The sequence below is a fragment of the Glycine soja genome, chromosome 11 (genome assembly GCF_004193775.1).
Source record: "Glycine soja cultivar W05 chromosome 11, ASM419377v2, whole genome shotgun sequence".
NCBI lineage: Eukaryota > Viridiplantae > Streptophyta > Magnoliopsida > Fabales > Fabaceae > Glycine > Glycine soja.
Window position 1 is genome coordinate 25,642,285 of NC_041012.1, and position 72,089 is coordinate 25,714,373.

At 40.1% G+C, this 72,089-nt stretch overlaps 1 protein-coding gene and 1 non-coding gene across 2 annotated transcripts; one reads left to right on the forward strand and one right to left on the reverse strand.

Moving 5' to 3' along the window:
* Positions 1–2,318: 2,318 nt before the first annotated feature.
* On the forward strand, positions 2,319–57,664 carry LOC114373109 (the record flags this gene model as incomplete). Its single annotated transcript, XM_028330650.1, has 4 exons — positions 2,319–3,209; positions 3,429–4,445; positions 57,056–57,232; positions 57,356–57,664. Coding segments are annotated over 4 exons (2,394 nt in total), but the record flags the coding sequence as incomplete, so codon positions are not given.
* On the reverse strand, positions 2,583–2,689 carry LOC114377778. The gene has a single exon (XR_003659213.1). It is a non-coding gene; the product is annotated as a small nucleolar RNA R71 (small nucleolar RNA).
* Positions 57,665–72,089: the final 14,425 nt, after the last annotated feature.

Consider the following 72,089-nt stretch of genomic DNA (forward strand, 5'->3'; position numbering starts at 1 on the left):
TAATTGTCAATTAATTAGGCAGTTTTATTATTTGGGCTCATTTAGCTAATTTGATGTTTTTAATCTAATTTCAGGAATTAATGAAACATTGGGCTTAATCCGGATTTTGGTTGTGGACTTGAAGAGGGCAAATAAAGCAGCGCTTACCTTAGTTAATTTCTAATTAGGAAATTTCGCAATTTTATTTTATGTTGTTCAGTGTTTATTTCGTTTTGGGCCAGAGTATTGTAATAGGGCCCAGTGACTTTAAGTGACTCTTTTTAAATAGATGCCTTGGGATTCGTGCAGGGCATTCTATTCTGTTATGCTATTTTCATTATTCAGAGCTTTGGTTTTAGGTTTTCACGTTTTTCTGTTCCCTTGTTACAGTTTTCGTTCTTAATGCAAATTTCCGTTTTCTGCTTCTAATTACGAGTTCATTCTTGCTTCTTCTTCTACTTTCATTTACGTTTCTGTTCATTTATGTTTCTGTTCATTTACGTTTATGTTCATTTACGTTCTTGTTCATTTACGTTTCTGCTTCATGCTTCATTTGCGTTTTCTGTTTGAATCCATGGAAGGCTAGATTTTCTGGTGTTGTTTCCTTTTGAGGACGAAGCCCAACTCTCTTTGAGGTTTCATTTGTAATGTGGTTTCCTGGCAGTTTTCCCTTCACCAGTTATCCCAATTTCGTGAATATTAATCAGTGCACGCTTCGTGTTCGATTAATTGCCTCTGAGCCTAACTTGCGTTCATGCTTAATGGATGAAGGGCTAACTGGTGTATGTGGTGCCTAATCACGTATTGAAAACCCTAAGTTGATTTTCGCTTAGTAAATTGAAATAGGGTTGGATTAAGTGGTTGACTGTTAGGGACGAATTCTCCATAACCCAGGATAAGAGAGTGGCTTCTGAATCAGAGGAAACAACCCATTTTTAATATTAGTAGTTTCGTATTCCATTTTATTTGTTCTACTCTTTAATTACCAAACAACCAACCCCCCCCCCCCCATCGTTACTGTTACTGCAAGTATATTATGAACATTTGGCTTGTCACTGCTCGTTGGGAAATGACCTAGGATCACTTCCTAGTTACTGCATTTTCATGTTTATTTGATTCGGGTACGGCCTCGATCAAATTTGGCGTCGTTGCCAGGGAGCAGTGTCCAAAGGTTCATAATAGCTAGCTAGTGTTGTGTGTTTAATCCTTTCGTGTTTTATGTTTAATTGTTAGTATTGTGTTAGTATGTGTGTTAGTGTTGTTTAGTGTCCTGGTATTTTGTTTAATGTGTGTTCTGTTTCAGTTTTCCCATTAAGCGTTTCCCCTGTTTCAGTCTTGGGTGTTTTGTTGTGAAGATTGTGCTTGAAAACAGAGTAGTAGTAGAAATCAGCTTGCGGAAAAACAGAGTAGTAGTAGAAATCAATTAGAGACGGATTTTAGCGACCACCTATGCTGAATTATTTGGGATTTTTTGTTTTAGTAGCTAGGGTTGTTATTTTTGGCTGAATTTTTTTGTGGTAACTTCTTTTAATCCATATTTTGTGGGAAAAATAGCTAGAGCCTTTAGTTTGGTCAGATTTGAAAGTTCCAAAAAACTAGCAAATTTTGTGTTTGTCAAAACTTCGAACGGCCATAACTTTTGCTCCGGTTATCAGAATCGCAATTATTATATATGCATTTGGGGTAGAAAAAAATTTCCTACGCCGTGCAGCCTGCCATAGGCCGGCTGAGGTCTCCATCGTCCAAAAAAAGCGATTCTGTCAAAAGTTTTTTATTTTTCAAGTTTTATTCACTTATTTTTCTTAACCTACCAATTTTAGCTTTCATAGTTAGACTTTGAATTTTTGTCTCAAATTTTTTGTGCTATCTTCTCATCATTTTATAAGGTTGCTCACAAAATTTCAAGTCATTTGGATATCATTTGAGGGTAGCTGTAGTTCAAACCTACACCTTTATTTACATGACAAGGCAACTAGTTGTGTGCATGCTGAATGTAGTGTATGACTAGAGGCAATCCATCTGACTTACAACCCTTTGATCCTGAGATAGATAGGACATTTCATAGATTAGTTAGGCATCATTTTATACCTTTTGATCATTCTGAGCATTCCATAACTGGTGAATCTGTGCATTCTGTTATTGGTGATTTTGAACATCCTGATCTTGAGCATTATAATTTTGAGCATTCTGATTCTGAGCATTCTGATTTTGCACATTCTGAGAACATGGCACAACCTCCACCTCGTGAGAGGACTCTAAGGGAAATGGTTGCACCTGATTTCACCTATGAAAGCTTGTGCATCCAATACCCTGATGAGGATGTCCCATATGTTCTTAAAACTGGACTGATTCATTTGCTTCCAAAGTTTCATGGGCTTGCAGGTGAAGACCCACACAAACATTTGAAAGAATTTCACATTGTCTGCTCCACCATGAAACCCCCAGATGTCCAAGAGGATCACATATTTCTGAAGGCTTTTCCTCATTCATTAGAGGGAGTGGCAAAGGATTGGCTGTATTACCTTGCTCCAAGGTCCATCACGAGCTGGGATGACCTTAAGAGAGTATTCTTAGAAAAATTTTTCCCTGCTTCCAGGACCACAACCATCAGGAAGGATATCTCAGGGATTAGACAACTCAGTGGAGAGAGCCTGTATGAGTACTGGGAGAGATTTAAGAAACTATGTGCCAGTTGCCCCCACCATCAGATTTCAGAACAACTTATTCTCCAATATTTTTATGAAGGACTCAGTAATATGGAGAGAAGTATGATAGATGCTGCCAGTGGTGGAGCCCTTGGAGACATGACTCCTGCTGAAGCCAAAAATTTAATTGAGAAGATGGCCTCCAACTCCCAGCAGTTTAGCGCCAGAAATGATGCCATAGTCATTAGAGGAGTGCATGAGGTAGCTACAAACCCATCTGCATCATCTGAAACTAAGAAGCTTGAAGGAAAACTGGATGCGTTGGTCAACTTGGTAACCCAGCTGGCCTTGAATCAGAAATCTGTACCTGTCGCAAGGGTTTGTGGTTTGTGCTCCTCTGCTGACCACCATACAGACCTTTGCCCTTCCATTCAGCAACCTGGAGCAATTGAGCAGCCTGAAGCTTATGCTGCAAATATTTACAATAGACCTCCTCAACCTCAACAGCAAAATCAACCACAGCAGAGCAATTATGACCTTTCCAGCAACAGATACAACCCTGGATGGAGGAATCACCCTAACCTCAGATGGTCCAGCCCTCAGCAACAACAACAGCAGCCTGGTCCTTCCTTCCAAAATGCTGCTGGCCCAAGCAGACCATACATTCCTCCACCAATCCAACAACAGCAACAACCCCAGAAACAGCCAACAGTTGAGGCCCCTCCACAACCTTCCCTCGAAGAACTTGTGAGGCAAATGACTATGCAGAACATGCAGTTTCAGCAAGAGACTAGAGCCTCCATTCAGAGCTTAACCAATCAGATGGGACAATTAGCTACCCAATTGAATCAACAACAGTCCCAGAATTCTGACAAGCTGCCTTCTCAAGCTGTCCAAAATCCCAAAAATGTCAGTGCCATTTCATTGAGGTCGGGAAAGCAGTGTCAAGGACCTCAACCCGTAGCACCTTCCTCATCTGCAAATGAACCTGCCAAACTTCACTCTATTCCAGAAAAAGGTGATGACAAAAATCTACCTAACAATTTCTGTGCAGGTGAATCTTCTTCCACAGGTAATTCTGATTTGCAGAAGCAGCACATTCCCCCTCTTCCATTCCCTCCAAGAGCAGTTTCCAACAAAAAAATGGAAGAGGCAGAGAAAGAGATCTTGGAAACGTTTAGAAAAGTAGAGGTAAACATACCTCTGTTGGATGCAATAAAGCAAATTCCAAGATATGCCAAATTCTTGAAGGAGCTGTGCACTAATAAGCGGAAGCTTAAAGGAAGTGAACGAATTAGCATGGGCAGAAATGTCTCCGCATTGATTGGTAAATCTGTTCCTCAAATTCCTAAAAAATGCAAAGATCCAGGTACATTCAGCATACCTTGTATTATAGGGAATAGTAAGTTTGACAATGCCATGCTAGATTTAGGAGCCTCTGTTAGTGTTATGCCTCTGTCGATTTTTAATTCTCTATCTCTAGGTCCCTTGCAGTCAACTGATGTGGTAATTCATTTAGCTAATAGAAGTGTTGCCTATCCTGTTGGTTTCATAGAAGATGTCTTAGTTAGAGTTGGTGAACTGATTTTCCCTGTTGATTTTTATATCTTGAATATGGAAGATGGATTTTCTCAAGGATCAGTTCCCATCATTCTAGGCAGACCCTTTATGAAAACTGCTAGAACTAAGATAGATGTTTATGCAGGCACACTGTCCATGGAGTTTGGTGATATAACTGTTCATTTTAATATTCTGGATGCTATGAAATACCCATCTGAAGATCTTTCTGTATTTCGTGCTGAAATAATTGACCATGTTGTTGATGAATACATGACTGATCTTTATTCTAATCTGCATGCCTCTCACTCTTCATGCATTGAGTCTGAAATTGTACTTGATCATATGTCTGAATTTGATGCTGAGAGTGAATCTGAGAGTGATATTGATTGCATGCCTGGTGGTGGTGTTTTACCTCTTGAGATTGATTTTATAGAGTCAGATAGGACTAACCATGTTTCAGGAAGTACACATACCTCTGACGTTCTTTATGAGGTAAAGGCTGAGAAACCATCTCCTTCTACCACTGTCCAGCCGACCACACCAGAATTGAAGCCTCTGCCATCAAATTTAAAATACGCTTACTTGGATGATAGCAAGAGTTTTTCAGTGATTATATCTGCCTCCCTTGCTGATGAGCAAGAGGAGAAGTTGTTGTCAGTTCTCAAGAAGCATAAGAAGGCTATAGGCTGGACCCTGGCGGACATTCCTGGTATTAGCCCATCCACATGTATGCATCGAATAAATTTAGAGGATGGAGCTAAACTAGTAAGACAGCCACAGAGAAGACTCAACCCGGTGATTCTTGATGTAGTGAAGAAGGAGATAACCAAGCTTTTGCAAGCTGGAATCATTTATCCTATCTCTGACAGCCAATGGGTGAGTCCCGTTCAGGTAGTCCCGAAAAAGACTGGCCTCACAGTGATCAGAAATGAGAAGGAGGAGTTGATTCCTACTCGGGTGCAGAACAGTTGGAGAGTCTGCATTGACTATAGGAGGCTGAACCAGGTTACCAAAAAGGACCATTTTCCCCTGCCATTCATTGACCAGATGCTTGAACGCCTGGCAGGTAAATCCCACTACTGTTTCCTTGATGGTTTTTCTTGTTATATGCAAATTACTATTGCTCCTGAGGATCAGGAAAAGACCACATTCACCTGCCCCTTCGGCACTTCTGCTTATAGGAGGATGCCTTTCGGCCTGTGCAATGCCCCTGGTACCTTCCAGCGGTGCATGATTAGTATTTTCAGTGATCTTTTAGAAAATTGCATAGAGGTGTTTATGGATGATTTCACTGTATATGGATCCTCTTTTGATGGTTGTTTGAATAGTTTGGAAAAAGTTTTGAATAGATGCATTGAAACTAACCTTGTTCTAAATTTTGAAAAATGTCATTTTATGGTTGAGCAAGGTATAGTTTTAGGCCACATTATTTCCAATAAGGGTATTGAAGTAGATCCTGCAAAAATTTCTGTTATTTCACAATTGCCTTACCCCTCTTGTGTGCGAGAGGTGCGATCTTTTCTTGGTCATGCAGGATTCTACAGGCGCTTTATAAGGGATTTTAGCAAAGTAGCCCTTCCAGTGTCCAACTTGTTGCAAAAGGAGGTGGAGTTTGACTTTAATGACAGATGCAAAGAGGCTTTTGATTGCCTCAAAAGAGCGTTGACTACCACCCCCATCATCCAGGCACCCGATTGGACAGCCCCTTTTGAGCTTATGTGTGATGCATCAAATTATGCATTGGGGGCTGTCCTTGCTTAGAAAATTGATAAATTGCCCAGGGTGATATATTATGCTTCTATGACTTTAGATGCTGCCCAAGCAAATTATACTACTACTGAGAAAGAGCTTCTAGCCATAGTTTTTGCTCTTGAAAAATTTCGATCTTATTTGCTTGGTACTCGCATTATTGTTTATACTGACCATGCAGCTCTAAAGTACTTGTTGAAGAAGGCTGATTCTAAGCCTAGGTTGATCCGATGGATGCTCTGGCTCCAAGAGTTTGACTTGGAGATCCGTGATAGGAGCGGAGCACAAAATCTAGTTGTTGATCATTTGAGTTGGATCGAACGTGTCTCTGATGCAGATTCACCTATTCGGGATGATTTCCCGGATGATCATTTGTATATATTGTATAGTATTTCTGACTCTCTTTCTACTCCCTGGTTTGCTAACATTGTCAATTATTTAGTTGCCTCTGTTTTTCCTCCCTTAGCATCTAAGGCCCAAAAAGATAAGATTAAAAGTGATGCTAAGCATTTTATTTGGGATGACCCCTACTTGTGGAAATTGTGCAGTGATCAGGTCATTAGACGGTGCATTCCAGATCATGAGACTGACTCAGTCCTGCAGTTCTGTCATTCTTTTGCACCGGGAGGTCATCTGGGTGTTCAAAGGACAGCTCGCAAAGTGCTTGATTGTGGTTTTTATTGTCAGAGAGCAGGAAATACACTTACATGGCGACAACAAATGCCTCAGCAACCTATGCTATTCTGTGAGGTGTTTGATGTCTGGGGTATAGATTTCATGGGTCCTTTTCCTGTCTCTTTTGGTTATGTTTATATTCTCCTTGCAGTTGATTATGTTTCAAAATGGGTGGAAGCCAAGCCCACTAGAACTAATGATGCTAAAGTTGTCGCAGACTTTGTCAGGTCTAATCTGTTTTGCAGGTTTGGAGTACCTAAAGCAATTGTTAGTGATCAAGGAACCCATTTTTGCAACAGGACAATGCATGCCCTGCTTAAAAAGTACGGGGTGGTACACAGGGTATCCACACCAGACTAATGGACAGGCAGAAATTTCTAACAGGGAAATCAAGAGAATTCTAGAGAAGATTGTGCAGCCAAGCAGGAAAGATTGGAGTACCAGGCTTGATGATGCTCTCTGGGCACATCGGACTGCCTACAAAGCACCCATAGGAATGTCTCCTTATCGGGTTGTCTTTGGAAAGGCATGTCATCTTCCAGTGGAAATTGAGCACAAAGCATACTGGGCAGTGAAGACTTGCAACTTCTCTATGGATCAAGCTGGCGAGGAAAGGAAGTTGCAACTGAGTGAGTTAGATGAAATCCGCCTAGAAGCCTACGAGAATGCCAAGTTCTACAAAGAAAAGACCAAGAAGTTCCATGATAGCATGATTGTTAAAAAAGACTTCGTGGTTGGGCAAAAAGTGTTATTGTATAATTCTAGGCTTGGACTCATTAGTGGTAAGTTGAGGTCTAAGTGGATTGGTCCTTTTGTTGTTACTAATGTTTTTCCTTATGGTACAGTTGAGATCAAAAGCGACTCCACAAACAAGAGCTTCAAGGTCAACGGACATCGATTTAAGCCATTCCTCACGAACCCTTCTTTAGTGGACGTAGTGGTGGAAGAGACTTCCTTACTCCACCCTACTCTTCCTCCACCATGACTTAGGGAGTTTTTCTTTTCCTATCTCCTTCTTTGCTTTTATTACACTTGTCCGATTCTCTTTGATGATTTAATTGTTTTTAATCTGTTAATTGTGCTACATTGAGGACAATGTGTTGTTTAAGTATGGGGGGGGGGGGGAGTGTTCTTTGGTTTTGCTAGTTTTGTTGGTTTTGTTAATTTGTTAGTTGTGTTAATTTGTTAATGTTGTTAGTTTCGTCGGATTTTCAGTTTAATATTTTGAGTCAATTTCGTGTGCACGTACGACTTTGCATGTTTTTCTTTGAATTATAGGATATGTTCAAGAAATGGGTAATTGTTTTGAAAATAAAAGTTCTTGACATTTTGTGACTTGAAATCCTTGATTCTTCTCTACATGTCATGATAGTTTTGAAAGCTCAATTTGAAAGTGATGATTTTACCTTTGTGAGAATTTGAGCCATCCATCATTATAATCATTTGGTGTGTTTTGCCCCATTGATTGCTTGCACAATAGCCTTGGCTTGATTCTTGTTGATGCGTCCAAATTCACATGCATATTTGGAAATCATTAAGGCAATTTTGTTCTTATAAGCTTCTAGCCAAATGGACTTACCTTGAATTAATTCCTTTGATAGCCCTTTTGAGCCTTGTTTCCCTTTCCTTGTTTTGAAGCTCACTACAAGCCTTAAGTGAAAAACCATGATATTACCATATCCTTAAGGAATTTTGGAGCTTTGGAATTGTTTTGGGAATAAGTGTGGGGGGTTTTTGTTTCATTGGACAACTTGTTTTGTTGGCTATGCTTCATGATGTATTTTGGGCCATACTTAATGTACATTGTATATTGGTTAAATGTTGGACGTGCTGAATGAAATGTTGTTTCTCAAAGGCTAAAGACTAAAAAAAAAAAAAAAATTCGAAAAAAGAAAAAGAAAAGCAATAAAGTTGAGTGAATAAGATCTTGAATGGCACAAGAATGATGAAACTCTTGGTTCTACTCTTCATGTTTAATTTTTATCTTTACTTCTTTTTATTTTCTTATTTTTTTCTTAATATGCACTTATTCCCCTTTGCTCCTCTATTCCTTTGGGATTTAGCCACTTATTCCATATTTCTCCATACCTTGTCCTTGGCCCCATTACAACCTTAAAAGACCGTTTGATCCTCATGTGCTTGAAGGTAGAAGAAGATGTCTAATTAGGAAATTTCGCAATTTTATGTTGTTCAGTGTTTATTTCGTTTTGGGCCAGAGTATTGTAATAGGGCCCAGTGACTTTGAGTGACTCTTTTTAAATAGCTGCCTTGGGATTCGTGCAGGGCATTCTATTCTGTTATGCTATTTTCATTATTCAGAGCTTTGGTTTTAAGTTTTCACGTTTTTCTGTTCCCTTGTTATAGTTTTCGTTCTTAATGCAAATTTCCGTTTTCTGCTTCTAATTACGAGTTCATTCTTGCTTCTTCTTCTACTTTCATTTATGTTTCTATTCATTTATGTTTCTGTTCATTTACGTTTCTGTTCATTTACGTTCTTGTTCATTTACGTTTCTGCTTCATGCTTCATTTGCGTTTTCTGTTTGAATCCATGGAAGGCTAGATTTTCTGGTGTTGTTTCCTTTTGAGGATGAAGCCCAACTCTCTTTGAGGTTTCATTTGTAATGTGGTTTCCTGGCAATTTTCCCTTCACCAGTTATCCCAATTTCGTGAATATTAATCAGTGCACGCTTCGTGTTCGATTAATTGCCTCTGAGCCTAACTTGCGTTCATGCTTAATGGACGAAGGGCTAACTGGTGTATGTGGTGCCTAATCACGTATTGAAAACCCTAAGTTGATTTTCGCTTAGTAAATTGAAATAGGGTTGGATTAAGTGGTTGACTGTTAGGGACGAATTCTCCATAACCCAGGATAAGAGAGTGGCTTCTGAATCAGAGGAAACAACCCATTTTTAATATTAGCAGTTTCGTATTCCATTTTATTTGTTCTGCTATTTAATTACCAAACAACCAAACCCCCCCCCCCATCGTTACTGTTACTGCAAGTATATTATGAACATTTGGCTTGTCACTGCTCGTTGGGAAATGACCTAGGATCACTTCCTAGTTACTGCATTTTCATGTTTATTTGATTCGGGTACGGCTGTGATCAAATGGCATCATTGGTGCAACAAGCATATTTTTCAAAAGGAAAGGTGTCTCTCCTCTCTATCTATCCCTCTCCCTCTGTATCTATGTATCTATCTATGAAGCTGTTATGTATGGGTCTGTTTTAGTGCCCATAAACTTTTTGAATATTCTTAGGTTATTGTTTCATCTTACGGAACACTAAAGTAAACACGAAACAACTTTGAAGACTCATACTTCGTAAATGTTTGTGTTTTACTGGCACCTAATTGATTAGTTGTTATTCACATATGCAATTAGATTTGGCATCTTTAAAGGGACTTTAAGATTTAAAGTAAGTTAAAATTGTTTCAACAATACAATACATGATGATGACTGTTAAGAATTACTATTTAATTTTATTCTCATCATATAATGGCATGTTTATCTCATAAGCTCTATGCTTATTTTCAATTTTTCCCATTCCTCAAACTCTGTCATATGTGCTACTATTGAGTTTGTTTGTATGTTTAGTTTCCTCAAACTCTGTCAACCCCACATTAAGAACCTTGTCATTTAATGTAAAATTTAGTTTCTTTTTTCTTCAATCCCATTTTACATGTTTTAATAGATTTGACATACATGAATGCATAGGATATCAGTCTATTGAACCTGACTAATCATCCAGTGTTGTTAAGATTTGCACCTTGAGTTGAGTTTCTTAATCATTGGATTATGTCTTTCATTCGGATCATACCATCCCAAAGGGATATATATTGGAGACATGAAATTAGCGGCCTTTGATGTAGCTCCCTGTGGAGCTTGTAGGCCTTGGATCTTCTTCATCAATGGAGTCATTTGCTTCTTGAGGTCTGATTGCAGCGGAATGGAGAAGGAGAAAGATGATTGGAGATGCCACTTCAAGGAGAAGATGAGTCTAGAAGAAGCTCACCACCATAGGAAGCCATGGATAAGAGCTTGAAGGTAGAAGAAGATGAATGGAGGGAGAGGAACAGAAGGAGGACGAAATTTAGTGCCTCAAAAGAGGTCTGAACTTTGAAGTTTAATTCTCAAATGATAAAAGTTTTCAAAAACACACACACATGGCCTCTATTTATAGCCGAAGTGTCACACAAAATTGGAGGGAAATTTGAATTTCTATTCAAATTTCACTTGAATTTGTGGAGCCAAATTTTGGAGCCAAAATTTCACTAATTATGATTAGTGAATTTCAGTTATAGTTCAGCCCACTAATCCAAGATCAAGTCCAAGATTCTCCACTAAGTGTGCTTAGGTGTCATAAGGCATGTAAAGCATGAAGGACATGCACAAAGTGTGACTATATGATGTGGCAATGAAGTGTAGCAAGCAAATGCTCACCCCCCCCCCTCTAAAATTTAATTGGATTGGGCTTCTCCCAATTCAATTAAATTTATTTCCCAACACACACATCAAATATTCACTTAATACATATGAAATTACAAAACTACCCCTAATACAAAAACTAGTCTAGGTGCCCTAAAATACAAGGGCCGAAAAATCCTACATTTCTAGGGCACCTTACCTACATTATGGAGCCCTAAATACAAGGATAAAAAATAATGAAATCCTAATCTAATATGTACAAAGATAAGTGGACCCAACCTTGGCCCATGGGCTAAAAAATCTAACCTGAGGTTCATGAGAACCCTAGGGCCTTCTTCAGCAGCCCTAGCCCAATCCTATTGGAGCCTCTTGTAGAAGCAAAGACTTTGACTTTGATGTTTGGATGATGCCATGTGATCATGCGCTTCTCAAGTTTAATTCAAGACAAAAATCCAAGAAATTCAAGATGCATCATCAAAAAGATCTCTAGTGATTTAGGAAGGGAATTCCAAGTTGAAACAGCAAGAGGTTTGGCCAATGAATTTAAGCAAAAATGTTTTTACAAGAGAATTACTCTCTGGTAATCGATTACCAGAGGATATAATCGATTACCAGTGGCCAAAACACTTCCTGAAATGTTTTTTTAAAATGATTTTGAATATATTTTAAGGCATGTAATCGATTACATGACGATTGTAATCGATTACCAGCAGCTGAAAATATTTACAATAGTCATTAGAAATTTGAATTCAAATCTTACAATGTGTAATCGATTACACATGTATGGTAATCCATTACCAGCAGTTACAAAATGTTTTGATTCAAATTTTAAAGCCTGTAATTGATTTCACAAATCTTGTAATCGATGACCAGAGGAGAATTTCAGAAAATAATTTTCAAGAGTCACATCTGTTCAAATAATTTTTTAATGGCAATCAAAGGTTCATTCATATATGACTTAGAACACAAATTTGCTCAGAGTTTTTTAGAACAAAAAGGTTTTATTCTCTCAAAAGCAAAATCATCTTATCCTCTTAGAAATTCCCTGGCCAATACACTTGCAATTCAATAAGGAATTATTTGAGTGCTCAATTGTTCAATCTATCTCTTTCAAGAGAGATTTCTTCTTCTCTTCATCTTGTTTCTAAAAAGGGATTAAGAGACCGAGGGTCTCTTGTTGTAAAGCAATCTGAACACAAAGGAAGGGTTGTCCTTGTGTGGTCCAGAACTTGTAAAGGGCTTTTGGAAGATAGTGGAACTCTCAAGCGGGTTGCTTGGGGACTGGACGTAGGCACAAGGGTGTGGTCGAACCAGTATAAATCTGAGTTTGAATTTTCTCTTCTCTTAAACTCCTTTATTTATTATTGCATATTGCTTCTATTCAATAAGTTTAATTTGCATAATTATTTAGGAATTCATTTTAAAAGAATCTTGGGTTTTGGGTTAAAATCAAAATAGAATATTAATTAGGAGAAAGTTTGTGATATCTTAATTCAACCCCCTCCCCTCTTCTTAAGATATCTGAGGCCACTTGTCTAACAAGTGGTATCAGAGCTTCATTCTTGTATAAAGTTTAGAAGCTTCAAGAAAAATGACCTCATCAAACTCTTTATTTCCTAAAGGGAATTCAATAAATAGGCCTCCTATTTTCAATGGAGTGGGTTACCATTACTGGAAAACCCGTATGCAAATTTTTATAGAGGCAATAGTGTTAGACAAGTGGCCTCAGATATCTTAAGAAGGGGGGGTTGAATTAAGATATTCCAAACTACTTTCCCAATTAAAAAATCTATTTCACTTTTTATTCAAGTTATGAATTCCCTTAATGACAATCTTCTTAAATATTGATTCAAATAAAACAATTTGAATATGAATATAAAGCAATAATAAATAAAGGAGATTAAGGGAAGAGAAAGTGCAAACTCAGATTTATACTGGTTCGGCCACACCCTTGTGCCTACGTCCAGTCCCCAAGCAACCCGCTTGAGAGTTCCACTATCTTGTAAATTCCTTTTACAAGTTCTAAACACACAAGGACAATCCTTCCCTTGTGTTTAGAGTTCCTTTACAACAAGAGACTCACGGTCTCTTAATCCCTTAGAAAATGAGGAGAAGAAGAAGAATAAATCTCTCTAGAAAGAGATGGATTTTACACATTGAGCACTCAAATAATTCCTTAATGAATTGCAATTGAATTGGCCAAGGAATTCTTAAGAGGATAAAATGATTTTGCTCTTTGAGAGGATAAACACTTGTTGTTCTGAAAAACTCTGAGAAAATTTGTGTTTAAGTCACATATATATAGACCATTGGTGGTCAAGAATAAAGCCTTTGAAAAGTTGTGACTCTTAGAATTATTTTTCTGAAAATCCTGTTTGGTAATCGATTACAGGAATTGTGTAATCGATTACAGCTTTTAAAATTTGAATTAAAACGTTTATTAACTGCGGGTAATCGATTACCAAAATTGTGTAATCGATTACACAGTCTAAAATTTTGAATTCAAATTTCAGTAGCTGTTATAAAATATATTTGGCCACTGGTAATCGATTACCAGAGAGTAAAACCTTTGAAAAACACTTTTTAATTAATATTACTTGGCCAAACCTTTTGCTAATTCAATTAGGAATTCCCTTCCTAATTTACTAGTGATCATCTTTATGTTGTGACTTGTAATCTTGAAGCATTGTCTTGAATTTAATCTTGAAAAGCCCATTTGCATCAATTGCATCAAATCATCATGATCATCATCAAAACACCAAAGGCATTTGCATCTATAAATAGATTTAAATGTTTGGGATGCAATAGAAGTACGGCCTTATATTCCCACCATGGTTGCTGGAAATAGAACAATAGAAAAGCCTAGGGGAGATTGGAGTGTGGAAGAAAGAAGACTAGTACAATACAACTTAAAAGCTAAAAACATAATTACATCCGCCCTAGGAATGGATGAATACTTTAAGGTATCAAACTGTAAAAGTGCAAAGGATATGTGGGATACCCTACAAGTAACACAACAGATGTTAAAAGATCTAGGATAAACACATTAACTCATGAATATGAACTATTTAGGATGAATGCAAATGAAAGTATACAAGACATGCAAAAGAGGTTCACACACATAGTAAATCATCTTGCATATTTAGGGAAATTTTTTCAAAAATGAATATCTCATAAATAAAGTATTGAGATGTTTAAGCAAAGAATGACAACCTAAGGTAACAGCCATTACTGAATCACGAGATTTATCTAACATGTCTCTTGCTACACTATTTGGAAAGTTACAGGAACACAAAATGGAATTGTCGCAACCTACCCTTTTGCGGGCGAGCGAGGCGAGGCTCACGGGTGCGTCTTCCAAAGGAGGAAAATGCGCGGAGTCGCCACCAACGTTTATTTGTGGAAAACGTCGGAAAAACTGAAGGAAACCGGTCATAAAGAATATTCCAGATTTGGGAGTTGTATTTACATTTGAGGAAGGTATTAGCACCTCTCACGTTTATCCCAAAGGACAACAGCCTTAATTTTAGAATTGTGTGAAATTGTGTACCTAAACTTTTATTTCTTTTTTATTTTTGAGGTCGACAAAAGCGGGGCTCTTGCTCCTACGTACCCTCCATCGAAGAGGAAATCAGACCTACGTAGTTCTTTCTAAAGGGCAAATCAAGCGATTCTTTTTACTTGGAAGGAGGTCCTTTTAAGGCATTGGACCTTAAAATGACCCATTTTTACTTGGTGAGAAAAATTGAGGTATCGAACCTTAAAATCTTTTTTTGTGATTTTTTGCGGACGAGCTTGACTTTGCAAGTTGATTTTAGCCTTAGTTTCACTTTAGTTATTAGTCAATTCAATTAAGAAAGAGAAATCCCAAAGAGAAACGTCCGGTTGATTTTTTTTGGTTTATTTTACTAAAAGATATTTTTTGATTATTATATTATTATTTTACCTCTTTTTGATTTCCAACGTGGTTACGGCATGACCGAACGGTCGGATTTCATTTTAACAGAAATTAACGGATATTACAAATCAAATGATCGGTGGAAATTTATTTTATTTTTTGATTAGGCGAGAAAATGACTTAAGTAAATGACTAAAGCACGTCAAAAAGGGGTACGGAAAGTAAATGAAATGAGAATAAAAGTACACGAAATAAATGGGGACCACCAAGGGTACATAGAATGAATTGAAAAGTTTGATTTCGGGAACTTACCGATTGAAGACCGAAGAACGACGAAGAACGAACGACGAACGACGAAGAACGGTTGAGAATCTTCACAAAATCACCTACGGAAACGTTACGGAAGCGCCTCGGCTTGGATTTTCTTTACGGAAACAATTTTCCTCACTCATTTTAAGTGATTACGAAGTACTAGAAGGGTTGAACCCTTTTCTTCTTCACTCCTCCCTCTATTTAAAGGAAAATAGGGGAGGATCTTGCCACCCAGCTCGCCCAGGCGAGCCAGGTTGCTTCCTCCAGAAGCAACCGCCTTCTGGAGGAACATTCTGGAGGGCCCAAGTGGGCCTGGTTGCTATTTGCACCCCCTTTTTTTACTAAATACAACCCCCTTTGCTTTTTTGGTGATTCTTTTTCCGTAACGTTATGAAACTTTACGAATTTCGTAACGATACTTGTTTTCTTTCTGTAAGGTTACGGAACCTTACGGGCCATGTAATTACTCCTTTTTTAGCTTTCGGAATGTTACAGAAACTCACGGATTGCGTAACAATACTTCCTTTTGATTTCCGGCATGTTACGGAATTTCACGGATATCGTAACAATGCTTCCTTTTGATTTCTGGCATGTCTCGGAACTTCACGTATTGTGCAACAAAGGGTGCAAAGTACCTTGAAGCGGTCAAACAAAGGTTGCATGCCATCAAACAATGATCCCCGGACGAAATTAGGGTATGACAATTGCCCCTCTTTACTTACCTTTTATCGGAGATAAGAGGAAAGCAAAGATAAAACACTGATTTCGTCCGTCTTCGCCCTTTCCGTGATTAGTCTATGACGACTTCCGTCTCTCCTTCTTCTTTCTCTGCACAACACAAAACAAACACAAACAACAACAAAAAAACACCAATAACATAAGATACACATATACACATGTTTGGTGAAGGAACCAATCGGGAAAATAACAAAAAGCAATATTTCCCAATCACCGGAGGCTCCGCGCTTGATAACGGAGGACACATGAACAGCGCTAGGCAATCAATTCATGGGGCTCCGAATAGGACGGTGGAGGATACACGAACAGCGCTAGGCAATCAATTCGTGGGGTTCCAAACTCGATGGTAGAGGATGCATGAACAACGCTAGGCAATCAATTCATGGGACTTTGAATAAGATTTGAGGGTGGAGGATAGGCGAACAGCGCTAGGCAATCAATTCGCGAGGCTCCAAACTCGATGGTGGAGGATGCATGAATGACAATCAATTCATGGGGCTCCGGATAAGATTTGATGGTGGAGGATAGGCGAACAGCGCTAGACAATCAATTCGTGGGGCTCCAGACTCGATGGTGAAGGATGCATGAATGACAATCAATTCATGGGGCTCCGGATAAGATTTGAGGGTGGAGGATAGGCGAACAGCGCTAGGCAATCAATTTGCGGGGCTCGAGACTCGACGGTGGAGGATGCATGAATGACAATCAATTCATGGGGCTTCGGATAAGATTTGAGGGTGGAGGATAGGCGAACAGCGCTAGGCAATCAATTCGCGGGGCTCCAGACTCGATGGTGGAGGATTCATGAAGGACAATTAATTCATGGGGCTCCGGATAAGATTTGTTGGCAGGACCGAATGGTCCACCGGGTTTTTTCACCTAAAAAAGCGAACATGCTTTAGCAAGGAAAAATAAATCATTCGTGAGAGCACCATATCTTAGAGAAACAATACACCCATGCCAAAAGTAATTTTCCTTGTAACCAAAAATGAAGGGCAGGATGGCAACATTTAGCTTTTAAAAGAACATTCAAGGGAAACATCGGGTCAAACTGAAACTTGGATTAAAATCACTCATAGTGTATAAAAACTCCCACAGGTAAGTGTTTTACCCTAATCCCAAATCATAACTGCACCATGACTTTATTTTGCACATGATTTCCTATAGAACCAAAAGATCACACGCACGATCACGGATTAATAGGATTTTCTCAAAGGTAGTGTTTTGGAGAGGAAGTTGGGTGTTTCGGTCTTTTCCTCTTTGTTTAGGTGGGGCGGGATATCACCAGTTGAGAACGACTTTGAATGGCAATCCCAAAGGAACAACCACTTTAAAAATGGGTTTTCTCTTTGCCGGCGGTTATTTACCTCGCCGAAAATTTATTTGGTCCGAAGATCTCCTGTCCTCTTTCTTGCTTTCCATTATTGATCGGGAATTATTATGTTTTCCTCCGATCTTTTCCTTTTTACTTTCTTCCGATCTTCGACCGGGAATCCTTCCTTTCCTTTTCTTTCTTTTCATTTCTTCCTTTCCGATCTTTGTTTAGGAATTCGGGTTTTATCATTCGTTGTTTGCTCTCCCTTGAGGAGATTCTGCTGTCCTTTTCTTCGGGGGAAAGGATGAGGATTCTTTTCATGGGCCAAGGTTCAAAGTAGACTAAGGTTGTGTCTCAACATGGTCTTTTCATCGTGCGAGCCCGATTTTGATATCTGGGGCAAAACAAATTCGCGTGTCAAGGTGTCGGTCTCGGGTTGAATTTCCATATTATTTCCACGAGGCACGCGTAACATTGATGATTTGGGAACAACGTGCAAAATTAGTCATGGCTACAACTAGGTGGGTACTCAAGCATCCAGTTTATGGCATTGTGATACTTAGGCTTGGGATTTACACAAGTAGACCCAATATTTCCAAATCATGTTCTTTCATCGGTTCAATGAATCCATCCATTCTTATCTCAGTTATTCCAGAAAATAAACTCTTAGCGTCAGTCCCTTGTTTCCAAAAGATATGTTTGCTCTCTATGAATGATTTATGCTTCCTATGACCATAACATGCCGACCTTTGAGGTCTTTCTTTCTTTTTCTTTTTGTTTCATTTTTTCGTTTGCAAAAACTATACATCCATCGTTATCTATGAGAAGAACTTTTTCTTTGTACACCTACATCCCTATACACGACAAACTTTTTCTGTATACACACGTATCAAAAACTTTTTCTCTTTATATCAACACGGTCTATATAACAACTCTATTCCTGTTCAAAGACTTCTTTTTCGTTTTTTAACATACACTCGTGGTTTATACAAAAATTTCTTTATATACACTCGTTGCTCACACAAAAGAATTTCTTTTCACGCATTATTTACACACACACAAAGTCTTTCCATACATTTTTTTTTTACATATAAAAACTCTTTTCTTTTCTTTATATATAGACATGACATTTGTTCACAACGCCTCTTTCTTTTTTTATATTATTGGTGTTATCATGATTTTTGTTCATTTTATTTTTAGGACGATGGTCCTAAATGAAAACTCTACACAGTTATGGAATTTCAACAAACATTATCGACAATAACGAAGTAAACACTAACGAAACAGTCCAAACAAAACGTATGCACAAAACAAAAGACGATCGAAAAAACAAAAAAAAACGTTAGTCCCTCAAGTCATAGAAACAAGATACCATACAAATGATAAATGATGGAATATGCGAATTTGGGGATCCCACGGTCATGTGGCTCCGCATGCCACCGGACTCTTGGGTCACGGTAACAAAAGGTGGGGTGGTCGATAAAAGTAGGGCTTTTGCTCCTACGTATCCTCAATTTGTGATGAGGAAATCAGACCTACGTAGTTCTTGATAACTGTGAGGCTAAAATAGTCTCGGTGTTTTCTTCACTAAAATGCGAACACGCTCTAGTAAAGAGACAAAACTTCCAATTGATCAAAGCGACATATGTTTTTTTGGATGAAAAACAATGTGTCTATCGGGGAAGGAGAGTATGCTGATGAAATTTTCTCATGAGATTTTGGATGTTAGCATTTCGTTTCTAAACGACCATTTAGAGGAAACACTGGGTTCAACAAAAATAGAAGAAAATCACTCAAAGTGTATCAACCTCACACAGGTTAGTGTTTTATCCTAATTCCGAACCATAGATATGTCATGACTTGATTTTGCAAATCATTTCCTATCAAATCAAAGATTACATGCGTGATCATGGATCAATAGGACTTTTTTTGGGAATGGTTTTTAGGTGGGGAATTTGGCTTTAAGTGTTTTTGCCTTTTCCTTTTCTTTTTTTGTTTAGTGCGGGGTGAGAAAGTCGCTAGCGCACAGGATTTTGGTTGACAATCAAAGGGAGAGGACCACTTTAGGTCGTGGTTTCCTTTTTTCTTGTTTACTTGGTGATAATTCTATATTGTTCAGATATTGTCTGGCCCAAAGACCTTTCTGCATATTTCTTCTGTTTTCTTCCGATCTTTGATCGGGAACTTTCTTTCTTTTCTTATTTTTTTTTGCTTTCTCCCACTCTTTGATTGGAATTTTCCTTTTCTTCTTCTTATTCTTTTTTTTTGTTTTCTTCCGAGGGCAAGGTTTATGATAAATTGGGATTTTGGCTCAAGGCTTGTAGAATGGCTGGTCATGATATATGTCAGGGTTTGGCCAGCGGTTTGGGGATAAAGGGGATGTCCCACATTATTTCCATGACACACATGCAACGATGATGATTGGGAAATTTTATGCAAAACTGGTCATGCATGCACCTGTGAGGACACTCAAGCATCAAGTTTTTATGGTTATGAGACACTAGGGCTCAGGATTCATTTTTCCTATTTAAGTCAACCCAGTGTTTCCAAAATATGTTCTTTTATCAAATCATGCATTCATCCAAGTCTATTTTGGGCGTTCGGGAAAATTTTCACAGCATTCACCCTTCAGGTGCATACACATCTTTTTTCAAAAACTGGTTATGATTAGTCAAAAAAATTTTCAAAGAAAAGCTGGAAGTTATTTCTTTTCAAAAGCGGGCTGGCTTTTTATTCAAAAGATATATTTTTGTTCTCTTTTTGTTTTTGTTTTTGTTGTGTTTTTTTTTTCATGAGGTATTTTGCTACCTAAACATGTGTATATTTTTGTGAGGTATTTTTGCTATATACATGCGTATCCAAGGTATCTTGCTACCTAAACATATATATATTGTGAAGTATTTTTTTGCTACATACATGCATATCTAAGGTATTTTCACTACCTAAACATACGTATATATATTTTGGTGAAGTATTTTTTTGCTACATACATGCATATCTAAGGTATTTTCACTACCTAAACACACATATATATATTTTGCGAGGTATGACTACCCTCCGAGCTTGTGCTTGTTTTATTTAAATTCCTAGGATCATGAGCAACTAGGTGTGTCCTACTATGACTTGAGAAACAAAAGTGATCAAATAACAAGCAGAGATTTAAAAGGTACTAGGTTGCTTCCTAGTAGCGCTTCTTTAATGTCTTGAGATGGACGCCTTATGACTTGTCGGTCACTGACCCAGTACTTTGCTTACCTTTGGCTTTGGACTTGGTCGGCTGCTGGTTGGCCATGGGTCATAGGCAACGTACTAACTTCTTGTGGATGAGCTGAGGGGCTTTGGAGGTGGCGACGGTGCGTCTGTTGCCCGCTGCCGGCCATCCCCAGGCTACTGTGGTGTCTTGCCCTGCGCCTGCCTGGGGGCGCATTACTTCTTGATGAAAACCCGGTTAATGGGGGCCTAATGACCTTGTTGGGGGCAACAGGCTCTCTATGGAACTGACAAAGGCCCGTAATCAGAGTTGGAAACCCCAAGACCCTGCTGGACTTCTTCGGGTCCACTGGGTGTCTTACGGGCGCAATCCCTGCAAACAATAGATGACATCAGAAATCAGTTGAGCGATGTGCATACTTACCTATGTCATGATGGTGTGACCTTGCTGGGGGGAATGGGCACCCTGTAGGACTAACAGAGGCCTGTAACCAGAGCTGGAAACCCCAGGGCCCTGTTGGACTTCTCCGGGTCCACTGGGTGTCTTTGTGGGCGCTACCCCTGCAAATAATAAATGACATCAAAAATCAGTTTAGCCATATGCATACTTACCTATGTCATGATGGTGTGACCTTGCTGGGGGGAACGAGCACCCTGTAGGACTGACAGAGGCCTGTAACCAGAGCTGGAAACCCCAGGGCCCTGTTGGGCTCCTCCGGGTCAACTGGGTGTCTTGTGGGCACGATCCCTGCAAATAGTGGATGGCATCAGAAATCAGTTTAGCCACATGCATACTTACCTATGTCATGATGGCGTGACCTTGCCGGGGGGAACGAGCACCCTGTAGGACTAACAGAGACCCGTAACCAGAACTGGAAACCCCAGGGCCCTGTTGGGCTCTTCCAGGTCCACTGGGTGTCTTGTGGGCACGATCCCTGCAAATAGTGGATGGCATCAGAAATCAGTTTAGCCACATGCATACTTACCTATGTCGGAACGACACAGACCAACCGATACTTCCGTAGGGGGAGATCGGCATTGCGGTCGTTGGGCAGAATGTTGCTAAGTAGCAACGTCATCTATATCTGTGTAAAAGTGGTCATGTTGGTGCACATTGTCATACCCTAATTTCGTCCGGGGACCTTTGCTTGATGACATGCGACTTTTCTTTGGTCCTTGTGAGGTGCTTGGCACCCATCATTAGGCAATTTGTGAAATTCCGGGACGTGCCGAAAAACAAAAGAAAATATTGATGCACAATCCGTAAGGTTCCGTGACACACCGGAAATCAAATGGAAGCATCGTTGCATAATTAGTGAGGTTCCGTAACATTCCGTAAGTCAAAAAAGGGATGATTATGTAATCCGCAAGGTTCCGTAACATTACGGAAAGAAAACAAGTATCGTTACGAAATTTGTAAGTTTCCGTAACTTTACGAAAAAAGAATCACCAAAAAAAGGGCAGGGGGGTGTACTTAGTAAAAACGGGGGTGTAAATAGCAACCAGGCCCACTTGGGCCCTCCAGAAGATTCCTCCAGAAGGCTGTTGCTTCTGGAGGAAGCAACCTGGCTCGCCACCAAAAGAGAAAAAATATAAAAAGGGTATAAAGGATATAAGGACATAAAAGGGAACGTAAAAATCAAAGTCATGTTTGCACATTCGATTAAAGGCTGCCGTCCCTTGTGACAGACGTGTGGGGTGCTAATACCTTCCCCGCGCGTAAATACAACTCCCGAACCTTTCACTTAAAAGTTTGTAGATCGCGTCTTTTCCGGTTTTTCCGACGTTTTCCTCAAATAAACGTTGGTGGCGACTCCGCGCGTATTCCTTTCGTGGAACACGCATCCCGCGAGTCACGCGTCGCCCTCCCGCCGAAGGGTAGGTTGCGACAGTTGGCGACTCCACTGGGGACTATTTTTAGAGAGTTAGGCCGTTTAATCTTGTGCAATGTTTTATCATGACTTTCTCCTTTGTTGGTTTCCCTTTATTTTTTATGTTCTTGTGAATATAAACTCTTTGTTGCTTTTAGTGCGTTTTAAAATGTATGCATGAAGTAAATATTTATTCGTTTGATGCACACAAACACCAACACTATTTGCACACATTGTGAGTGAAAAAGGGCCCTATACCCGGGTTCATGGGAACATAAGGAGTGGAGGTGAATCTGTGATCATGCTAGGTCTCCGACTTGCTTGATTACAGTGAACCCTCATCTAGAGCTTTTCTCTTTGAAAACTTATTGTTGCTAGTAGTCCCTACTGCTGCAATATGTTTTTCGAAGGGGATGATACCTCTAGAAACCATCAAGAGAGATATGACTACCTTGGGGATTATTGCTAAAAGCCTAGTTAGTTCTCTCCCTTATAGGTCCTTTAAATAGGGGCACGAAGCAAACACGCTGCGTGCCATTTTTTCACACTGCCATGCATAAGTATCATGTACCCTTTTGCTTATGTTCAGTGAATATTGTCATACTATGTACATTCCCGTATTGCGTCTTTTGCATATGCATCGCATATGGGTTCTGTCTTGATCCCCTCTGTAAACAAACCAACGGAGGGTCCGTGTCGCCTTCTTAAAAACGTATGTTGGGGCACTTTGCTACCCCTAGACGTTGTATCTAAGAAGGGGACAAATTCCTCGGACCCCCGCATTCCTAGATTGCATCTGTGTCATATGCATTCCTTCATGCATTTATCTATTCCACCCATGAGATATCGGAGTTTTGATTTGCACTAGCTTTTTGTCTCACTTTAGTAAGCATGGAGACAAATCAAACCGGCAAGAGGTTTTACCAAGTCAAGGTTAAAAGCCTAGATACCACCAGCATCAAGTAATTAGGGCGGTTGATGGAACCTCTCCAAATGCAAGCCTTCCGCAAGACTTACGGAAAGATCTTAGAGTTAACCATAGTAGAGGTATCCATAGAAGCCATTGCATCACTCACCCAATACTACGACCAGCCTTTGAGATGCTTCACATTCGGAGACTTCCAATTGGTACCAACCATTGAAGAATTTGAGGAAATTCTAGGGTGTCCTCTCGGGGGAAGAAAGCCATACCTTTCCTCCGGGTGTCTCCCCTCTTTGAGCAGAATTGCAACTGTGGTCAAGGATTCAGCAAGAGGTTTGGACCGCATAAAACATACTCGGAACGGCATAGCGGGCCTACCACGGAGGTACCTAGAAGACAAGGTGAGGGGTATGGCCAATCAAGGAGATTGGGTCCCGTTTATGGATGTGTTAGCTTTGCTAATTTTTGGGGTTGTCCTCTTCCCAAACGTGGATGGTCTGGTGGACCTAGCAGCAATTGACGCTTTCCTTGCATACCACCATAGCAAGGAAAGTCCGGTGGTAGCTGTCTTGGCAGATTTATTCGACACGTTTGATCGAAGGTGCGAAAAGAGTAGCTCACGGATCATCTGTTGCTTGCCCGCCCTCTGTGTTTGGTTGGTTTCGCACTTGTTCCGGCAAGACACAAGGCATCCATGTCCGCTCCTGAGCCATCGCTCGTGTACTGAAAAGAGGAGAATAGATTGGGACCAGCTTTTGGCCGGGATAGGAGGTAGAACAATCAGTTGGTTCCCCCGATGGAAGGAAGGAAAAGAAAGAGTCCTTTTCTCATGTGGAAGATACCCAAACATTCCGCTGATAGGAACGAGGGGTTGTATTAACTACAATCCCGCGCTCGCTATAAGACAACTAGGGTACCCCATGAGGGGAGCACCGACGGAAGAAAGCATGTCTCCTTTCCTTGTGAGGGATTTCGGCGCACAAAATTCCAAGACTATACAAAGAATCCATAAGGCATGGGAAACCCCGTTAAGGAAAGATCAAGAAGTTAGAGGCATTCGTAATGGCATCATTGGTGGCTACCATGAATGGCTGAAAGTTCATATACGAGGTTTAGATTGGCTCGCCAAGTTAAAAGTCGTCAGCAAAGAGAGTTTTGAGGCACCGGAAGAGGACGAAGAAGTCCAAGCTCTCAAAAGCGAGTTAGGAAAGGCGAAACTTGCCAAGGAGAAGTTCAAGTTGGCTGCTACACACATTCGGAAGGAGTGTGCCGAGTTACGGGAAGAGAATGCAACTACCACAAGGGCCCTTGAACAAGAGACCAAGAGGGCTCGCAAGGAAGAGTATGGCCGGAATAAATTTCGCAGAGCTCTGTGGGGTAGCAATAGTGAACTCAAGCTGCGAAGGGAAGAGAGGGACCAGTCGTGAGCACATAGCATGGTTTTGAAAGAGGAGTTAGTTGCCTGTTCAAGGTCCAAAAGAAGCTTGTCTCAGCGTTTATGCGAGACGGAGACCAACATGCTAGCTATCATCGCCAAGTACCAAGAAGAGTTAGGTCTAGCCACGGCCCACGAGCATAGGATCGCGGACGAGTATGCTCAAGTATACGCGGAAAAAGAGGCTAGAGGAAGGGTGATCGACTCTTTACACCAAGAGGCAACCATGTGGATGGATCGGTTTGCTCTTACCTTGAACGGGAGTCAAGAACTTCCCCGCTTGTTAGCGAAGGCCAAGGCAATGGCGGACACCTACTCCGCCCCCGAAGAGATTCATGGGCTTCTCGGCTATTGTCAGCATATGATAGACTTAATGGCCCACATAATTAGAAATCGTTAGGAAACTTGTATGGTCTCTCAGACCTTGACTAGATACGACTTTCTTTTTGAAATAAAATGAGTTGGTCCCATGTTTCTACTCCAAAAAGCTTGTGCAAATCAAATCACTCCTGTATTTCATCTCTAGCATACATTTTCTTTTTTTCTTTACCCACTCCTCACGTTTGGTTTTTTAGGGAAAAACACCATAACTAAACGCGCCACAAGGCATCCCTATCGCACCAGATCCAAATCTAGAACGATGGGTGATCAAGAGGAGACACAGGAACAGATGAAAGCCGACATGTCGGCTCTGAAAGAACAAATGGCCTCCATGATGGAGGCCATGTTAGGTATGAGGCAGCTCATGGAGAAGAATGCGGCCACCGCTGCCGCTGTCAGTTCGGCTGCCGAAGCAGACCCAACTCTCTTGGCAACTGCGCACCATCCTCCCTCAAACATAGTAGGACGGGGAAGGGACACACTAGGGCACGATGGCAGCCCTCACCTGGGATACAACCGAGCGGCTTACCCTTATGGATTGCCGCCCAACTACTCACCACCCGTCTTGCAAGACGATACAGGCCATATTGCTTCTCCCGTCCTTGAAAGAGAGCCTCCTCAACAGCCTGAAGAAGGCCACAAAGACCCTCAAGACTACGCTCGAAGGGATGTCGAGTTCTATCCCCCGATCCCCGAAGGGCCGGCACCCAGTACGTTGCCTCAACCCAACATCGCGACACAGCCAATAGTTTTGTCCACGGAAGGACCGTCCCCGGCAACTGAAGAAAGGAGGAAGCTCGATCTCCTTGAGGAAAGATTGAGGGCCATGGAAGGATTTGGGGACTATCCGTTCGCAGACATGACGGATCTTTGCTTAGTACCCGATGTTGTTATCCCCCCGAAGTTCAAAGTGCCGGACTTCGACAAGTATAAAGGGACGACTTGTCCCAAAAACCATCTCAAGATGTACTGCCGCAAGATGGGCGCACACTCTAAGGATGAGAAGCTATTAATACACTTCTTTCAAGATAGCTTGGCCGGAGCCGCGGTAGTGTGGTACACTAATTTGGAAGCTTCCCGTATCCGTACTTGGAAGGATCTGATTACTGCCTTCCTAAGGCAATATCAGTACAATTCCGATATGGCTCTCGACCGCACTCAACTGCAGAATATGTTCAAGAAAGAGGGTGAAACCTTTAAAGAATACGCGCAGCGGTGGAGAGATTTGGCGGCACAAGTAGCTCCTCCCATGGTTGAGAGAGAGATGATCACCATGATGGTAGACACTCTGCCAGTGTTCTACTATGAGAAGCTAGTAGGTTATATGCCGTCCAGCTTTGCGGACCTAGTATTCGCCGGGGAAAGAATCGAGGTAGGATTGAAAAGAGGAAAGTTTGATTACGTTTCCTCCACGAGTGCGAATGCCAAAAGAATCGGGGCAACAGGGGCAAAAAGGAAGGAAGGAGATGCCCATGCCGTCTCTTCAACACCCGCGTGGGTCAAACCCCAACAAACACCTCATGGTACCCATCAGTACGCGCAACATCACCCGAGCTTCTCGGCTCATACCGGGAATGCCTCTAGTTCAACACCCATGCAGCCTAAGGCACCCACCCAGAGGGAAGCTCCCCAAGTTCCAACTCCAAACACGACTCGCCCGGCCGGTAATTCCAACATGACAAGGAACTTCCCTCCGAGGCCATTTCAAGAATTCACCCCACTCCCAATGACGTACGAAGACCTCTTGCCATCCCTCATCGCCAATCATTTGGCCGTGGTAACTCCCGGAAGGGTCCTCCAACCCCCTTTCCCGAAGTGGTATGACCCTAATGCAACTTGCAAGTACCATGGGGGTGTCCCGGGACATTCCGTTGAAAAATGCTTGGCCCTTAAATACAAGGTCCAACATTTGATGGATGCTGGATGGCTGACCTTCCAAGAGGATCGGCCCAATGTGAGAACCAACCTGCTCGCCAATCATGGAGGGGGAGCAATTAACGCCGTTAAGGGATGTGGCAACCCCTAGGAGGTTTATCTTCGAGGCCCTACAAAAGGGAGGTGTGATTCCCCATAGTGGGTGTAAGGAGGATTCCGGCGAGCTGCATGACATGGAGACGTGTTTGGGAGTAGAGGAATTGTTACAGCGGATGATAGATCAAGGTCGACTGGAAGTCGGCAGTGAAGGAAAAGAAGAGCAGCATATATGCATGCAGTCCACGGATGGGAGCAGTGTTGTGAAGCCCAAACCCTTGGTGATATACTTCACTAAAAGCGCAGCTTCGCAAAAGCCCGGACACCCCTTAGTAGCCAAACCTATTCCTTTCCCGTACCAAAATAGCCACGCAGTCCCATGGAGATATACACCTCCGAGGGAGAAGGAAGAAGAAGCCACCGACGTCAGCTCGTTGTCAGCTAAAGTAACAAATATCACGGGACTGAGTGGTGTGACCCGTAGTGGTCGTGTGTTTGCGCCTCCGGACCTACCAGTCCAACCCGCGGACGTCAAGGGAAAAGGAAAAGTGGTGGAGGAACAAGATGGCGAAGCACCCCACGCTTCGAATAAAGATATTCCGGCAAAGGGCCTCCCGGAGAAAAAGGATGGTAAAAAGGAGGTGTCGCTAGAGGAAGCCAGCGAGTTCCTCCGTATAATTCAGCAGAGCGAATTCAAGGTTATCGAACAGCTCAACAAAACCTCGGCCAGGGTCTCGCTGTTGGAGTTACTTATGAGCTCCGAGCCTCATCGGGCTCTGCTAGTAAAAGTTCTGAACGAGGCCCATGTGGCCCAAGATATCTCGGTAGAAGGTTTCGGAGGGCTGGTCAACAATATCACTGCTAACAACTATCTTGCCTTCGCCGAAGAAGAAATCCCCGCCGAGGGGAGAGGGCATAATAAGGCTTTACACGTATCAGTCAAGTGTATGGACCATATCGTAGCCAAGGTGCTCATCGATAATGGTTCCAGTTTAAACGTGATGCCTAAGAGCACTTTGGAGAAATTACCATTCAATGCTTCCCACTTAAAGCCGAGTTTGATGGTTGTTCGTGCCTTCGACGGCACTCGCCGAGAGGTTAGGGGAGAGATCGATCTCCCAGTACAAATAGGCCCTCACACCTGTCAAGTCACCTTCCAAATAATGGATATTAACCCCCCTACAGCTGTCTGTTGGGGCGCCCGTGGATCCACTCAGTGGGAGTTGTGCCCTCTACACTCCACCAAAAGTTGAAATTCGTAGTGGAGGGGCACTTGGTCATCATGTCAGGCGAGGAAGACATCTTGGTGAGCTGCCCATCCTCTATGCCTTATGTGGAAGCCGCAGAAGAATCGTTAGAAACCGCTTTTCAGTCTTTTGAGGTGGTCAGCATTTCCTCTGTGGACTCCATCTCTGGGCAGCCTTGCCTGTCCGATGCAGCAGTAATGATGGCCCGAGTTATGTTAGGGAACGGTTACGAACCCGGAATGGGTTTAGGCAAAGACAACGACGGCATAACTAGCCTGATAAATGCCAAAGGAAATCGTGGGAAGTATGGTTTAGGCTATAAGCCCACTCAGGCGGATATGAAAAGAAGCATCGCGGGAAGGAAGAGCAGTGGTCAAAGCTCGCGTTGGAGACAAGAAAGTGAAAGAAGCCCGTCCTGCCACATAAGTAGAAGCTTTATAAGCGCGGGCCTGGGAGACAAAGGTCAAGTGGTCGCGATATGCGAAGATGATGTTCCGAGTACATTGGATTTGGTACGACCATGCCCTCCTGATTTCCAGCTGGGAAATTGGCGAGTGGAGGAATGCCCCGGCATTTACGCAACGAGCATAATGTAAACCTTTACGGTTTTAAAAGCTCTATAGTTGGGCCTAGGCTTTAGAGTTTTTCCTTTTGTTAAGGCTTTGTGTCTTTTATTTTTGAATTTATAATACGAGGACCTTTCTTCATCTGTTCCTACGTCTCTACCCATTCTCATTCATTTGCATGTTCACTTCTTTTTTTTGAAACGGCAGATCCGATGACGAGTCCCCCGAAGGTACTAATACCTGGGACCCGCTTATCGACTTCGAGAAAGAAATGAATCAAACAGAAGATGAAGGAAATGAGGATGTGGGACTTCCCCCAGAATTAGAAAGAATGGTCGCCCATGAGGACCAAGAAATGGGGCCTCATCAAGAAGAAACAGAGCTAGTAGACTAAGGAATTGGCAGTGGAAAAAGGGAAGTGAAGATAGGCACAGGTATTACCGCACCTATCCATGAAGAATTAATAATCCTGCTAAAAGACTACCAAGACATCTTCGCTTGGTCATACCAAGATATGCCCGGTTTGAGTTCTGACATTGTACAGCACCGATTACCTCTAAATCCCGAGTGTTCCCCGGTAAAGCAGAAACTGAGAAGGATGAAGCCCGAAACATCCTTAAAGATAAAAGAAGAAGTGAAGAAGCAATTTGACGCTGGATTTCTGGCCGTCGCTCGGTATCCAGAATGGGTTGCCAACATCGTACCGGTCCCTAAGAAAGATGGGAAAGTACGAATGTGTGTGGATTATCGGGACCTGAATCGGGCCAGTCCCAAGGACAATTTTCCTTTACCACACATCGATATCCTCGTAGATAACACGGCCAATTTCGCTTTATTTTCCTTCATGGACGGTTTCTCCGGTTACAATCAGATAAAGATGGCGCCCGAGGATATGGAAAAGACTACTTTCGTCACCCTGTGGGGGACGTTATGTTACAAGGTGATGTCCTTTGGACTCAAGAATGCCAGGGCAACTTATGAACGGGCCATGGTAGCTTTGTTCCATGATATGATGCATCAAGAGATCGAGGTCTATGTGGACGACATAATTGCTAAATCTAAATCTGAGGAAGAACACCTTGTCAACCTGCGGAAGTTGTTTGAAAGGCTTAAGAAATATCAATTAAGGTTGAACCCCGCTAAGTGTACCTTTGGGGTCAAATCAGGGAAATTACTTGGTTTCATTGTAAGCCAGAAAGGGATAGAGGTAGACCCCGAAAAGGTGAAGGCTATCCTTGAGATGCCAGAACCCCGTACAGAGAGGCAAGTCCGAGGTTTCCTGGGACGCTTGAATTATATTGCCAGATTCATATCGCAGCTCACCGCCATTTATGAGCCGTTGTTCAAGCTCTTACGCAAAAACCAAACTGATCGCTGGAATGAGGATTGCCAAGAAGCTTTTGGAAGGATCAATAAGTGCCTTATGAATCCTCCCGTGCTTATGCCACCAGTACCTGGAAGGCCTCTCATTTTGTACATGACAATCTTGGACGAGTCAATGGGGTGTATGCTGGGGCAACATGACGAATCCGGGAAGAAAGAGCGCGTTGTTTACTACCTAAGTAAGAAGTTCACGACCTGTGAGATGAATTACTCCTTGCTCGAAAGAACGTGTTGTGCTTTAGTATGGGCATCCCATCGCCTAAGGCAGTACATGCTGAGCCATACTACCTGGTTGATATCCAAGATGGACCCGGTTAAGTACATCTTTGAAAAGCCAGCTCTCAAGGGACGAATCGCTCGGTGGCAAGTCCTGCTATCCGAATTTGATATAGTCTACGTCACCCAAAAGGCGGTAAAAGGAAGCGCCTTAGCAGATTATTTGGCTCAACAGCCTCTTAACGACAATCAGCCCATGCATCCTGAATTCCCGGATGAGGACATCATGGCCTTGTTTGAGGAAAAATTGGACGAAGATCGGGACAAATGGACCGTATGGTTTGACGGAGCGTCAAACATTCTAGGTCATGGCGTTGGGGCAGTATTGGTCTCTCCGGACAATCAATGTGTACCCTTCACAACCAGGCTAGGATTCGATTTCACCAACAACATGGCCGAATATGAAGCATGTGCCCTAGCCGTCCAGGCAGCGATTGACTCCAATGTCAAACTACTCAAGGTGTACGGCGACTCGGCATTGGTAATCCATCAGCTGAGAGGGGAATGGGAAACTAGAGATCCCAAGCTGATACCCTACAAAGCCTATATCAAGGAATTGGCTAAGACCTTTGATGAGATCTCCTTCCATCATGTTCCCCGCGAGGAAAATCAAATGGCGGATGCACTTGCTACTTTGGCGTCTATGTTCCAGCTAACACCGCACGGGGATCTACCCTACATTGAATTTTGGTGTCGTGGCAAACCTGCGCATTGTTGCCAAGTAGAAGAGGAACGGGACGGAAAGCCTTGGTATTTCGACATCAAGCGATATGTCGTAAGCAAAGAATACCCGCCAGAGATTGCCGACAATGATAAGAGGACATTGAGAAGGTTGGCAGCTGGTTTCTTCATGAGCGGAAGCATACTGTATAAGAGAAATCACGACATGACACTCCTGCGGTGTGTGGATGCCAGGGAGGAAAATCACATGATCGAGGAAGTCCATGAGGGCTCGTTTGGAACGCACGCCAACGGGCATGCTATGGCCAGGAAGATCCTAAGAGCAGGTTATTACTGGCTTACCATGGAAAGTGATTATTGTGTCCATGTGAGGAAATGCCACAAATGTCAAGCGTTCGCAGATAATGTCAATGCCCCACCACATCCTCTGAATGTCATGTCCGCCCCTTGGCCTTTCTCCATGTGGGGAATAGATGTCATCGGGGCCATTGAGCCCAAGGCCTCGAATGGTCATCGCTTCATCCTCGTAGCGATAGATTATTTCACCAAGTGGGTCGAGGCGGCTTCCTATACCAGTGTCATAAGGGGTGTAGTGGTCAGGTTCATTAAGAAAGAGATCATCTGCCGATATGGTTTGCCAAGGAAGATTATCACGGACAACGGCACCAACCTGAATAACAAGATGATGGGGGAAATGTGCGAGGAGTTTAAAATCCAACATCACAATTCCACACCCTATCGGCCAAAGATGAATGGAGCCGTGGAAGCGGCCAATAAGAATATCAAAAAGATTATCCAAAAGATGACCGTGTCATACAAGGATTGGCACGAAATGCTCCCATTCGGGTTACACGGTTACCGAACTTCAGTGCGAACGTCAACTGGGGCGACGCCGTTCTCATTGGTATATGGGATGGAGGCTGTGTTACCGTTTGAGGTGGAAGTCCCGTCATTAAGGATCTTGGCAGAATCCGGATTAAAGGAATCAGAGTGGGCTCAAACGCGCTATGACCAGCTCAACCTCATTGAGGGTAAGCGCTTAACGGCCATGAGTCATGGGCGCTTATACCAGCAAAGAATGAAGAATGCATTCGACAAGAAAGTACGTTTGTGCAAGTTCCATGAGGGAGACCTTGTGCTAAAGAAAATGTCCCATGCTGTCAAGGACAATCGAGGGAAATGGGCTCCGAACTACGAAGGGCCTTTTGTTGTGAAGAGGGCTTTCTCCGGAGGAGCCCTGGTGCTTACCAACATGGATGGTGAAGAGTTACCTTCACCCGTGAATTCTGATGTCGTCAAGCGATATTATGCTTAGAAGCTGGGGCAATTAAGGAGTCGCTGCATGTTCTTTATCTTTATGTGTTTTCTGGATTTCCCCCAGGGATTTCCCGTCTATTGTATCTCTTGTTACAATCTTTTCAAAGAAATGAACGTGGATTCGAGGCATTAGTCCTCACGTTGGTTTCAAACCTTGCGTTGATTTGTGATCACCTGAGCCCTTCCGCTCAGTTCATGGGATGCCCCAAGCGCTTAATTAAAATTGAACCTAAACCAACTTTTGCTAAGATTCGCTGCGTTCGAAAACATTCATGCATACGCATACGCATGCATATTGTTGTGGTAAGACAGGGGCAGGATCATCTTGAGCTACCTTCTGGGGTGAGGACCAAATGTGGACAGCAGAAACCAATCAAGGTAAGACAATGACGCGGTCAAGATTGGCCGAACCTGGTTGTTTATTACTTGCAGGTACTTAGGAACGGATGCAAGTGGGGATGGGGTCACGACCGACTGATCGTTGCCCTTTCTCTGCGCTAGACAAGCAGAGAACGTCGCTGCAAGGCAGCCCCGTATCCTTTGTATTCGCAGTTGTCTTACTATTTGTTTGTTTTAAAAATAAGTAATCAACGCCTAACTCTAACTTAAGTAAGTTCAAGTTAAGCAAGACGCTAAACCATAAGAAGGAGGGGCATGGTTAATGTTCCTCTCAAAAAAAAAATGCAGGTTAGCTCGCCTGGGCGAGCTGAGCTCGCTTGGGCGAGCCATCCCTGCATCAAATTATAAGAATGACGAAAGGGGGAACGTTTTTGCATTCAAAAACTTCTTTTCATCCCTTTCAAAAGCCATACCCACGGGATTTACGAGTTTGCAGCCCTAGGGTCATCATTTTTCGCATTTTTTGATTCCGTTTCGCGCTTTTGTTCATCACCAACAAGTAAGTATTCTATCCCTAAGCTTTCTAGCTTTTCATTGGTGTATTTTGATCTCCTTTTGGTACTCTAAAATGTGGGAATGTGCTCAAATATGTGGGGCAATTTTGGTTTGTTTTCTTGCTTGATTGTGTTGGATTGGGGGTTTGTATGGAATGGCCGTAGGCCTATAATGCATTTTGAAACAATGGGACATGCCACATTGTCCCCGTTCTCTTGCTATTGATACCTAAACGCGTGCCCACCAAGTGTTCGGTGAAATGCCTCAATGGCATTAGCGCGTGACTTTTGTAAGGAAACAACCCATGGGGCATTTTGGTTTGCACATATTTTCTATTTTTTGGGACATGCATTCATTCCCGAAAAAGGCTAGAGTAATTTCCCCACATATATCCTAGGCCTAGGAACCAAAGTTTTTATGCAAAAGAACACAAGAGGAGGTGCATGTTGGGTAAAGTTACCCTTTTTGGCCATCAATCAGCTATGAGCCACGCTACAATAATTTCCCTACGCCTAGATGTTTAGGAATTTTGCTCATCATAAATGTGTAGGTTTAGAATAGGTAGCAAAATACCTTTGGCAAATTACACTTTGGGTGTGGTAGCAAAATACTAGGATGTATGTAATTTTTGATAGTCAAAATGTCTCACAAAAAATATATATATGTTGTTGCATGTTATGTAAAGAAAATACCTTACAAGAATACCTTTTAATTTGAATACAATTTTAGTCAGCAAAAGAAAATATACTTGAATTTGCATGCAGCTTTAGGTAGCAAAAACTTGAGTAAAGCATGAAATGTATCACCTTATTGTGTAGATAGCCAAGATTCATCACAAAGTTTGTGTATGTATAGATATTAGAAATACCAGAATGTGCACGTATGCAATTTTTGATAGCCAAAGTGCTTTGAGTATGCATGTATGTAAATTTAGCAAAGGAAATGCGTGTGATGTAGGTAACAAATACACCTTGGAAGTACATGTAAATAATCTAGGTAACGAAGGTGCCTTGATTGTATATGGGTGCATTTTTCTTAGTTATAAGAATGTCTTGTGCAAGTGAACGTTCGTAAAGAAGTATGCGCATAAGCTTGCTCTAAATTTACATTGATGTTTGTATTTATTGGAGGAGGTTGTATGCCATTTTTGTTTTAAGGGTAGCATTTCTTGGTAAAACTAACTTTCCAAATGTTTGCCTTCGCAGGAATGGCCCCGAGGAAGCTTGCCTCAAAGAGGTCCAGGTAGGACAAGGCGGCCGAAGGAACTAGTTTCGCTCCGGAGTATGACAGTCACCGCTTTAGGAGCGCTGTACACCAGCAGCGCTTCGAGGCCATCAAGGGATGGTCGTTTCTCCGGGAGCGACGCGTCCAGCTCAGGGACGACGAGTATACTGATTTCCAGGAGGAAATAGGGCGCCGGCGGTGGACATCACTGGTTACTCCCATGGCCAAGTTCGATCCAGAAATAGTCCTTGAGTTTTATGCCAATGCTTGGCCAACAGAGGAGGGTGTGCGTGACATGAGATCCTGGGTAAGGGGTTAGTGGATCCCGTTTGATGCCGATGCTATCGGCCAGCTCCTGGGATATCCGTTGGTGTTGGAAGAGGGCCAGGAATGAGAGTATGGCCAGAGGAGGAACCGGTCTGATGGGTTCGATGAGGAGGCCATCGCCCAGCTGCTATGTATACCGGGGCAGGATTTTGCCCGGACTGCTGCAGGGAGGCGAGTGCGAATCATGCGCACCAACATGACCACCCTGACCCAGATATGGATGACGTTGCTCCTCAGCAACATCCTGCCCAGCGATCATAATTCCGACCTCCCCCTGCTGAAGTGTCAGCTGGTGTACGCCATCCTGACGCGGATGAGCGTCCATGTGGCTCAGTTAATCGCTGATGCCATTTATATTTTTGCAGGTATGGCGCCTACCAGGCACCCTTTGGATCCAGATAAGTCCAACAAGGCCCTGGGATTTCCCGCACTGATCACAGGACTCTGCCAGTCGTTCGGAGTCCCCGTTGCACCTACCAAGGTGATTCGGCCGCCTATCACCCGGGCTTTTATTGAGAAGTACTGTACCCAGAGACAGGCTCAGGGTGATGCTCCACAGGCCGCAGGCGCGCCACCACCACCTCATCAGGCTGGCCAGGCTGGGGCATTTGACATGGAGCAGTATTTACGGCATTTGGTTCGCCAGCAGGCAGCCAACCACCGGGCACATGTGCAGACCCATGATTGTCTGTACCAGATGAGCCTCAGCATGCAGAGCCAGGGCTTCGCTTCTTTTTCTTGCCCTACTCCAGACCAGTTCAGGGCAGAGGTCGCATGGCCCGGAGATTGGCCCGAGGCCCAAGCAGGAGAGGCACCCCAAGAAGCTCCCGGCGGTGGAGAGGAGGCCCACAAGGACGAGGAGATGGCCGATTTGCTTGACTTCTTGGGAGGGAGTGGAGATACATGACTGGGAGATCCCCAGATTTATGTTTTCTTTCATATTTCTTTTATCATTTTTATGTTATGTTATTGTTTTGACTTGAGAGACTAATGTTTGTTTTTGTTGTTTCGATTGTCATTTGTACAGCGCATACATTTTTGTTCGGATTGTGGCGTTAGTGTTTATATATCATTACTATCGATGATGTTTGAAATTCTGGAACCGTGTAGAGTTCTTCGTTTAGGAACATCGTCCAAAAATATATATGTAAAACAAACAAAAATCATGATAAAAATAAAAATAGAAAAGAAAAAAAATGAAAGGGAAAAGAGAGCAAATGAGAAAAGAAGAGAGCAAGTAAAGAAAAAGAGAGTAAATAAGGAAAAAGAAAGCAAGTAAGAAAAAAGGTGGAAAAAGAAAAATAAGTTGTCTAGCTAAAAAACCGACATGCTTTTGAAAAGAGATGATTTCCAACTTTTCTTTGAAAAAAATTCATTGATCATAACCAATTTTTGGAAAATGTGTCTACACTTGAAGGGTGAATGCTGTGAAATTTCCGCGGACGCCCGAAATGGACTCGGATGAATGTACAAATGGATAAAAGAACATATTTTGGAAACATTGGGTTGATTTAAAATAGAGGAAATGAATCCTGAGCCCTAGCATCACATGACCATAAAAATTTGACACTTGAGTGTCCACATAGGTGCATGCATGACCAGTTTTGCATAAAATTTCCAAATCATCATTTTTGCATTTGTGTCATGGAAATAATGTGGGGCATCCCTTTTATCCTTGAACCAAACCAAACCCTGACATGTATCATGTCTAGCCATTCTACAAGTCTTGAGCCGAAATCCTGACTCACCATAATCCTTACCCTCGGAAGCAGAAAAAGGGGGAAAGAAGGAAAATTTCCAATCAAAGAGTGGGAGAAAGCAAAAAGAAAAGAAAGAAAATTCCCAATCAAAGAGTGGGAGAAAGCAAAAAGAAAAGAAAGAAAATTCCCAATCAAAGAATGGGAGAACGGAAAAAAAAAAGAAGAAGAACGGGAAGAAAGTTCTCGATCAAAGAAAACAGAAGAAATATGCAGAAAGGTCTTTGGACCGGACAATATCTGAACAAATACAGAATTGTCACCAAATGAACAAAAGAAGGAAAGGAAACCACGACCTAAAATGGTCTTCCCCCTTTAATTGCCAACCAAAATCTTGTGCGCTAGCGACTTTTTCGCCCCGCACTAAACAAAAACAGAAAAGGAAAAAGCCAACAAAAAATCAAAAGCCAAAAACACACAAAAGCCGAAAACCCATCAAAAGAACCCATTCCCAAGGGAAGTCCTATTGATCCATGATCACACATGTGATTTTTGATTTGATAGGAAATAATTTGCAAAGTTAAGTCATGACATATCTATGGTTCGGAATTAGGATAAAACACTTACCTGTGCGAGATTGATACACTTTGAGTGGATTTCTTCTATTTTTGTCGAACCCAGTGTTTCCTCTAAATGGTCATTTAGAAACGAAATGCTAACATCCAAAATCTCATTTATGGTTATAGGGGATTTCATCAACATACTCTCCTTCCCCGGTAAACGCATTGTTCTTTTCACTCGAAAAAAAGCATATGTTGCTCTAATCAGTTGGAATATTTGTCTCTTTACTAAAGCATGTTTGCATTTTTAGTGAAGAAAACACCGAGACTTTTTCAAGTCTCACAAGTTATCTAGAACTACGTAGGTCTGAGTTCCACATTGGAGGATATGTAGGAGCAAGAGCCTTGCTTTTGTCGACCGCACCACCTTTTGCTGTCATGACCCAAGAGCTGGTAACCCGTGGAGACACCTTACGGTTATCCGCACCTTGTCATTCAGAGACCCCAAGTGTGATTGATGAGCAAAGGCCAGTGTGGTCATTTGCACCCTTTCCGCAGATGTCAACATCTTCCGGTCGAGACTTTTTCAAGTCTGACAAGTTATCTAGAACTACGTAGGTCTGAGTTCCTCATTGGAGGATACGTAGGAGCAAGAGCATTGCTTTTGTCGGCCACCCCACAAGATCTGTCATACTGACCCTAAGGTCATGTGACATGCGGAGACAAAATTTGGTCATTCCGCACCCCTTTGCCATTCAGACACAGTCATGTCCGATGGTACGCAGTGACAAAATTTGGTCATTCTGCACCCTTTGTCATCCAGAGGCGGCGAGCCCGATGACATGCGGAGACAAAATTTGGTCATTCCGCACCCCTTTGCCATTCAGACACAGTCGTGTCCGATGGTACGCAGAGACAAAATTTGGTCATTCTGCACCCTTTGTCATCCAGAGGTGGCGGGCCCGATGACATGCGGAGAGAAAATTTGGTCATTCCGCACCCCTTTGCCATTCCGACACAGTCGTGTCCGATGGTGCGCAGAGACAAAATTTGGTCATTCTGCACCCTTTTGTCATCCAGAGGCGGCGAGCCCGATGACACGCGGAGATTTACATTATCTTCCGCACTCACAAGATCTGTCATACTGACTTTTGAGTCACGCTGACGGGCAGAAATACCCGAGTGGTTATCCGTATAAACATTCTTTTGCTATTTGTAAGACAGAACGCTTGATAGCATGCAGAGACTGACATCGTCTTCTGCACCTTTTGTTCCCTCGGGAACAACAAGTCATTTGCATGCGGAAATTTTATGGTCACCCGCGACTCTCGTCAACCGAGAGGAACAAAATTAGTGTCTTATCTTTACTTTCCTTTTATCTCCAATAAAAGACAAGTAAAGAGGGGCAACTGTCATACCCTAATTTCGTCCGGGGACCTTTGCTTGATGACATGCGACTTTTCTTTGGTCCTTGTGAGGTGCTTGGCACCCATCATTAGGCAATTTGTGAAATTCCGGGACGTGCCGAAAAACAAAAGAAAATATTGATGCACAATCCGTAAGGTTCCGTGACACACCGGAAATCAAATGGAAGCATCGTTGCATAATTAGTGAGGTTCCGTAACATTCCGTAAGTCAAAAAGGGGATGATTATGTAATCCGCAAGGTTCCGTAACATTACGGAAAGAAAACAAGTATCGTTACGAAATTTGTAAGTTTCCGTAACTTTACGAAAAAAGAATCACCAAAAAAAAGGGCAGGGGGTGTACTTAGTAAAAACGGGGGTGTAAATAGCAACCAGGCCCACTTGGGCCCTCCAGAAGATTCCTCCAGAAGGCTGTTGCTTCTGGAGGAAGCAACCTGGCTCGCCTGGGCGAGCAGAGCTCGCTTGGGCGAGCTGGGCGGCAACCATCTCCCCTATTTTGCTATAAATAGGGGAGGAAGTGAGAAGGAAAAGGGTTCAGCCCCTTAGGCACTTCTCTCTCTTTCGAATTTGCTTGGAAAAATTGTTTTCGTGAAGAAAATCTAAGCCGAGGCGCTTCCGAAACGTTTCCGTAACGTTTTCCATGAAGAATTTCGCAAAGGTTTCAACCGTTCTTCGACGTTCTTCATTCGTTCTTCATCGTTCTTCGATCTTCAACGGGTAAGTACCTCGAACCAAGCTTTTCGATTCATTCTATGTACCCATGGTGGTCCACATTGTGTTTCGTGTATTTTTATTCTCATTTCATTTACTTTTTATACCCCCTGTTGACGTGCTTAAGCCATTTTACTTAAGTCATTTCTCGCTTAACTTAAAAATAAAATAAATTTCCACCGATCGTTTGAATTGTATTATCCGTTAACTTCGGTTAAAATAAATTCCGACCGTTCGGTCGTGCCGTAACCACGTTGGAAATCAAAAAGAGGTAAAAAATAATATAATAATAAAAAAACATCTTTTTAGTAAAATAAAGCGGAAAATCAGTCGGACGTTTTTCTCTTTGGGATTTCTCATTCTTAACCGAATTGACTAATAACTAAAGTGAAACTAAGGCTAAAATCAACTCGCCTAGTCAAGCTCGTCCATAAAAATAGGTTTTTGAAGTTTGTCATTTCAATTTCTTACTAAGTAAAATGGATCATTTTCAAGGTCCAACGCCTTAAAATGATCACCTCTTAAGTAAAAAGGAATCACTTGATAAGAAAGAACTACGTAGGTCTGATTTTCTCATCCCAATTGAGGAATACGTAGGAGCAAAGGGAAACACCCTTGTCGACCACAAAAAGAGAAAAAATATAAAAAGGGTATAAAGGATATAAGGACATAAAAGGGAACGTAAAAATCAAAGTCATGTTTGCACATTCGATTAAAGGCTGTCGTCCCTTGTGACGGACGTGTGGGGTGCTAATACCTTCCCCGCGCGTAAATACAACTCCCGAACCTTTCACTTAAAAGTTCGTAGATCGCGTCTTTTCCGGTTTTTCCGACGTTTTCCTCAAATAAACATTGGTGGCGACTCCGCGCGTATTCCTTTCATGGAACACGCATCCCGCGAGTCACGCGTCGCCCTTCCGCCGAAGGGTAGGTTGCAACACACATGATCCGCACTCGTCTCTTTGCAGTGGTACGGGTGAAATCTTGCCCCGGTATGCATAGTAGCTGCGTGATAGCCTCCCTCTCTGGATGTGCTCGCACAGTTGGTCGCCCTCCAATATCAGGGGGTGGCCTAGGAACTAATAAAAGGAAACTACTGGCCCCTTAACCGGGAGCGCAAGTCTCGGTGAAGCATTTAAGGGCAGAGGACCATAAATTCCCTTAAGGTGTGGATATGGAGCACACTGAAAATGAGGACGCATAGCCCTCTAAAGGCGAGGGCGTGCAGTCCTCTGAAGGTGAGGGCTTGTAGCCCTCTAAAGGTGAGGGTACTAGTACCCAAGGGTCCACCTTTATGAGAAAGCAAGTGATTGACTCATTGAGAGGGTCGATCATCCCAAATTCAAAAGATTGGACATTAGATGTAGGAAATCTATGCAGTTAACATGATTTTTTAGGGATGCAGATGCATGCAACCTTTTTCATGAAATTTGGTAAATGCGGACCTCATATGAAACAATGCAAGGCAATGGAAAGTTGTACAATGTTCATGACATTCTTTCCCTATTTTGTGATTTTGATTTTGATTTATTATTATTATTTTTTTTGGAAAACACAGATTGACTGTCCTTCTAAAAGAGGCGATAATTCATGCAACCTTATCCTATCTTTGCTAATCTCTCCGGGAACTCCCTTAGAGTGTTTGTTCTGTTTGATTTAGTCACTTGACCATTTTGGAGTGACGGCAATGGAGCCGTTTGACGTTTAATCAATCCATTGAAATTCCAGGGTTTGTCTCCCCCTCTTTTTTTTTTGTTTAAAAACATTGACGGGTGAGAACTTTTGATCTGCCCCTATGTTCACTTGAGGCTCATGCACGGTGCCCCTCATTGCCCCAGTGTAAGGCTTTGAGGTATCAATCGTTGTCTTTCGTCATGACCTTGTAGCAGGGAACCTATTGGGTGAGAACGTCTAATCTGCCCCTAGGTTCACTTGAGGTTTTTGCATGGTTCCTTTCATTGCCCTAGTGTTGGGCTTTGAGGTATCCATTTTTATCTTTCGTCATGACCTTATAGCTGGGAACCCATTGGGTGAGAACTTCTAATCTGCCCTTAGGTTCGCTTGAGGTTTATGCATGGTGCCTTTCATTGCCCCAGTGTATGGCTATGAGGTAACCATTGTTGTCATGTTTTCACAACCTCGTAGTAAGGAAGAATGAAAGAAGCAGTTGATTCTTGCAAAAAGAATTTTCCAAGGACAAGAAATAGTTGAAGGATTTTTTTTTTCAATTGATGGATTAAGTCAAATGACTCCAATGTAGCAGCAAGATGTTTTGATGTTTTGATGATGCCAAAGGATCAAGTGCTTCTAAGTTTTATTCAAGACAAGAATCCAAGAAAATCAAGATATATGATCAAGTTGATCTCTAGAATCTTAGGAAAAGGTTTATTCAAGACAAGAATCCAAATTGAAAAAGCAAAAGGTTTGGCCAAAGAATTCTATCTAAATCATTTCAAATTGCGATTTACTCTCTGGTAATCGATTACCAGCAGCTGAAAATGTTTATAAAGTCACTAGAAATTTGAATTCGAAATTTATAATGTGCAATTGATTACACATGGATGGTAATTGATTACCAGTAGTTTATTGAACGTTTTAATTCAAATCTCAAAACTTGTAATCGTTTACACAAGTCTTGTAATTGATTACCCTAGGGGATTTTCAGAAAATAATTCCCAAGAGTCACATCTATTCAAATTTTTTATGAATGGCCATCAAAGGTGACTTGGAAACACGAATTTCAAGAGAGTTTTCATTGCCTAAAAAGCTTTATCCTCTCAAAAGATTAAGAGTTTTTCTGAACTGAAATGTCTTTATCCTCTCAAAAAGATTCCTTGGTCAACCACTTGCATATTCAATAGGGAATTTTGATTGATCTTCATTGTACAATCTATCTCTTTTAAGAGAGATTTCTTCTTCTCTTCTTCTTATTTCTGAAAAGGGATTAAGAGACCGTGGGTCTCTTGTTGTAGAGGATTCTTGAACACAAGGGAAGGGTTGTCCCTGTGTGGTTCAGACTTTGTAAAAGGAGTTTTACAAAGAGAGTGAAAAATCTCAAGTGGGATGCTTGAGGACTGGACGTAGGCACGGGAAGTGGCCGAACCAATATAAATTAAGTTTGCATTCCTCTCTTCCCTTAAACTTCTTTTATTTATTGCTATTTATCTTTTGCTTTAAAAAAGATTATTTTGAATTGTCTTTTGAGTAATTCATGTTAAGGGTGCATTGTTAATCCAAAAAGAGAGAGTGAAAGTTTAATTGGGGAATAGTCTTTGTATCTTAATTCAACCCCCCCCCCCCTTCTTAAGATGACTGAGGCCACTTGTCCCACATCCTATTCTTGATAACTCAAGACAAACTTTCCGGAATGATAAAATGAGGTCACATGAACGTCTTGAAAACACAGTCAATCAAATGTTTTTTTTTCTTTTTGAACTTTTTTTTTATATTTTGAAACTTATTTGTTTTGAACTTTAGTTTTACGGCACCCCCACTAATGTGCAAGACGAGTAATTTCTGATTGAACGGTCTTGGAAGTCAGCACTCAGGAGCGCATGTCGCTCGAGCAAACAAACCAATGGCTTGCACCCACATTCTAGTGGAAGCAAAGATGTAATTATGAGAGGATGAGGGACAAAGATGTCAGATTTATCCATTTTATTTAGCATTGTAAGTAGGTTTACAATTATGGCATAAACTTGAAGATCCTAATGAGTCATTAGAGACATCTAACAACAGCTTTCAAAATTGCCCCAGGTGTGGTGTCGCTTGCCAGTGTTAGGATTCAACAAGCGATTCTCCTCAAATTTCAGCCAGCCCACATCAATTAGACCTTGCACCTTACGCTTCAGGGCCCTACAATGCTCAATGGAATGCCCCGGGGCTTCTCCATGACAAGCACACGTTGCGTTCGAGTCGTATTCTTGGAGAAATGGAGGTTGATGAACCTTGGCTGGGGTTATGGCTACCATTGCATTATCAAGTAGATATGAGAACAATTTTAGCATAGGACACCGGAATTCTGGGTGAATTCTACAAGCTTTTTCGCTGCAAAATTCATTTCATGGTTGGTGTTTGGTTTGTGCTAAAGGTGGTGTTTGTCATTGGAAGTGCGGTAGGTAGGCTTTGTGGTTGATTTTAGGGATGGCCTTTGTGGATGACTAGGTGGTGGGTAATGAGAAGGTTCGATATTGGCTGAGTAATGACATTGTTGGGTTGGTGGGAAACTTGGCTGTATAGAAATGGCAGTCACAGCATGGGCTTCTCCCTCATTCTCACCCTCTTCATTTGCCCCAGTTATTTTTGCATTTATCAAAGCATGATGATCAGATTTTCCTTTCAGACCCACTTCGATCCTTTTGCCGGCGAAGACCAAATCCACAAAGCTTGAAGGTGTGTAACCTACCATCTTTTCATAGTAGAATACTGACAATGTGTCCACCATCACGATTTATCATCTCCCTTTCCATCATTGGAGGTGCCACTTGGGCTGCTAGATCTCTCCACCTTTGGGCGTATTCTTTGAAAGATTCATGCCCCTTTTTGCACATGTTCTATAGTTGCATCCTATCCGAAGCCATTATACTGACACTGCCTAACGAAGGCAACCATTAGGTCCTTCCAAGAATGGATTCGGGAAGGTTCCAAGTTAGCGTACCAGGTAACAGCTACCCCAGTAAGACTTTCTTGGAAGGCATGTATCAGCAATTCCTCATCTTTTGCGTATGCCCCTATCTTCCGACAATACATCTTTAGATGGTTCTTGGGGAAAGTAGTCCCCTTGTACTTGTCAAAGTCCAGCACCTTGAACTTAGGAGGGGTGATGATATTGGGTACTAGGAAGTACTCTTCTAGGTTAGCAAAGGCATAATCTTTACCTCCTTCAATGGCCCTGAGCCTTTCCCCTAGATGATCCAACTTTCCCATTTTTGCCATAGCATGAGGGTTTTTACTTGTTGTGGAATGCAAGAGGTGTAGTTGTGGGTGATACCGAGGGCCCTCCAAAGTGTTTTGCAGGGGTATACCACCAAATGCTTGCCCTTCAGTGGCATATCCGAGGCAAGGCTCGAAGTCGGCTAGATTGTGGTGGGGAATTTCATGTGTCTCCCCCACGGTTTAAGAGACATGATAGTTCGGGGTTGTTGGCTCTCAATGAGTATAGGAGTGAAGTTATTGACATTCTCATTGGGAGTGTATGCCACATTGGCTGGTGTAAGTTGGGAGGCAAGCCATATGACGGGAAGGCGTGCTCATTTTGAATTTGCACATCATGGGGCCATTCGTACTTCCCAAATCTTTGCCTACCATAGCTAAGGTTGGATGATTCATTTGGTTGAGGCCAGATGGGGGCATCGGGTTCACCTTAGCAACAGTGCTGGTAGCGGAAATGGTAACCGCATTGGCTTCCATTATCTTCTTCAAGCTCATCATGGCCTCCATCATTGTGGCCATTTGTTCTTTCATGGCCTCCATGTCGGCCTTCATCTGCTCTTGCACCTCCTCTACTTCACCCATTACTCTAGCTCTCGCACGGGTTCGGTAAGGGCGGCGTAAAGTATGCTTTTTTTTCTTTTTTATAACAATGATTAAGTTCTTTTTTTTTTCAAGGAAAGAATGCAATGAGCAATGCAACCAATAAAAAGCATGGATGTATGCGAATGATGCACAGTTTGAAGTATTACGAATTTTTACACAGGACATGGGTTTGAATCAATTTAGATTTTTAACATGGTCCATGACATCTTTGTCAAGGTGAAACTGGAAGTAACAAGGACATCAATAGTCCTAAATGTGTTTGGCAGTAGATGAAGCAGTGTTGTAACTCGATCCATTTTTTGCCCCAATTTTTGCAAGATGGTTACTTCCATGCTTCAACTTGACTTGATGAACCTTTTCGTAAAAGCATGAGCTCAGTTCAACCCCATAATCCTAAGAATGACAATTTGATCGCCAATACTTCGACAACATTTCATAGAGATGAAAGAATCGGGAATACGTATGCTATGCATGGAAAGTGTAATTATGAAATTGAGATGCCCAAAGAAACATCTTTTCTTAGTTAACCATGCATTAGGTACCATGTTCAATCATTTTGTTTTTAAGTGAAACGGGTTTATGATCCCAACATGGTTGGCTCATGGTACTGAACATATGCAACTAAGAATGCAGCGTGAATTTTCATGCTTCCCTTTTTTTTCTTTTTGCTTTGCAGAGGAAAATGCAAGGGTCACGCATGAGCAAACATGAAAACAATTGGCATGCAATTTGTAGATCAAAAAAAATTGTTGAACGCATATGCATGATGATGCAATGTGTGACATCCTGGAAATTTCTACCCGAAATTTTTGAAAACGATGTATTTTGAATGATTATATATATATATAAGTAATTCAGTGTATATGCATATGTGTTCTTGGTAGAAGTATGAATAGTGGGGGCAAGATACGTGGGTTAGGCTGATTAAGGAAGAGAAATCCATAACTGGAAGGTTATAGGTTAATTCTCAATCAATTAGTCTAAAGATCATCGTTTTGCGTGCGACTTAAAATTTAACAAAAACAACCTCTGAACCACGCTCGGGGCTTTATTCTGAGCGTTTTGATATATATATTGCCTACTTTCGAAAACTGGCCCCGACGGGCGCAGAGAAACGTGAGGGACTGGAACCAGAGGAACGACACGCAAACCGAGGCAGGATTTTGGCATTTCAAAAGGTCAGATTTTTCTCTTCATGTGGCTAAGCATGAGTCACATCAAGAGAAAAGTGGGCCTTTTGCTCCACTCAAATGGAGACATGTGGCATAACTTAAAATAAAATAAAAGAAAAGAGAAAAGCTTTTCTTTTTAACCAAAAAGCTGTTTTCTCTCTCCTCACTCAGCCAAAGAAAATTTCAGAAAGCTCTTTTCTCTCTCTCACGTTGCCAATCTCTTCTTCTTCCTCCACCATTGAAGCTCCAACAAAGCTCCAACCTTTGGTCATCATTTCTGCTCCAAATCGCGAAAGGAAGGCATTTTCGGAGTCGTGAAACGCATCTCTACGTGTGGGACCTCGAAATTTCAGGTTTGGGTGGACTTCTTTCTCACTTGATTTTCGTGGGTATTGGGTTTTGGGAGATATGATGGGTAGTCTTGCTAGGTTTCTGCGTCATGATGGTTATTTGTGAAGAAATTTGTTGAAAGCATGTTGAACTTGCCATGTTTGGATGAGTTAAGCTTACCCATTCTGTTTTAGGGTTTCTATGATGATGCTTGTGATGTTTATGTGCTGAAATTGCTTATGAAAAACTGTTAGAGATGAAGGGTAGAGTTAACCTAGGGTTAGAAGGTGAGAGTATGGTGTTGTGAGTGGAAAAAGAGTGAGACTTTGAGAGTTGGAAGGCCAAATCTGGATTTAGTGGTATTTGGAGGTTAGAGTGAGTTAATCCTAGCTTGAAATGCCATTTAGGACTTATGAGAAAGTTTGGGCTGTGCTAGAGAGAAAAACAAATGACCAAAGTGAACAAAGAGCCATTTCTAGGGTAAATTTGGGTGTTGAGGAGTCAAATTTTGATTCGGTGAAATTTTAGGTGTAAATCCAGTTTGAACAAGTTTAAATTGATGTTATAGACTTGTGCGAAGTGAGAGTTTGCTTCAAATTTATCCCATTCTCAATTTCACTTCTCAAACCTTGAAAATCCATTAAATTGAGGGGTTTTGGATACCTAGATTTTGTGTTGTTGTGGTCTGAAGCTTGTCCTTGGTTTAGACATGATTGGTACATGATTTGGGACTTGTAGGATTCAATTTGGGCAAAATTGGATGAGGGAAAGAGTGGTTTTCGAAATCTGCACTTTATGCAGAATTTTGCTGTTGAAATGTGTAGCAGAATTTTGCATAAGTGCAGAAAAATGCTATGTATCTGCTGGTTGTGGAAAGATTAGTACCGAATGAGTTCTAGATGTTTTCTAGTAGATCCCAACGGTCAAAATGTAGACTTATGTACTAGAGACTTCCAGGAAAATTTTCGAGTCGATCCAATGGTTAATGAATTGGAACGAAGGAAATGTTACTGGGTTCTTTAAGTGAGAAAAAGCTGTGATTTTGGTCTGAGTTTTGGGCAGAGTTTTCTGCCTTTGCCCTGTTTTGCTTGGTTTGTTAGTTTGTGATGATTTGGATGTTGAATTACCTGGATGTTGGGGAAGCTTGGGAGGATTGATGGGGACCCGGTGTTGAGAGAAACGAGGATATGGGCTACGTGGGAGTACGTGAGCTCAGTTGGAGGTGGTCAACAGGGGATGGTGGGTTTATATGTGATTTGTGGATGTGGAAAACTTGTTGTGCACCATCGCCCGACCGCCACCTAGTACCACATGTGATGGGTACCCCATATTCCTACAAGCTTGAGATGAGGAAGTGTAGAAGGGTGAAACTTCCTGCTTTTATTCGTTGACCACAGAGTGGTACCTGGAGATATGTCGCGGGGGTCAGGAGACCTTGGGGACGTCAGGTCGGGTGCTATTGCCCAAAACCAAGCTTGACCAATCCCGACCCAACCCGGGCATAGTCAGTCAGTGAGAACCTGTGATGTACCTAAGCAGGCGAGCTCCTGGCAGTCAACAGATAAAAGGAACAAAGACCACAAAGCAAGGAGGCTTGTGTGGTGGCTGGCCAGCTGTGAACTTTGATTGATATATGGGATATGGCCTCTGGTAATCGATTACCAAGGGTGGGTAATCGATTACAAGGCTTAAAAATGAAGACAGGAGGCTAAGATGGTCTCTGGTAATCGATTACCAAGGGGTGTAATCGATTACCAGGCTTAGAAATGAAGGCAGCATGTTGTGGATGCCTCTGGTAATCGATTACCAGGCTGTGTAATCGATTACACAGAGGAACATGCCACTGGTAATCGATTACCAGTTATGTGTAATCGATTACACAATGCATTTTTGCAGGTTTCATGTCCTGAAGCTGTTTAATTCGAGTTTGGCCTCTGGTAATCGATTACCAAGGCTGTGTAATCGATTACCAGAGGTGAAAAGCCTAAAGATACCCCTTTTACTTGCATGTAGTGGTTATGAGACACATTGTGTTGCGGCATAGTTAGATTCTTGTGAAAGAGTCTACCCCTTTCTTTTCTTTCTTGTAGATCGTGATGGCGGCGCAGCTAATCCATGATCGAGTGGAGATGGAGTGCCTAGAGGGAGCTTGGGAGACCCTCGAAGGCCACACGAGGTGCCAATTTCGAAGCACGATTCGATTTACGGCAACTTCATTGGTGCATCTAGATGAACCCGTGCACACGCTTCAGCGTACTGTGGAGTGGATACTACCCACGCCTACACCATACCGTCTAGTGGAGCCAGTCCAAGTGATCGAGGTGACGTCATCCGAGGAAGACCCTGAGGAGGATCCCGAGGAGCTACCTCCTGAGCCTGCTGTGGATGCTCTTGACTTTCTAGAGGGTGATGAGGACCCACTCCCTGAGGTGGATTCTCCCGAGGACGTCATGTCGGCATCTGAGGTAAACTCTACAGAGGATAGTGGTCCTGGAGAGATGGCGATCAGTGGAGGCTCTTCATCATAGTAGACAGCTCATTGGATTAGTTTTGTATACTTTTGAGGGTGGGTGTATCTAGGACTGACTGTTAGGTTTACTCTTTTGTTTTTGTATGGGTAGACATATTGTATAGGAATTGGATGATTGTATACATGTGGCTAAAGCCACCACTGTGGACGCCTTTGCTCTGGATGACACTATGTATTTTGTAAAACTCCCATATTTTGGACAGCTTTTAAATGATGAATGTACTCATGTTTAATCTTGTTAATTGGAAAGAAAGCAGTAGCAAACTTTATTTGCAAAAGAGTTTACCGACCGTATTTTATTTTATTATTTTCACGTGACGACCTAAAGTAATGGCTGGTATACTCTTCCTTTTGAAACAACAAAATAGTTTAGAGATTACGAGTGGTAAGAAAGAAACGACTCCGAATAGAGTTGTGAACTGGCCATTCAGGACTCTATAGTGAGGATTTTCCTTCTGAACCTAATTATTGTGAAAAGAGAAAGAAATGAAAAAGAAAAAGAAGAAAAAAAAATTTACCATGGTTTTTGTTATTTAAATCATTACTATTAAACCAGTCATTATTTTGGGGACGCCACACAATGACTCATGCAAAATGTGAGGCTGGAATATGATAACGGACAAATGCAGGAACGATATGTTCATTATGATGCCATGAAGAGATGCTTATGCGATGCATGATATGAATGCATTTACGGACACGAGGGCCCGAAAAATTATCTCTTCTTAATTGCGCATTTGGGGGTGCAGTGCCCCATGTGTGTAGTTTGAGAAGGTGATATGGATCTTCCGGCTTCCCATGACAAAAGACGAGACCAACATACAACGCATGTGTGACGGCATGATGCAGATGCGCAAAAGTGCAAAAGGGGGATGTACACAGTATGGCAATATCCTCAAATAATCATACAACAAAGGCGTACATGACATTTAGGTTATATGCATGACAGTGTTTAAAATGGCACGCACCGTATTTGCTCCGTGCCCCTATTTTAGGGACCTATAGGATAATATCTAGGGGTCTCTAATAACTACTCCCAACGATCCATATCTCACATGGCTGTTTTCTAGAGGTATCATCACTCAAGATAATAATATTACGGCGATATGGAATACCAGCAACAACACATTATAAAGAGAGAAAGCTCTAGACGAGGTTTCACTATTATCAAGCAAGTTGGAGACCTAGCATGACCATAGATTCACCTCGACTCCTTAGATTCCCATGGACCCGAGTATAGGGCCCCTTTTTTACTCAAACCCGTGGGTGCTTAGAATGCAATGTAAAAATGTGGAAAAAACAACATTTATTATATTTACACAGTTCAAAAAATGCACACACAAAGTTTCACAATTCCACACTTTCCTAAAATAGGCCTAACTCACAAAAACATTCCCCAGTGGAGTCGCCAACTGTCGCAACCTACCCTTTTGTGGGCGAGCGAGGCGAGGCTCACGGGTGCATCTTCCAAAGGAGGAAAATGCGCGGAGTCGCCACCAACGTTTATTTGTGGAAAACGTCGGAAAAACCGAAGGAAACCGGTCTTAAAGAATATTCCAGATTCGGGAGTTGTATTTATGTTTGAGGAAGGTATTAGCACCTCTCACGTTTGTCCCAAAGGACAACAGCCTTAATTTTAGAATTGTGTGAAATTGTGTACCTAAACTTTTATTTCTTTTTTATTTTTGAGGTCGACAAAAGCGGGGCTCTTGCTCCTATGTACCCTTCATCGAAGAGGAAATCAGACCTACGTAGTTCTTTCTAAAGGGCAAATCAAGCGATTCTTTTTACTTGGAAGGAGGTCCTTTTAAGGCGTTGGACCTTAAAATGACCCATTTTTACTTGGTGAGAAAAACTGAGGTACCGAACCTTAAAATCCTTTTTAGTGATTTTTTGCGGACGAGCTTGACTTTGCAAGTTGACTTTAGCCTTAGTTTCACTTTAGTTATTAGTCAATTCAATTAAGAAAGAGAAATCCCAAAGAGAAACGTCCGATTGATTTTTTTTGGTTTATTTTACTAAAAGATATTTTTTTATTATTATATTATTATTTTACGTCTTTTTGGTTTCCAATGTGGTTACGGCATGACCGAACGGTCAGATTTTATTTTAACAAAAATTAACGGATATTACAAATCAAATGATCGGTGGAAATTTATTTTATTTTTTGATTAGGCGAGAAAATGACTTAAGTAAATGACTAAAGCACGTCAAAAGGGGGTATGGAAAGTAAATGAAACGAGAATAAAAGTACGCGAAACAAATGGGGACCATCAAGGGTACATTGAATGAATTGAAAAGTTCGATTTCGGGAACTTACCGGTTGAAGACCGAAGAACGAACGACGAAGAACGGTTGAGAATCTTCGTGAAATCACCCACGGAAACGTTACGGAAATGTTACGGAAGCGCCTCGGCTTGGATTTTCTTCACGGAAACAATTTTCCTCACTAATTTTAAGTGATTACGAAGTACTAGAAGGGCTGAACCGTTTTCTTCTTCACTCCTCCCTTTATTTATAGGAAAGTAGGGGAGGATCTTGCCACCCAGCTCGCCCAGGCAAGCCAGGTTGCTTCCCCCAGAAGCAACCGCCTTCTGGAGGAACATTCTGGAGGGCCCAAGTGGGCCTGGTTGGTATTTGAACCCCCTTTTTTACTAAATACACCCCTTTTGCTTTTTTGGTGATTCTTTTTCCGTAACGTTACGAAACTTTACGAATTTTGTAACGATAGTTGTTTTCTTTCCGTAAGGTTACGGAACCTTACGGGCCATGTAATTACTCCTTTTTTAGCTTTCAAAATGTTACGGAAACTCACGGATTGCGTAACAATACTTCCTTTTGATTTCCGGCATATTACGGAATTTCACGGATTTCATAACAATGCTTCCTTTTGATTTCTGGCATGTCTCACAACTTCACGTATTGTGCAACAAAGGGTGTCATGTACCTCGAAGCGGTCAAACAAAGGTTGCATGCCATCAAACAATGATCCCCGGACGAAATTAGGGTATGACAAGAACTATTGAGAATAAATCAACACGAAGAAAATGATAAGAAAAAGAAGGGCATTGCTCTTAAAGCTTCATCTTCAATCCAAGAAGAAAGTGATAAAGAAGACTTAATTGATTTGAATGAAGATGATGATCTTAGCCTTTTTGTAAAAAGGTTCAGCAAGTTCCTGAAAATTAGAGGAAATCAAAGGAGACAAAATTTTAAACCTAAAAGAAGGACATAAGATTCATCCTCTACTCCAAAATTCTTTGAATGCAATTAACCTGGACATATGAGGGTTGATTGCCAAATCTTCAAGAAAAGAATGGAGAAATCTGAAAAGAAAAATTTTAGTGAAAAGAAGATGAAGAAGGCCTACATCACATGGGATGACAATGATATGGAATCATCTGAGGATTCAGAAAATGAAGAGATAAATTTATGTCTAATGGCTAAAAGTTATGAAAGCGATGAAGAGGAAACATCTTCAAATAACAACTTATCCATTTCTTTTGATGAAGTACAAGATGCATTTGCTGATTTGCATAGAGAATCAATCAAACTTGCAAAGTTAGTTTCATCTTCCAAGAAAACAATTTCAGATTTAGAAAATGAAATTTTAAAATTAAATAAAGAATTAGATCATCTTAAAACTGAAATTTCAATTTCTAAATCAAATGATAAAGTTTATGTCTATACTATTCCTGATGAAAAAGTAATATCTGATTCATGTAAATGTTGTAGTAAGTATGAAAAAGAAATTAAAGATTTGAAAAACTCACTTGCTAAATTTTCTATTGGTAAAAATAATCTAGATGTCATATTAGGAAAACAAAGATGTGTCTTTGATATGGCAGGAATAGGATATAAACCTGAAAAACAACAAAAAATTTACAAAAATTTCTTTGCCTCCACACAAAAATATAATTCTCCTTTCATCACTTGTTTTTATTGTGGAAGAAAAGGGCATGGCACATCTACATGTTATTTTAAGAAAAATTGCAACAATATCAAAATGATATGGGTCCCAAAAGGATCTTTAGTTAACACTAACACACAAGGACCCAATAAAGTTTGGGTACCTAAGTCACAAACTTGATCATGTAGGTATCTTTGAAGAAGAAATGGTACATAGATATCGGTTGTTCAAAACATATGACGGGAGATTCATCAAAGTTCACACATATCTCTCCCAAGAAAAGCGGGCATGTAACTTATGGTGACAACAACAAAGGTAGAATTCTTGTAGTTGGAAAAATAGGTACGAATTCTTCAAACTCCATTGAAAATGTTCTACTTATTGAAGGTCTTAAGCACAACTTGCATAGTGTTAGTCAATTATGTGATAAAGACTATCTAGTATCATTTGATTCTCAAAAATGTCTCATTGAACATAAACATGATACTAATATAAAGCATATAGGATATAGAGTCAACAATGTTTATATGATAGACTTAAGCCAACAATTAGATAATAATAAATGTTTTCTTAGCAAAGATGATGATCCATGGCTATGGCATAAACGTATTGCTCACATAAACATGGAACACTTAAATAAATTAATTTCAAAAGATTTAGTTGTTGGTTTGCCTAAATTGAAATTTGAAAAAGATGGACTATGTGATGCATATCAAAAGGGAAAACAAACTAGAGTTTCTTTCAAATCCAAAAACATTGTTTCAACTACTTAACCATTACAATTATTACATATGGATTTGTTTGGTCCCTCTAGAATTATGAGTTTTGGTGGAAGCTATTATGCACTTGTCATTGTTGATGATTATTCTAGATATTCTTGGACACTATTTATCAATCATAAGAATGATGCATTTCAAGCATTTAAGAAACTTGCAAAAGTTATTCAAAATAAGAAAAATCTCAAAATTATATCTATTAGGAGTGATCATGGGGGTGAGTTTGAAAATAAAGAATTTGATTTATTTTGTGAAAAGCATGGCATTGAACATAACTTTTCTGCACCTAGAACCCCTCAACAAAATGGATTTGTTCAAAGGAAAAATAGGTCTTTGGAAGAAATTGCTAGAACCTTATTAAATGATACTCCTCTTCCAAAATATTTTTGGGCTGAAGCCGTTAATACTGCATGATATATCATGAATAGGGCTTTAATAAGACCCATTTTAAAGAAAACCCCATATGAACTGTTCAATGGTAGAAAACCAAACATCTCACATCTTCATGTTTTTGGTTGTAAATGTTTTGTATTAAACAATGGAAAAGAAAACTTAGGAAAGTTTGATGCTAAGTCAGATGAAGGAATTTTTCTTGGATATTCTTTGCATAGTAAAGCTTATAGAATATATAATAAGAGAACAATGACAATTGAAGAATCAATTCATGTTTCCTTTGATAAGTCTAATGCTATTTCTCCAAGAAAGGATATTTTAGATGATATTGCAGAATCTTTAGAACAAATGCACATTCATGGACAAGGTTCTAAAGGAAAAGGAGAACGAAGCAATGAAGATCCACCAGTAGAAGTCAAAGCAAATAATGATTTTCCAAGAGAGTGGAAAACTTCAAGAGATCATCCCCTTGACAACATCATTGGTGACATCTCAAAAGGGGTAACAACTAGACATTCTCTCAAAGATTTATGCAATAACATGGCTTTTGTATCTATGATTGAACCTAAAAATTTAAATGAAGCCATAATAGATGAAAATTGGATAATAGCTATGTAGGAAGAACTAAACCAATTTGAAAGAAATAATGTTTGGGAGTTAGTTGAGAAACCTGAAAACTACCCAATCATTGGAACAAAAATGGGTTTTCAGAAATAAATTAGATGAAAATGGCATAGTTATAAGGAATAAGGCTAGATTAGTCGCCAAAGGATATAATCAAGAAGAAGGAATAGATTATGAGGAGACATATGCTCCAGTTGCTAGATTAGAAGCCATCAGAATGCTATTAGCCTATGCATCCATAATGAATTTTAAGCTTTATCAAATGAATGTAAAAAGTGCATTCTTAAATGGCTTTATTAAAGAGGAAGTATATGTTGATCAACCCCCTGGATTTGAAAACTCAGACAAGCCTAATCATGTTTTTAAATTAAAAAAGGCTTTATATGGCTTAAAGCAAGCCCCTAGGGCTTTGTATGAGCATCTGAGTAAGTTCCTTTTAGAAAAGGATTTCTCTAGAGGCAAAGTAGATACTACCCTTTTTATAAAGAGAAAATCACATGATATTTTATTGGTTCAAATTTATGTTGATGATATTATTTTTGGATCTACTAATGAATTATTGTGCAAGGAATTCTCCCATGACATGCAAAGTGAGTTCGAAATGTCAATGATGGGAGAACTTAATTTCTTTCTTGGATTACAAATTAAACAAAACCAAGGCTGGTATTTTCGTCAATCAATCCAAGTACTGCAGAGAGTTAATTCACAGATTCGGCATGGAAAATGCTAAGCACATGGCTACACCAATGAGCACTGCTTGCTATTTAGCTAAAGATGAAACTGGTCAGTCAATAGATGTTAAGCAATATCGAGGTATGATCGGATCCCTTCTTTATTTATCTGCTAGCAGACCTGATATAACGTTTAGTGTGTGTATGTGTGCTAGATTTCAATTAAATCCCAAACAATCACATCTTAGTGCTGTTAAAAGAATCATAAGATATTTATTAGGCACTATAAATATAGGTTTATGGTATCCTAGGAATTCCACATGCACCTTAATAGGATACTCTAATTCAGACTTTGCTGGTTCTAAAACAGATAGAAAGAGCACAAGTGGATCTTGTCAATTCATTGGATCTGCTCTAGTCTCTTGGCATAGTAAGAAACAAAACAGTGTTGCCTTATCCACTGTAGAAGCGGAATATATTTCTGCGGGCAGTTGTTGTGCACAAATTTTATGGATGAAGCAACAAATCTCTGATTATGGAATCTTTCTTGACCATATACCTATTAGGTGTGATAATACAAGTGCAATCAATCTTTCCAAAAACCCAATTCAACATTCTAGAACCAAACATATAGAAATTAGGCACCATTTTCTAAGAGATCATGTTCTAAAGGGAGATTGTGTGCTAGAATTTGTTGATACAAAGAATCAGCTTGCTGATATCTTTACAAAACCTCTCCCCAAAGAAACATTCTTTTCCATTAGAAGAGAATTAGGCCTCTTGGATATTAGTGATTTGGATAAATAAGGATTGATTGGTTGATTAAAATATTTATGTTTGATGATTGATTGATTGTAGTTGATTCTAAGACTTTGATTATGTTTGATTGGTATATTATTATGTGATTGATGCTTGTTTGATTGAATTAAATAAGTATGAGTGTTGATGATTGATATAATTATATTTTTTTAGCATAGACATAGATAGTTTTTAGAGGAACACAAGAACAAATAGCATGTAATCGATTACAGGATGCTGTAATCGATTACCAGAAGGCTAAGTACTCCTGTAATCGATTACCATGCCTTGTAATCAATTACAACAGGTCATCCTCTATATATATCACGCCTCAGAAGCTACAGACTGTGACATTCTCGACCTTGACAGCGCCCTTCTCCCAAATTCTTCAAATCTTCATAACTCCCTCATTTCTTAACCAAATCACATCCCACAAAGCCCAAACTTCATCATTTTCAATCCTCCTTTGATTCAACCGATTGAAATCTGCAAAAACTTCATCAAATGGATGAATCATCGAAAAAATGAAAGGGCTCATCCACTTCCACTACCGCTGCTGCCCATCCACACCACGGACCATCTGAAGCACCCACAACACCACTTCCCCCTTCCTTGTCATCTCCATGATCATCTACTCTATTTTCTTCACATGAACAACGTCTATAGTACACTTCTCAATTTTCTTCTAGGATCATCTTAGACCCTAAATACCTAGACATAGACTTCTTTAATGGTGAGACATTTGACTGTTATCTAGTGTTTCAAAACTCTGGATTAGTTGATTTTATGTCCTTAAAATTGCCTTATTATCCTGAACTAGTTAGTCTTTTACAGTAATTTAAAAATTCAGGATGATACAATTCGCTCTGAGGTGCATGGTATTTCTATGATCATTGATCAATCTCTGTTAATGACCAGGCTGATATGACTGGTAGATTGTTGGCCAGATCATTAACCTTTGATTGTCGCATCATGCACTATATCATAGTTAGAATTTTGCTTCCTCGTTCTTCTTATTTGGCTCAAGCCTCTGAGGAGGACTTGATTTTGATGTGGGCTTTCCTTACCGGTCGTCAAATCAACTGGGCTCACTTGGTTAGGTACCGAATGCATAAGGCATTACGGGCCAATGCACCTCTTCCGTATCCTCAATTGGTCACCCTTTTTCTCTGTCATTTTCAAATTCCTATTGATGATGAACCTTTTGTTCAAGTCAAGAGATCTTTTGCTATTGGTGCTGGTGCAGTAACTTCATTTGGTTACCGTCAGGATCGTGATGGACAGTGGCTGAAGAAAGACGCACAACCTCTACAAGACGAGCGTACTCCCTCTCCTCCACCTCAACGAGATGATTCCTCAGCCCTTATGAATGAAGTTCTTTCAGAATTACGGGGCCTCCGTACCTATGTTGGCGAACGCTTTGATTCCTCAGATGGTCGCTTTGAAGGAATGGATACCCGCATCACTCAACTTAAAGAGGATGTGAGTTATCTTCGTCGGTGCTTCGACCTTCCACCACCTTCCTAGTATTAGATTATTATTATTATCTTTTATTTTAAGCCTTGTATTTGGCTATGCTTTTTAAGTTATCATTTATCTGAACTTTAGTTATATTTCGGTATTTGGCACTTAGTATTTTATGACTGGATTACATTTGGTTTTGACTTATGAATGGTTATGTGAACTTTAGTTATATTTGCTTATTATTCTGCCACCTTGTGTTGCTTACCACGTACTTTGGCTTTTTGATGTTGCCAAAGGGGGAGAGAAATAGGGTTGGGCTTAGAAGCTTAGAAATCAAGAGATCATTAATTCCAAAACATAGGGGGAGTATGGAATGAGTGAACGTTATATCTTGAATATATTCTATCTTGTATCTTGATTTCAGGAATTAAATTGTCATCATCAAAAAGGGGGAGATTGTAGAAGCAAAGACTTTGACTTTGATGTTTTGATTTTGCCATGTGATCATGCGCTTCTCAAGTTTAATTAAAGACAAAAATCCAAGAAATTCAAGATACATCATCAAGAAGATCTCTAGTGATTTAGGAAGGGAATTCCAAGTTGAAACAACAAGAGGTTTGGCCAATGAATTTAAGCAAAAATGTTTTTACAAGAGAATTACTCTCTGGTAATCGATTACCAGTGGCCAAAAAACTTCCTGAAATGTTTTTTAAAATGATTTTGAATATTTTTTAAGGCATGTAATCTATTACATGAGGATTGTAATCGATTACCAGCAGCTGAAAATATTTACAATAGTCATTAGAAATTTGAATTCAAATCTTACAATGTGTAATTGATTACACATGTATGGTAATCGATTACCAACAGTTACAGAACATTTTGATTCAAATTTTAAAGCCTGTAATCGATTACCAGAGGAGAATTTCATAAATAATTTTCAAGAGTCACATCTGTTCAAATGATTTTTTAATAGCCATCAAAAGTCTATTTATATATGACTTAGAACACAAATTTGCTTAGAGTTTTTCAGAACAAAAAGGTCTTATTCTCTCAAAAGCAAAATCATCTTATCCTCTTAGAAATTCCTTGGCCAATACGCTTGCAATTCAATAAGAAATTATTTGAGTGCTCAATTGTTCAATCTATCTCTTTCAAGAGATATTTCTTCTTCTCTTCATCTTATTTCAGAAAAGGGATTAAGAGACCGAGGGTCTCTTGTTGTAAAGCAATATGAACACAAAGGAAGGGTTGTCCTTGTGTGGTTCAGAACTTGTAAAGGGCTTTTGCAAGATAGTGGAACTCTCAAGCGGGTTGCTTGGGGACTGGACATAGGCATAAGGGTGTGACCGAACCAGTATAAATCTGAGTTTGCATTTTCTCTTCCCTTAAACTCCTTTATTTATTATTGCATAGCCACTTTTCTAACACCTCTTGCTCAAGGCCCAAAAATAATGAAATCGTAAACTAATATGTACAAAGATAAGTGGGCTCATACTTAGCCCATGGCCCAAAATCTATCCTAAGACTCATGAGAACCTTAGGGCCTTCTCTTGCATCTCTGGCCCAATCTTCTTGAAGTCTTCTATCCAATGCCCTTGGGGGGTAGGATTGCATCATTCCCTCCCCCTTGAAAAGGATTTGACCTCAAATCCATAGGTTCTTGAAACTCAGGGATTCTTTCCTCAACACCAGTAAAAAGAATAAAAAATATGTATTAGTGATGTTGGGTATGTTAGAGTAAGGTAAGGATTGAAAATCCCTTTCCTGACCATCTTCCGATGAGAGAACATAGTTCCTCACCAACTCAATGATTGGTTCTACAAGTATCGAAAAATATGGGACAAACTTTTTGTAAAAGTTTGTTAAGTCATTGAAGCCCCAAATTTCCCTTATACATGGTGGTGTAGGCCACTCATGAATGACGTTTATTCTCTTAAGGTCTATGGGAAGCCCTTGATCACTATTTAAAAAGTTAAGGAAAGTAATGGAATAAAACATGCCTTTTTCTTTATTTTTATGTTGATTATTCCTACAAAAAATTATGACAAACCTAAGGTGTCCCATATGAGCACCTAAGTTTGTATTGAAACAAAAATTAAGAACAAACCTACCTAATGAGTCCCTATCTACACAAATCTTGAAGATGTTGGGTGCATGAGTGATTTTACAAAAGAGGGTTACACCACTAAATACATTCATCATACCACCTATCATAGGGATTTGGTGCTTCACAATACTTATTTTGGGCACCAACAAAGCAAAACGATTTAAGCTCTTACGAACCAAACCCTCATCCAACAACTCCTTTACTTGAGGAATAACCTCAAGCTCAAGAGGTATGGCGGTGCTAAGGGATGTTTCCCTTGAAAGGAGAAGGTAGAAATATTGTTTAAGAAGGAGTGCTCTTTTGATATCACATTTTGTTGCAAAATAATTTTCCTTCTTAACAATCTTCTTGGAGGAATCCTTTTCCTCTTTTTCCTTCCCCTTGGCCTTTGAAGACAAGGCCTTACTATCCTTCTCTTTCTTTTGGTTTTCTAGTTTTTCTTCCTCATCCCTCTTATCTTTCATAGTTAGTTGATCCTTGGTCACCTGTGAAGGTGTCTGAGGATGTAACACAAATTTAGTGCCAAGATGGGTGAGGGTAATCTCATTAGTTAGGCCATTGTAAATTATCTTCCTATCAAATTGCCATGGCCTTCCAAAAAGAATATGCCCTGCTTCCATGGGAACTATGTCACAATTAACTTCATCCTTATATGTCCCAATGGAGAAAGGTACCTTCACTTGTTGGTTAACTATCATTTCCGCTTGTTCATTGAGCCATTGAAGTTTATAAGGTTTTGGGTGAGGAATGATAGTGAGGTTCAACTTGGAAACTAATCTTGTGCTACAACAATTTCAACAAGATCCACTATCCATAATGAGAGAACAAGTTTTATCTAAAATTTTACATCTTGTATGAAAGATGTTCTCTCTTTGGGATTGAGATAGATCACAAGATTGACCTCCAAGGAGCCTTGTAACCTTTAGGAGGTCACCTTCTTCATGGGGGTAGACTTCCTCACTAGACTCTTCACCGCTTACTTCATCTTCACTTCCACTAGAGAAAGGGGAAGAAGTAGTATCCTCTTGACTACTATAAATGTCTTGACCCCTCATAATCATGGTTTCCTTTGTGGGGCATTGAGAGGCAATGTGACCTCTCCCAAGACATTTGAAGCATTTAATGTTGCTAGTCCTTTCTTGGGAACTAGTCTTAGGGGTGGATTTCAATATGGTCTTACCCTTATCTTCCTTGGATTTTGAAGGTGCAGCCCCCAAAATTCCTTGGGCTTGGTCCTTCCTTGGATAAGAGTGAAAGCCATAAGATTTTGAAGAAGACTTTCTTTTAAGTTGTTGCTCCACTCTTATACAAAGTTGGAATAGCTCATCTAGGTCCCTATATGGAAGGAGTTCAACCTTATCCCTCACTTCCATATTAAGCCCACTAAGGAACCTAGCTATGCTTGTTCTTTCCTCCTCCCTAAGTCTAGCTCTTAAAAGGAGTAGTTCCATTTGTTGTCAATATTCTTCAACACTCATACTCCCTTGTCTAAGCCTTTGGAGCTTGTCCATAAGCTCCCTTTCATAGTAGGAGGGAATGTGCCTCTTCCTAAGGGCACTCTTAAGATCATTCCAATACTCTACTGGACGATCCCCATGAATCCTTCATTCCCTAACAAGGGAAGTCCACCAATAGAGGGCATACCCTTGAAAGCTAAGGGTAGCCAATGGAAATTTTATTTCTTCGCTAATATGATGGCAAACAAAGAGTTGTTCAACCTTTATTTCCTAATCTAAGTAGGCCTCAACATTATCTTTTCCATGGAAATATGGGAGGCTAATGTTAACCTCTTGAGGCCTTCTATCCTTTTCTCTTCTTTGGGAGTGATGTTTAGTATGTGAACTATGGCGCCCTCTATAATAGTCGCTAAGTTCTTCACTTAAACTCTTGCAAGAGTCATGACTACTATAGGAGGCATTATTTTTCTTCTTCCTTCCTCTCTTATTTTCTCTCTTTCATCTTGACTTATTTCTTCCACTCTTTCTTTTCCTTTTTCTTTTCTCTCTTGTTTTTCTTTCCACAACTTAAGGGATCTCAACTCTTCTAATATCTTATACAAGGGGTCCTTAGGAGTAGAACCCTCACCATTAACACTAGATAAAGAATGAAGACTCATGTTGGTTCCTAAGTTGTGGTTCTTTCTTGTTAGGGGTTTGAAAACAAAAGATAAAGAAACTATGGTTGAAATTAGCCAAAATAAACACTAAAAGAGGTGTGAAAGATAAGGTAAAAACTAACTCGTGAAAGGCAAGCTATCTAGGCGGTTTGACAAGGGAAGGTAAATGAAATAAGCTATGAAAGTAAACAAGAAATTAAAGTGCAAGAAATGTAAACTAGGTGGATCCTAAGAGTGTTTGGATGACCTCATTTAAGGTTCCCAACAAAACACTTACTATCCTAAGGGAAAATTGCCTACAATTATTACACACAAATGGAAGTAGGGTGACCTATTGGAGGCTCCCAACTTACTTCCAATGAAAGGCCTTTTTGTTACAAAATTTGAAAGCAAAGCAAATTGCCAATTACAAAATTACAAAAAAAAGTCTTCAATTTTGGTGGCTATTATCTCTGTGGTGTTTCACTCAATTTGGAGTGCTTCTTAGTCCAATAACTCTTAAGGTGGTTGCCCCCTTGCTTCTTGACCCAAATTCTTCAAGGGATGACACCAATCCTCCTTTCCAATTCCCTATATGGCAACTCACAAACAAGGAAACAAAGAGACAAGCAATAACCAAAGACAAAAAAAATGAAATGAAAGATAAACCAATGGAGTTTTAACAAGACAATTTTTGAAGGATTATTCAACAATTAAAGCAATGAAAAGGACATAGAAGCAAGCTAGGACTCAAAGAGAAACTTAGAATGGCTCTAGAGTTGAGTAAAAAAACTGGAAAAAAAAGACTCAACAAACCTCTAGCTTTGGCACTTGTTTTAACACTAATTTTCAATTGAAATTTCGGAACTAAGATTGGTATAAAATAGGCACCAATTATAGAATAAATTTTGATCCAAAACAACAAGCACACTTTCCTTTCACCTTTTTTTTTTCTGGATACTGATTTTTCTACCAACTTGTGTGATTTTTTGTATTTTTCCTTTTATACAAATCACTTGGTTCTTTTTTATAACTTTTTTCCAAATGTCTAGAAAATTCAGTAAACATTTCAGCTCAAAATTCGAAGTAACCAATTCTTAGTAATTTTTACAAGTTTGTATGTCCAAGCTGCCAGCACCAGCGATTTCAACCTAGAAATCAAGAGTAGTGTTTATGTGGCTTAAGGCTTGGATAGTTACAATTTGTGTTTGCTTATGCTCAATTATCTTGAATAACACAATTCAAGAGAGCTTAAGACTTATTTGGATTTACAAATCCAGCCACAACTCAGCACCACAACTCAACTTCATCATAGGCATCATGTAGGAAACTTAGAAAACAAAAAAAAAGAGTTCAACAACAAGACTACTTTTAGGAATTGATTTAGAACATGTTATGAACTAAATAACATGCATGAATTAGACTCAAAATTCAAAAGATAGGCTAAGAATTACACAAATACATGAAAAAATGTATCTAGAATTCAATCAACAAAAAAAATTCAACACAAACTTAGAACATAATGTGACAATTACTATGACTAAACATGACTCTAGGACACCATGGATTAAGTGATTTACACTTAGATTTTTGTATTTTTTTTTTGTAATCAATATTCTGGAAGAAAATTTAGATCTAAGGTTCAGCACAAGAATATTATGAATGAAAAATGATAGAACCTAAACTCATCACAAAAACATGATTCAAGAGTAGATCTACAAAATTTGAACCATAGAAATGCAAGAACAAGTGTAGATCTAAGATTTAATCGGTTTATATTTTTAATCTACTCTAAACGGCACCAAACCACAAGACAATGGAGGATATACATGGAGAATAAGATGAAGAACAAGGAATTAAAGAGAATTCACCGAACAAAAAGATAGAGGAAGCAAAAGAACATCACCTAGATGAAGATGCTCTCATACCACATGATGTAAGCTCCATTGGAGCTTGAAGGCCTTGGATCTTCTTCATCATTGGAGTCCTTTGCTTCTTGAATTTTAGTGGCAGCAGAATGGAGAAGAAGAAGAGTTGAGAGGAGATGCCACTTCAAGGAGAATATGAGTCTAGAAGAAGCTCACCACCATAGGAAGCCATGGATAAAAGCTTGAAGGTAGGAGAAGATGAATGGAGGGAGAGGGAGAGAAGGAGCACGAAATTTTGTGCCTCAAAAGAGGTCTGAACTTTGAAGTTTAATTCTCAAATAATCGAAGTTCCCAAAAAATGCACACACAAGGCCTCTATTTATAGCCTAAGTGTCATACAAAATTGGAGGGAAATTGGAATTTCTATTCAAATTTCACTTGAATTTGAAATTGAATTTGTGGAGCCAAAATTTCACTAGTTATGATTAGTGAATTTTAGCTATGGTTCAGCCCACTAGTCCAAGATCAAGTCCAAGATTCTCAACTAAGTATGCTTAGGTGGCATGAGGCATGTTAAGCATGAAGGACATGCACAAAGTGTGACTATATGATGTGGTAATAGGGTGTAGCAAGCAAATGCTCACCTCCCCCTCTAAAATTTAATTGGATTGGGCTTCTCCCAATTCAATTAAATTTATTTTCCAACACACACATCAAATATTAACTTAATTCATATGAAATTACAAAACTACCCCTAATCCAAAAACTAGTCTAGGTGCCCCAAAATACAAGGGCTGAAAAATCATACATTTCTAGGGTACCCTACCTACGTTATGGAGCCCTAAATAAAAGGCCCAAAAATAATGAAACCTTAATCTAATATGTACTAAAATAAGTGGGCTCACACTTAGCCCATGGGCCTAAAATCTATCCTAAGGTTCATGAGAACCCTAGGGTCTTCTCTTGCATCTCTAGCCCAATCTACTTGGAGTCTTCTATCCAATGCCCTTGCGGGGTAGGATTGCATCATTCCCTCCCCCATGAAAAGGATTTGGCCTCAAATCCAGGGGTTCTTGAAACTCCATGCTTTTTTCCCCAACACCTGTAAAAAGAACAAAAACATATATATTAGTGGTGTTTGGTATGTTGAAGTAAGGTAAGGTCTGCAAACTTATTTGTTGGGTATCTTCCCATGAAGGAACATGGTTCCTCACCAACTCAATGAGTGGTGCTACAAGTATAGAAAAATATGGGACAAACCTTTTGTAAAAGTTTGTTAAGTCATGGAAGCCCCAAATTTTCCTTATACTTGGTGGAGTGGGCCACTCAGGAATGACCTTTATTCTCTTAGGGTTCATGGGAACCCCTTGATCACTATTTAAAAAATTAACAAAAGTAATGCAATAAAACATACCCTTTTTGTATTTTCATGTTGATTATTCCTACCAAAAAGTATGACAAAACTAAGGTGTCCCATATGAGTACCTAAGTTTGTATTGAAACTAAAAATAAGAACAAACCTACCTAATGAGTCCCTATGTAGACAAATCACGAAGATGTTGGGTGCACGAGTGATTTGACAAAAGAGGGTTGCACCACTCAAAACATTCATCATACCACCTATTTTAGGGATTTGGTGCCTAATAATACCTATTTTGGGCACCAAACAACAAGGATTTAAGCTCTTGCGAACCAAACCCTCATCCAACAACGCTTTTACTTGAGGAATAATCTCAAGCCCAAGAGGTGTGGCAATGCTAACAAGTGTCTTTTTAAAAAGGAAAAGATGTGGAGGTTGTCTAAGAGGGGAAATTTCTTTAATATTTTTCTTTATTTCAAAATGTCTTTCATTCTTAGCTAACCTCTTGGAGGAGACACTTACCTCCTTACACTCCTCCTTAACCATTAAAGGTTGTCCTTCTTCTTGGGGGTAGATTTATTCACTAGATTCTTCCCCTTTTGCTTCTTCACTTTCACTAGAGGAAGGTGAAGTAGTAGCCTCATCTTGACTACTATAAATGTCTTGGCTCCTCATAATCATGGTTTTCTTGGTGGGGCATTGAGAAGTAATGTGTCCTCTTCCAAGACATTTAAAGCACTTTATAGAGCTAGTCTTTTCTTGCATACTAGCCTTTGGGGGTTGCTTTTTTATTGTCTTCCCCTTATCATCTTTGGGCTTAGAAGGTGCTGCCCCTAAGATGCCTAGACCTTTGTCTTTCTTTGGATAAGAATGAGAGCCATAAGATTTTAAGGTAGACTTTCTTTTAAGTTTTTGCTCTACCTTTATTTTCCAATCTAAGTAAGCCTCTACATTGTCCTTCCCATGGAAGTTTGGGAGGTTAATGTTAGCCTCTTGAGGCTTTCTTTCATTTTCTCTCCTATGGGAGTGAGGTCTAAGATATGACTGATGTGCCATTATTTTATTAGTCTTAATTGTCAAATTTATGAGGCAGTTTTATTATTTGGGCCCATTCAGCTAATTTGATGTTTTTAATCTAATTCAAGGAATTAATGAAGCATTGGGCTTGAATCTAGAATTGGGCTTGGACTTGAAGAGGGCAGACTAATTTATTCTACAAAATTAGATCTTATCTTATCTAGATATTATTTAGATTTGATCCCATCTAGATATTATTTCATCTAGATCTTATCTTATCTTATCTATATTTGATTTGATTTTACTTATGGACTTGGATTTAAAACAGATTTGTAAGCTTTGGGGCTGAAAAACTATATAACAGCACCAAGGTTCTAGTTTAGCTCTCTCTCTCTCTCTCTCTCCTCTCTCTCTCTTCTATTTTTTGTTTTAAGTTTTGGTCTCTCTTCTCTTTCTCTTTTATTTTCGTTGTTTTACAATTCCAGTTTAGACTTTTAGTTTTATCAATAAAATTTCGTTCTCTATTCGATTAATGGAAGGCTAAGTCCGTGGCGTTGTTTTCTCTTGAGGATCAAGCACAGTTCTCTTTGAGGTTCTATTATTACTGTTAAATTTTGTTCAGTTTTTTCTCTTCACCAATTACTCTGAATTTGTTGCTATTAATTTATGCATGCTTAGTACTTGATTAATTATCTCTACGCTTAATTTACGTTCATGCTTAATGATCGTTTATGAGTAATTGGTGTGTGTGATGCTTAATCACATAATGAATGCTTTATGTTAAATTTCGCTTAGTAATTTAATTTAGGGTTGGATTAAGTGGTTGAACTGATAAAGGATAAATTCTCGCAACCTAGGATAAGAGACTTGCTTGTGAATCAAGGGAAAGCAACGTATTTTAATTCTGATAATTTCTAATTCAATTTTACTCGCTGTTTAATTTACAAAAGCAAACAACCCCCCCCCCCCCCCCCCAATTTGTTACTATTTCCTACTATCTGTTATGAACATTTAGTGTATCATTGCTCGTTGGGAAACGACCTAGGATCACTTCCTAGTTACTACATTTTAATATTTATTTGATTCGGGTACGGCCTCGATCAATGACCTATGCCTTCCTTCATAATAGTCATGAAGTTCTTCACTTTGCAAGAGTTATGACTACTATAGGAGGCATGTTTTTCTCTTTTCATTTCTTTCATTATTTTTCTTCTTCCTTATTCTCTTATTTTCTCTCTTTCATCTTGACTTATTTCTTCCACTCTTTCTTTTCCTTTTTCTTTTCTCTCTTGTTTTTCTTTCCACAACTTAAGGGATCTCAACTCATCTAATATCTTATACAAGGGGTCCTTAGGAGTAGAACCCTCACCATTAACACTAGATAAAGAATGAAGACTCATGTTGGTTCCTAAGTTGTGGTTCTTTCTTGTTAGGGGTTTGAAAACAAAAGGTAAAGAAACTATGGTTGAAACTAGCCAAAATAAACACTAAAAGAGGTGTGAAAGATAAGGTAAAAACTAACTCGTGAAAGGCAAGCTATCTAGGCGGTTTGACAAGGGAAGGTAAATGAAATAAGCTATGAAAGTAAACAAGAAATTAAAGTGCAAGAAATGTAAACTAGGTGGATCCTAAGAGTGTTTGGATGACCTCATTTAAGGTTCCCAACAAAACACTTACTATCCTAAGGGAAAATTGCCTACAATTATTACACACAAATGGAAGTAGGGTGACCTATTGGAGGCTCCCAACTTACTTCCAATGAAAGGCCTTTTTGTTACAAAATTTGAAAGCAAAGCAAATTGCCAATTACAAAATTACAAAAAAAAGTCTTCAATTTTGGTGGCTATTATCTCTGTGGTGTTTCACTCAATTTGGAGTGCTTCTTAGTCCAATAACTCTTAAGGTGGTTGCCCCCTTGCTTCTTGACCCAAATTCTTCAAGGGATGACACCAATCCTCCTTTCCAATTCCCCTATATGGCAACTCACAAACAAGGAAACAAAGAGACAAGCAATAACCAATGACAAAAAAAATGAAATGAAAGATAAACCAATGGAGTTTTAACAAGACAATTTTTGAAGGATTATTCAACAATTAAAGCAATGAAAAGGACATAGAAGCAAGCTAGGACTCAAAGAGAAACTTAGAATGGCTCTAGAGTTGAGTAAAAAAACTGGAAAAAAAAGACTCAACAAACCTCTAGCTTTGGCACTTGTTTTAACACTAATTTTCAATTGAAATTTCGGAACTAAGATTGGTATAAAATAGGCACCAATTATAGAATAAATTTTGATCCAAAACAACAAGCACACTTTCCTTTCACCTTTTTTTTCTGGATACTGATTTTTCTACCAACTTGTGTGATTTTTTGTATTTTTCCTTTTATACAAATCACTTGGTTCTTTTTTATAATGTGGTTGGCGCCTTGCTTCTTGACTCAAATTCTTCAAGGGAAGGCACCAATCCTCCTTTCCAATTCCCTATATGGCAACTCACAAACAAGGAAACAAAGAGAAAAGCAATAACCAAAGACCAAAAAAATGAAATGAAAGCTAAACCAATAGAGTTTTAACAAGACAAATTTTCAAGGATTATTCAACAATTAAAGCAATGAAAACATATAAAATCAAGCTAGGACTCAAAGAGAAACTTAGAATGGCTCTAGAGTAGAGTAAAAAAAAAGCTATAAAAAAGACTCAAGAAACCTCATGTTTTGGCACTTTTTTTCAAACTAATTTTCAATTGAAATTTCAGAACTAAGATTGGTATAAAATAGGCACCCAATATAGAACAAATTTCGAGCCAAAACAACAAGCACACTTCCCTTTCACTATTTTTTTCTTGGACACAGATTTTTCTAACAAATTGTATGATTTTTCTTATTTTTTCCTTTCATCCAAATAGCTCGGTTCTTTTTATATAATTTTGGAACCGATGTCTATAAAATTCAGTAAAAATTTCAGCACAAAATTAGTAGTGACCAATTCTCAATAATTTATACAACTTCGTATGTTCAAGGTGCCAGCACCAGCGATTTAAACCTAGAAATCAAGAGTAGTGTTTATGTTGCTTAAGGCTTGGATAGTTACATTTTGTGTTTTCTTATGCTCAATTATCTTGAATAACACAATTCAAGAGAGCTTAAGACTTATTTTGATTCACAAATCCAGCCACAAGTCAGTACCATAACTCAACTTCATCATAGGCATCATGTAGGAAACTTAGAAAACAAAAAAAAAGTTCAACAACAAGACTACTTCTAGGAATTGATTTCCAACATGTTATGAACTAAATAAAATGTATGAATTAGACTCAAAATTAAAAATATAGGCTAAGAATGAACAAGAATACATGAACAAATGCATCTTGAATTCAATCAAAAAAATAAAAATTCAACACAAACTTACAACACAATGTGACAATTATTATGACTAACATGATTCTAAGACAACATGGATTAAGTGATTTACACTTTGATTTTTGTGTTTTTTTTATAATCAATATTTTGGAAGAAACTTTAGATATAAGGTTCAGCACAAGAAGATTATGACTTAAAAATGAAAGAACCTAAAATCAACACAAAAACATGATTCAAGAGTAGATCTATAAAATTTGAACCATATAAATGCAAGAACAAGTGTAGATCTAAGATTTAATCGGTTTATTTTTTTTTAATCTACTCTAAACAACACCAAACCACAAGACAATGGAGGATATACATGGAGAATAAGATGAAGAACAGGCAATTAAAGTGAATTGACCAAACAAAAAGATAGAGGAAGCAAAAGAACATCACCTAGATGAAGATGTTCTTGATACCACATGATGTAGCTCCATGGGAGCTTCAAGGAATTGGATCTTCTTCATCAATGGAGTCCTTTGCTTCTTGAATTTTAATGGCAGCGGAATGGAGAAGAAGAAGAGTTGAGAGGAGATGCCACTTCAAGAAGAAGATGAGTCTAGAAGAAGCTCACCACCATAGGAAGCCATGGATAAGAGCTTGAAGGTAGGAGAAGATGAATGGAGGGAGAGGGAGAGAAGGAGCACGAAATTTTGTGCCTCAAAAGAGATCTAAACTTTGAAGTTTAATTCTCAAATAATCAAAGTGATGCAATCCTACCCCGCAAGGGCATTGGCTAGAAGACTCCAAGTAGATTGGGCTAGAGATCCAAGGAAAGGCCCTAGGGTTCTCATGAGCCTTAGGGTAGATTTCGAGCCCATGGGCTAAGTATGAGCCCGCTTATCTTTGTAAATATTAGAATAGGTTATTCCTTCGTCTAGGCCTTGTATTTTGGCCATTCTAGTAGTATAGGGTTTTAGCCTTGTATTTCAGGGCATTTTGAGTTGTCTTTGTAATAAGGACTTTTTTTTTGTTATTTTCATGTTTTTTGTCATGGGGGTGAGCTTAGCTATTATAGGGGGTGTGTAGCTAAGCTCTAGCTTCTCATCTTAAGGAGGTGAGCTTAGCTATTATAGAGGTATGTGTAGCTAAGCTCTAGCTTCTTAAGGAATCTTCTTAAGGAAGCTTCTCAAGGAGGTGAGCTTAGTTATGAGAGGGGTGTGTGTAGCTAAGCTCTAGCTTCTCAAGGAAGTTTTCTCAAAGAAGCTTCTCAAGGAAGTTTTCTCAAGAAAGCTTCTCAAGGAAGCTACCTAGTCTATAAATAGAAGCATGTGTAACACTTGTTGTAACTTTGATGAATGAGAGTCTTGTGAGACATACTTCAAAGTTCCACTTCTCTCCCTCTTTTATTCCTTCAATTTCGTGCTCCCCCCTCTTTCTTTCCCTCCCTCTTTCTTTTCCTCCATTGAAGCATCCTTCCAAGCTTCTTATCCAAGGCTCATCTTGGTGGTGAAGCTCCTTCCTCCATGGCTTATTCCATAATGGATGGCGCCTCCTCTCACCTCTTTTCCTTTGTCTTCCGCTGCATCTCCATGGTGGAAAATCACCATTAAAGGACCCCATTGAAGCTCAAAGATCCAGCCTCCATAGAAGCCCCACAAGCAAGCTTCCATCACAAAGTTCCCAAAAAATGCACGCACAAGGCCTCTATTTATAGCCTAAGTGTCACACAAAATTGGAGGGAAATTTGAATTTCTATTCAAATTTCACTTGAATTTGAAATTGAATTTGTGGAGCCAAATTTTGGAGCCAAAATTTCACTAATTATTATTAGTGAATTTTAGCTATGGTTCAGCCCACTAATCCAAGATCAAGTCCAAGATTCTCCACTAAGTATGCTTATGTGGCATGAGGCATGTTAAGCATGGAAAACATGCACAAAGTGTGACTATATGATGTGGTAATGGGGTGTAGCAAGCAAATGCTCACCTCCCCCTCTAAAATTTAATTGGATTGGGCTTCTCCCAATTCAATTAAATTTATTTTCCAACACACACATCAAATATTCACTTAATGCATATGAAATTACAAAACTACCCCTATTCCAAAAACTAGTCTAGGTGCCCCAAAATACAAGGGCTGAAAAATCCTACATTTCTAGGGTACCCTACCTACATTATGGAGCCCTAAATACAAGGCCCAAAAATAACGAAACCTTAATCTAATATGTACAAAGATAAGTGGGCTCATACTTAGCCCATGTGCCCGAAATCTATCCTAAGGTTCATGAGAACCCTAGGGCCTTCTCTTGCATCTCTGGCCCAATCTACTTGGGGTCTTCTATCCAATGCCCTTGCGGGATAGGATTGCATCATGATGGAAGGCTAAACCCTTTTGTTGGGAAATTCTGCTGAGTTTATCTAAAATATGGTAAAACCATTACATGGTTTGGGTACCTTAGAAAGTTTAACTAAGTTTACTTTCACGACTTAATATCATAGTCCAATCAGAGTTGTTAAAAAATGGTTGACACTGTGGATGAGGATTAGATTCACTAATTCCTTGAGACATTGTTGTGCATGTGAGAAGCTTAGGTAGATGAAAGTTTGTTTCTATTTTTTTGTGTTGGCCATTCCATCTCTAGAGTTACCACCTTGGAGAAAAGATCTTCTTGGGCATCATCAAAGCTTCCTCTGTTT